General features: G+C 35.3%; 7 protein-coding genes and 2 pseudogenes across 7 annotated transcripts; all 9 read left to right on the top strand.

Annotated features, from left to right (window-relative positions):
• Nucleotides 1-5,599: 5,599 nt before the first annotated feature.
• LOC148830536 (olfactory receptor 52B6-like) lies at nucleotides 5,600-6,249 on the top strand (annotated as a pseudogene).
• A 3,207-nt stretch (nucleotides 6,250-9,456) lies between these two features.
• LOC148830537 (olfactory receptor 52B2-like) lies at nucleotides 9,457-10,395 on the top strand. Its single transcript, XM_088922203.1, has one exon. It carries the CDS (start codon nucleotides 9,457-9,459, stop codon nucleotides 10,393-10,395), a length of 939 nt encoding a protein of 312 aa, XP_088778329.1.
• Nucleotides 10,396-16,674: 6,279 nt separating this feature from the next.
• Nucleotides 16,675-17,613, top strand: LOC148830538 (olfactory receptor 52B2-like). Its single transcript, XM_088922278.1, has one exon. It carries the CDS (start codon nucleotides 16,675-16,677, stop codon nucleotides 17,611-17,613), a length of 939 nt encoding a protein of 312 aa, XP_088778404.1.
• A 4,182-nt stretch (nucleotides 17,614-21,795) lies between these two features.
• On the top strand, nucleotides 21,796-22,734 carry LOC148830539 (olfactory receptor 52B2-like). The gene has a single exon (XM_088922205.1). The coding sequence runs from the start codon at nucleotides 21,796-21,798 to the stop codon at nucleotides 22,732-22,734; it is 939 nt and encodes a 312-aa protein (XP_088778331.1).
• A 9,111-nt stretch (nucleotides 22,735-31,845) lies between these two features.
• On the top strand, nucleotides 31,846-32,784 carry LOC148830540 (olfactory receptor 52B2-like). Its single transcript, XM_088922222.1, has one exon. It carries the CDS (start codon nucleotides 31,846-31,848, stop codon nucleotides 32,782-32,784), a length of 939 nt encoding a protein of 312 aa, XP_088778348.1.
• A 4,197-nt stretch (nucleotides 32,785-36,981) lies between these two features.
• Nucleotides 36,982-37,908, top strand: LOC148830541 (olfactory receptor 52B2-like). Its single transcript, XM_088922175.1, has one exon. It carries the CDS (start codon nucleotides 36,982-36,984, stop codon nucleotides 37,906-37,908), a length of 927 nt encoding a protein of 308 aa, XP_088778301.1.
• A 2,627-nt stretch (nucleotides 37,909-40,535) lies between these two features.
• On the top strand, nucleotides 40,536-41,137 carry LOC148830542 (olfactory receptor 52N2-like; annotated as a pseudogene).
• A 3,220-nt stretch (nucleotides 41,138-44,357) lies between these two features.
• Nucleotides 44,358-45,293, top strand: LOC148830543 (olfactory receptor 52K2-like). Its single transcript, XM_088922219.1, has one exon. The coding sequence runs from the start codon at nucleotides 44,358-44,360 to the stop codon at nucleotides 45,291-45,293; it is 936 nt and encodes a 311-aa protein (XP_088778345.1).
• A 13,871-nt stretch (nucleotides 45,294-59,164) lies between these two features.
• LOC148830544 (olfactory receptor 52K1-like) lies at nucleotides 59,165-60,100 on the top strand. The gene has a single exon (XM_088922246.1). It carries the CDS (start codon nucleotides 59,165-59,167, stop codon nucleotides 60,098-60,100), a length of 936 nt encoding a protein of 311 aa, XP_088778372.1.
• The last annotated feature ends 11,989 nt before the right edge of the window (nucleotides 60,101-72,089 follow it).

Raw genomic sequence — 72,089 nt, forward strand, 5'->3', positions numbered from 1 at the left:
TCCTCAATGAAATCGCTTTAACATGCTAATGCGTTGGTGTAACAGTCCGGGCGTGGCAAGCTTCCAATGTCAACTCGACTCGATTGGAAGACAATGAACGTACAGTATTCTAGCCCTAAATAAATTAATAGCAAACATGGTTTACATAAAAGACATTATTCCACGAAAGTTTATAATAATACGATCTATAGTTGAAATCTGAGCCTAAATATAAAGAAAAAGCATTTTCAGAGAGCAATCACGCTGTGTTTATGTAGAAAAAGCAATTAGGTTTATGAGCAATCTAATTACCTATTCGCTTAAAACGCTATATAAAATAAAGTTTATTTAAAGATGAATGATAAGTGTCGCAGTTTAAATAATTTTCGTAGTAGGGCTTGGACAGATTCCAAGTGCATTTTTGCAATTTACGTTGCATTGTCCAATGTGCTGCTGTAATACAGTTTAGAATACAGTAAGTCTAAACTGTATCAGCTTTATTTATGGGTTGCAATTTAGAAAAAATCAAAAACTGCACTCAAAATGCAATTTAGAGCTTTCTGGCAAGAGGAGACACCCAAATTAATAATGTAACATGCCACTGTTTGTGCATGAACAAAGTTTTGTTTTCCTTAGATACGCAATTAAAAAAAATAAATTTTTTGAATCCCCGGTGGAACACATTCCATAAGAATCAGCGCTTTTATACAGTATATCGCCTTTAAACACGATTTAAATCAAAACGCGATTCAAATCAATATATATGTTTATTTTGTAACGCATAGGTGACTATTCATTGTTATTAAAAAGACTTAAATTCGATCATGTTGTGATATTTAGAAATATAAATTTGTTTGGTGCGAGTGAGGTTTTATTTAGGGCTGTTTCGCCTCTCTCTTCATGCGACTTCCCTTGTAGCCCACTGGTCTACGTGCCTGATTACCAACTCATGGGTTGTGTGTTCAAATCCAGCTGGTGCTGGACTTTTCTTTTAACAAACATTTCTTCGAAAAAATAGAATAGCAATATTATGGACAATCAATTGACTTTTATATTTCAAAATATCACAACATGATCGATTCTAAGTCATTTTTGATAACAATGAATAGTCACCTTCTTCCCTTCTGACAACGGTCCCTGCTTCTGCTTCCTGCTTCTATTGTGTGTGTGTGTAATAGAGTAAATTTTTATAGAGAAATGGAGGCTGGACAGTATGCGTTACAATATAAACATTTATATTGATTTAAATCGTGTTTTGATTTAAATCACAAACGCGTGTTTAATTATATGTGTTTTTTTAATCATAATCAGACTAATGCAACATAAATTGATACAGTATCTTTGTCTTCTAAGTATCTTAATAAACTTTCAGCATAGCTTTCTACCCGTTTAGATTTATTTTTCTTGGGATTTTGGGATCAAACATGGAAGGATTAGATTGTAATCGTTTTTATTTTTCAAATACGTTTTAGAAAAGTGTAATCTATACCTGCCCAGACTGTACGCCTTCCTAAACCCCGCCTTTCACTCCTGTCCTGCTCTTCCCCGCGCACCCCAGCCGGGCGCTCTTCGGCCTCTGCCCGGGACGAATGTATATTTTGATATTTACACCCGGCGCGGCACCGAGGGAGCATATGCATTTATAACCTAGTTTTTAAAATTAGTCAAGCAATATGAAGCATCTCCTTTTACTTTTAAGTCCCTTAAATACATTGAGCACAGTTTCTCACCACTTAAGATTACTTTTTGATACCATCCTTACACAAAGCAGAAACTTTCCAGTGACATACAGTACAAGTGGAAAGATTACAGATTTTACTCGTCTTTAAGTTTGTTACGTTATACGTTTTAGGAAGGTTTCATCTAAACAAACACCACAAAACTATTCTCGATTGTATTTCTGAATGTTATGTTACACCTACAGTAGTTCACTGCTTTAAATACATCGAATTAAGAAAGTTAGGTGTAGCACTTTAGATCTTTTTTTCTGAACCAGGGAAAATCTGATCATGTTTCTCTATAACAATAATAAAAAACTTTATTTTACATATCACCTTTAAAAGTGGCATCTCAAAGCAATACAGTAGATGGAAAAACAGTTAAAAGGGACCAAAGTAAATACCAGACAAACGCAAACGCGTTTTTAATAAAATGCTTTTATTCATTCAGCAGAGAGTGAGAGGGACATCCAGCAGAGAGAGACACACACACACTTATCCAGTCTCTCGAAATAAAGTTATTTTTCAAGCAATGCATCAAACGTCGGGCAATGTGTTTTTTTTTAATCCAACATTGACAGCCACATCTTAAATCTTGTCAGTCAGCTCTTTTTTCTCTATTTGAATTGTGGCTTACACATCGCACGACTTTAAAAGCTAGAAAGACAGGTTTCGATTCACATTAGCTGGCGAGCCTTGTTAACAAAAAAACAGACAATACACAGGGAGGGGGAGGTCAAGCGAGAGAGAGAGTTTTTTACCCTCTGTCTAAAAACCCAAATAACCCGGGGCAGAGACTCTGGGGGGATCATTTGCGTGGTACAGAGCGGAGCTCAGTCAATTCTTATGGAATGTGTTTTCTTTCTTCTTTTTTTCAGCATGGAATAAACCTGTTACTTGATTCATATGGATGCCCGGTTACGTTATACGTTTTAGGAACGTTTCATCTAAACAAACACCACAAAACTATTCTCGATTGTATTTCTGAATGTTATGTTACACCTACAGTAGTTCACTGCTTTAAATACATCGAATTAAGACACCCAAATTAATAATGTAACATGCCACTGTTTGTGCATGAACAAAGTTATACTGAGATTTCCTTAGATACGCAATTAAAAAAAAAAATGTTGAATCCCCGGCGGAACACATTCCATAAGAATCAGCGCTTTTACAGTATATATCGCCTTTAAAGGTGGCTTCTCAAAACGCTTTACAGGATAAAAACAACAAGAACAGCAACAACAACAATATTGTATTTCATTGCACTTTGAAAACCAAGTAATAACTTAACTATATGTGCAAACGTTTCATATGTCGCTGTTGTGAATGCCTGTGGAGTGTATCTTATTTGCCTTACGTCCTGGTTATCTCGCTCGCCCTCCCCCCCTCTCTCCCTCAATTCAATTCAGTTCCAGGTGTTTTATTAGCATGACAGATGGGTACAATCAGTGTTGGGTATTTACTTTGCTTTGAGATTCCACTTTTAAAGGTGATATATAAAATTTTAACTAGAATAAATTGATATCTTTGTCTTCTAAGTATCTTAATAAACTTTCAGCATAGCTTTCTCCCCGTTTAGATTTAATTTTCTTAACTAGTATACTTTAGATCTTTTTTTCTGAACCGGGGAAAATCTGATCATGTTTCTCTATAACAATAATAAAAAAACATTATTTTAAATATCACCTTTATGTGAAATCACCTTAAGGATGCGCAAAGAAATTTAAAATAGTCTTCTTTAGGTGTGAGGGTAGGAGTGGATCGCAGCAGGCATAATCGGCAAATTAGGAAAACAAAGAACAGGACAGGCGAGACGTTTATCCAGAGAGCGAGTGATCAGAAAAAGGAACAGCTGTTACACCCAGGTTTTACGCTCTCTCTCTGTTGAATGAATGAAAGCATTTTATTAAAAACGCGTTTGCGTTTGTCTGGGTATTTACTTTGTAATCTGTGGTTTACATCTACTGTATTGTTTTGAGATGCCACTTTTAAAGGTGATATGTAAAATAAAGTTTTTTATTATTGTTATAGAGAAACATGATCAGATTTTCCCTGGTTCAGAAAAAAGACGATTAAAATCTGTAATCTTTGCACTTGTATGTCATCGGAAAATACAATCAGTTTCTGCTTTGTGTAAGGATGGTGTCAAAAAGTAATCTAAGTGGTGAGAAAGCTGTGCTCCTCAAAGCGCTTTACAGGATAAAAACAATAACAACAATAGTGGCTGGGCAAATGATTTTTTTTATAGAAATACAAAATGAGATACTGTATAATGATGTGCATGAACAAAGTTATACTGCAATTTTCCTTAGATACGCGATTTAAAAAAATAAATTTTTTGAATCCCCGGCGGAACACATTCCATAAGAATCAGTGCTTTTATACAGTATATCGCCTTTAAACACATATATTTAAACATGCGTTTACGATTTAAATCAAAACGCGATTCAAATCAATATAAATGTTTATTTTGTAACGCATAGGTGACTATTCATTGTTATTAAAAAGACTTAAATTCGATCATGTTGTGATATTTAGAAATATAAATTTGTTTGGTGCGAGTGAGGTTTTATTTAATCTCTGACCAAGGGAAACGTTTCATTTTTTCAAAGAAATGTTTGTTAAAAAAGGAAGTCATAGTTCCAGTGGGATTCAATCACAGACTGTGTGACGTGGGAGTCAGGAACCTAACCCACAGCGCCACCAGCACAGTCACATGCAGAGTGCTGAAAAAGCACTACAGAAACATTATACACAGAAGCATAAATTACCTTACACTCAATTTAAACACAAGCTGTCTTTAGCCCTCTAAGCTGGTTCATACAGAAATGTAGAGAACCAGGCTCAGAACACACAGCTTCATTAGCGAATACATATGCAGGACAACTGGAGAAGAAGTTTTACAGTGGATGGATTTTTAGAAACTTCCCATCAGTGACATCACTGAAGTCAACTCCTAGTTAACTGTTGTGTGGATAGTTTCACAAGAATCAGACAAAGGTTTAAGCATCGCTTGTTCTAGATAAAACTGCAAAAAAAAAACAACAACCCATAATGTACTTCTTTGCGGCTCTGTTTGCCCAAATCATATATTCACAACGTGAAATTAGAAAATAATATTACATAACCAAAATCCGCAATATGGAAACAGAACCTGTGTAATTGTTGACAGATGATGCACTCGTAACATTTTTACAAGACGAACTACAACATTTAAAAAATGACTTGTATGTACTTGATATCTCTAATCAATCCACGGCGATATAGTTAAAGCAGTCCCCGCACAAAACGAAACTAAAACGCCCTGGGCATACCGTTTCGCGCTTCTTATCAGTTGCTCAAAAGTAATTTGACCATATGAAATGCATAATATAAACCTAGAAACATATACGTGAGCAGTATTTATGTAGTATCGGTGTCAAGACATACCTCTCAAATACTGTAAATCAAGTTAAAAATATCTCAAGACCGATTCTGGTCATAATGAAACCATGTTTCGTGTATGTTTTCTTTAAAGTACCGAGACCAGCCATATACTGTATGTTTATGTTCCAAAATTAATATCGTTTATGGCCTTCACACGCGTTACAGTATGCTCCTATTCTTTTTATGCTCAGCTACTAAGATTTCCCTTCAGTGGTAAAATTCCATATAAATATTCAATACTACAACGGGCACACTAAAGACGTTTACTGTAAATCTTTCTACGACAGACCAACGGACCATGAGTGCCCCTGTCGGTCAACCAATCACGTACCGCGGTACCGCGCGTCATCGTGCGTCACAATGAGCGACACCGTAGCCAATTTCCTCCAGTACGTGTTTGTACCGCTCACTTTGAATGGCTGCATCTGTACTTGCTGCTTTTCAATCTACTGTACCAATTAGTGATCTAATGGATGCAACAGCATTTTATCCCTAAAGTAATTATAGGCATTTTGTCAGGGACGAGGTCAATAACTTATCCAGCCTGTGTCATACAAGCTTTGTTCATGCATCTCTATGGAGGAGGATCATTGCTTATACTGACTGCCGTGATAGGTACATTGCAATCTGCTGCCCTTAAAGGTACAATACAATCATGACAGTAACAGTAACCCAATCAAAATGATTGTTCTGCAACAATCTATTTCTTATGGGATTACAGTAGTTTGTGAGAAGAGAATCATAAATAATTATTATGGGTTGTTTGTGACAGCTGTATTACAAGGAATGTCATTGCTTGTAGTTATGTTTACATTAATTCAAATCCTTGCAACATGTGTGATGAACACGCACTCTGGTGCAAAGAGTAGGGCCATTTAAACTTGTGCTACTCATTTGGTAGTCTTTATAGTTTTAGAACTCACATCTCTTATCAATATACTTTCATATACAGTAGGTTGTAGGTTTAAGAACGCCTCAGTCCATCTAAGAAAAACAGAGTGGTAATTTTTGTGTTTCCCCCTATACTGTACATACTGTAACCCTGTCCTATATGGTCTCAAAACTAAAGAAATTAGAAACAAAAATCATTAATCTATTCAATAAAAAAGTATCCTCATTTTAGGAAATTGAAATTTGTCTAGAATAGAGTGTGATTCAACTGTTGATATAAATGTTTAAACTACAATAAAATGCTTTCTGGTGATGACACTGTGTCTAAACTAATTGTGCTTCCTTAGTGCTTTCTGCTTTACACTTCACATTGTCAAACAAAACCTTGCAAGCTATCCTCTGTTCCTCTGAATCACACTATTTGCTGATTTTCCTGACATGAGACAATCCATTTGTAATTTTTTTTTATTGGAGCTGTATTATAATATACAATATTCTAAATATATACATCTCTAACAATATACCACTAGTAAGCATGACATAGATTTTACTGTAAATAAGGTAAAGGAATACAATTGTAATTTTATGGCTGATTGGAAACGTACATCAAGCCTGTCACTCTTCCGGCTCCACGATAACATTCAACGGGTCAGTGTCAGGAACATTATTTTCACTGAGGTCACTGCAGGAAGGTTATTGACAAAATCCAGGCTCACATTAATGGTGTCTGAACTTTAGAGCTCACTTTGAACTTGAAGTGACTTTTCTGAAAGCATCAGTCGGGAGCTTTTGGGTAAAGAGAAAAAAAACGTGCTTGGTCAATACTACCAATGTAGTGTAGTACTAAATGGAAATGTTCTGGTACGAATCTGAAACTAGGGATTTCAAAAACTCCCTAAATATTTTACCTGGGATTTTATGTATATATTGATAGATTTTGTGAAATCCCTAGCTTCATCGTTTACAGTATCTTCAACATAAGGTATATAGTCTGGCCATTTACAGAAATCCACTTTCTTTCAGGTTTTTTTTATACACATAGTGATAGGGTTATGGAAGTCTGGAACAAATTCTGCAATCACACTGTTGAAATTGATAGTCCTGCTTCTTTCAAGAAATGATTGGATGAAATTTAGTTTGGTTCTAAAAAACTCATTGGTCAGAATGAATTCCTCCAGCTATCAGCTATCAGAATGAATTTCTCAAGAAAAAAATGCAGTCAGTCGCCATACCACCTTGCAACTCACAACTGGCAACCCACTGAAGCTAAGCAGGTGTGAGCCTAGTTAGTACCTGGATGGGAGACCTCTGGGGAAAAACTATGGTAGCCCTACAGTTCACAATAATTCCTTACATTTATACAGTATAGTGCTTTTCTAGACACTCCAACCAAAGCTCTTTAGTGGTAATGGGGACTCCCCTCCACCCCCACCTCTGTGCAACCTGGATGATGCAGCGGCAGTCATAGTGCTCCAGTACGTTCACCAAACACCAGCTATCAGTGGATAGGAGAACAAAGTGATGAAACCAATTCATAGATGGGGATTATTAGGAGGCCATGAATGGTAAAGGCCAAATTTTGGCCAGGATGCAAGGGTAACACCCCTACTCTTTTCGAGAAACACCTTGAGATTTTTAATGACCACAGAGAGTCAAGACCTCACTTTTACATCTCATCTGAAGAATGGCACCTTTTTACAGTATAGTGTCCCCTTTACTATACTGGGGCATTAGGACCAAAACAGACTGATGATGAGCCCCAAGATGAGTGTCCCCTACTCGTTCCACTAACACGTCTTCTAGCAACAACCTTAGCTTTCCCAGGAGGTCTTCCATTTAGGCACTGGCCAGACTCACACCTGCTTAGCTTCTGTGGGTTGCCAGTTGTGAGTTACAGGGTGATATAGCTACCGGTAATTGTTAATGTATGGATATCGGTAAATATTACTTCAAAGAACGTCAGAAATAGTCTTTATTTGTGATGTTAAATAAAATAAGATGGTGAAGTACAGTATATTCCTTTTTTATTTCTCAGTTCAGATTTGCTGATGGTTAAGTGAAATAGTTGAGCAAAGCTAACCAGGTGCTACACAAAAAACTTTCTCTTCCATATTCAGAATAACAGCATTGTGTATAGAAAATGTCTCATGAGTGTTTGTGAACCATGTTATTGGTGCACCTCCTTCATGGATATTTATAAATTGCTGTCATTGTCATTTTCATGGTCTGTACGAACAATAACAATTGCTCACAACAGGACGTCAGTAAATTAATTTAGGGATGCATTTACTTCTGGAACTGAATTTAGGACATAAACAAGGAAGTAAGCAACATGGCTAGATCCATATAGCTTTGTAAGGATAGAGTATAATTGTCTATTAATTTTTTAACTTATAGTTTATATGGACATTAAATAATGATGGAATAGCATTTTGTTAGTAAAAAATAAAAAAAGCTTCTTGTTCTGTTTTTTAGTGTACACTCATTCTGTACAATACAAATTTAGTAACCAAATACATGCTACAATAAATAAGTAGTGCGTTTTAATTCTGTGTGCACTGCATTCAAAAACGTTATTTAGAGGCTTGGCTAATAAAAATGGATGAATGGATTTCCTTGCATTTTTAAGTCTGTGCTTGTTATCAGAGAAAATAAATATGTTGCAATTAACAACACCAATGTAATTAAAGTACAGTAATTAACAAAATGTGGTAATTCCTGTTTTGAAGGCCAGTAGCACTTGTTTTTATCAAGGTCTGGAACAAAGCTTGGGACAACACTGTCAATCAAGGTAAGTTCTTGCTATTCTAAAGCAACACATCTGTGTCTGAGCTAAGACTATAACAATACAAAAAAACAGCTATACATCTTTTACAAAATACTTAAATATGTTATATTTACATGAAATCAATTTAGAATATTATTTTATTTTTTCATTTAAGACAATTACAAATCTGGAAAGTTGTAACTTTGTTTTTTTTTTTAAGTGGTCTGCTTGAAATCAAATTCTATTGAGCATCTGTGGAAAGACTTGAAAACTGCTGTCCCTCAGTGACTGTCCATCTTGAGAGAGCTTAAACAAGTACCCTTATCGTACCCTGAGAAGTCTTCTTTCTGAACATTCAGGTTTTTTTAATGAAATGTTCATTTAAAAAAAAGTGTATGCATCATTAATTTTACTACCTAAAAGACACCACAGGAAGGGACAGAAAATGTGATATTAGTACTCTAGAAAAAAATAAGAATTGAACATGAAAAATTGTTTTAATGTTTTGGGAGTTCATAGTTTTTCCAATTGTACTGTTTAGAAACCCTAGATTTTTTCAAAATAGCCGTCTCCTGATTTTCTTGCTTTAATGTACAATATGTTTTTAATTCTTGTCTGTGACCTTTTTTTTCTAGCTTCTTGAAGAACACATTTGAAAGGGGGTAGATACTCATGGATAACATCTTTTACAACAGCTCATCTATGTTACTCCTGGAAAGATTAAATATACCTCCAAATAGTGTCTATCCAATATTTTTTCTGGGAATGCTAATTTATGGCATCATTGTTTTCTGTAATTCCATTGTCCTTCTCACAATTGCTCTGCAGAAGCATCTATATCAACCCATGTATCTGCTGCTTTTCAATCTACCCATTAATGATTTAATTGGGGCCACTGCCTTTCTTCCTCAATTAATGAAAGAAATTTTGCTTGATTCCAGATCAATAAGTTACCCGGCCTGTGTCACCCAGGCTTTCTTTGTACACCTTTATGCTGTAGGCTCTCTGCTGATACTTACAGCAATGGCATATGATAGGTATGTTGCTATATGCTGCCCTTTAAGGTACAGTTCAATCATGACAAATACCCATTTAATGAAAATCATTGCACTGCTCTGGGTAGTGAATTTCACTTTGATAGTTGTGCTTTTCTCCTTGGTTCTGCGGTTGCCTCGATGTCGATCACTAATATCAAATATTTACTGTGATAATCCTTCTCTTGTGGCACTTGTGTGCTCTGACACCAGCATAAATAACATCTATGGGCTGTTTTTGACAGCTGTGCTGCAAGCTCTGGCTTTAGGCTCAGTTCTCTACACATACATGCAGATACTTTACACATGTCTGAGGAACAAGCACTCGGATGCGAGGAGCAAAGCTGTTCAAACTTGCACGCCACATTTAGTTTCATTCATCACTTTAGAAATTACATCTTTTTACAAAATACTTTCCTATCGTTTTGAGAAGACACCCTCATATATATCAACAGTTGTTGGGGTCTTAGTTGTAACATTTCCCCCAACACTGAACCCAATTATATATGGCCTGAAAATAAAAGAGATCAGGACAAGAATAGCATTGATTTTCAGACGAAAGGTGGCACACATCTAAAAAAAAGTGCTGGATTGAACAATAGTCTAAAAAACTTTGGAGACTTAGAGACTTAGACTTAGAGAAACACTATTCAAAACCTCTTAGATTGCACTTGGTTGCATTCTTTTGCAGACACTGTTCTTACAGAAGGAAATGATGCTCGGTTGAATTTAGCTGATTATATAATTGAAACAGTATAAAACCTTCTTTTACATTTCTTCTTTTGTGTTTGCAAATGCATTTGATTCCATGAGTTCCTGTAATTATACAGTAATTTATCAATAACATCTTTGTACAAGAAAGAACTAAGTTACAAATATTTAAATTTTGAATTTTTAAAGCCCATTGGTGATATTTCAGTACATAAAAGTCTTTAAATTCAAGTCTTTGAAGCTCAATATAATAATAGATTTTTAGGAGACACCATGGAAGAGCTATTTTTTTTATTTTCAGTTTTAAACATAGACCACCATGTAACAACATGTTGTTGTAACAAACAAATAAGTTCTGGACCCCAAGATGAAGTTAAACAAGTGAGTTTTATTGCATTCATGGAACAATATATTTGAAATTGTTCAGAGAAATGTTGTAAAGCTCCTGTTTATATAACAAACTTCAGCCGTTTCTGACCCAATTGTTACCGTGGTAATGGGGGGAGGTCACCTGTGTTTGGACATTCTCCAGACCTTGAACACTTTGAATGGCTGGTCTCATTTTCCCATAGTTAGTGTCTAGCTCGACTTGGAATCTCTTATCAGTTAACCCTCGTCCCTGCCATAACTCAAAAGTGCTGAAGCATGGAATGTTTTGTACCAGAAGAAATCTTTGTACAGAAAGAAATCAGTTAACCCTTTTTTCACATCTTATATCTTTCTTCAATGTGAAGCAAATTTGTGGGTTGTACAGTACAATGATATGGAAGATTTCACTTGTATTTTAAGTTAAATCATTCTGTCATAATTTTATCTTTACGTATTAACTAACAATACAAATGCTTTCATGCACTGCAATCTTTTACTTTGTAAATTATTTTAAAATTACTTTGAATAGTAAAGGTTAAATAAAATATTTTTCTTTTCTTTTATTCATTTGGTGGTTTTCATTATATGAAGGAATCTAACAAGCCCAGGCAATATGAATTTTTTGAAAATGTTACACAGTATTCAACAGATTTGTCCTATTTCACTGGGTGAAACAGAAATGTCTCTTTAATCCTAAAACATTTTAAGATATTTTTGAAAATATAATTGCAACAGAATCACAATAGACTATAATCCCTTGTAAGAGCTGTGGAGGTTGTAGTGTGCCATAAAGCTTAATGAGTCAATGTTTGGGTAGCTCAGAGGAGAATGTCTGCTACTACTCACTCTCCCCAGTGCAGAGCAGCAGTAGCTGCTGTTAGGTGACATGCAATGAAACCATTAGTGATTCTCAATTCAGAGAGTAAAGAATTACAAATGCAAATAATTGTTTAAAATGTTCTAATCATCTTTATACAAGTTTTCTCTAGGTGCTGTGGTTTCCTCCTAGCTTCCAAAGGCATATTGGACAGGTTAATTAGTGTCTTTAATTTGTCCCCATGTGCTTGAATGTGTGTGTGTAACCTGTGAAGCACTAATTTACTGTACAGGGTGTTGCTCCAGTGGACCCTATATGTTTGTGTGGTGGGTTCCAGTTTGCCAGGACCCATACCAGGAGAAAGAACAGTACATACTGTATCTGACCTGGAGTGAGCACCTTTCAACCACTCAGTTATATGGGGGAAAATTATTATTAAATGCAAATGCTGTCTTTATGATATAATGAGAAAATGAACCAGGCATCTCACAGAATCCCTAAATATTTAAGCAGGAATTTAGTGTATTTAGCAAAATATTGAGGGATTTGGTGAAGTTCATGAGTTTCATATTCTCACTTTAGGATATGAAGTCGCTACACTTTCAGAGTGTACTTCTACTTTTTTCCACAAAAGTTTATGCGAGTCTGGAAAAGGCTACCAAAGGATATTCACTGAATCTGATGCTCTGTTATCTTTCAAAAATGGCTGGATGAAATCCTCAGATTGATTTGAAATTAAAACTAAATGAAGAATATGGAATTAGCATCTCATTTGTAAATGTTCTCATGGTTTTGGAATGACTGATAAAAAGAGGCCTTATGAAATCTTTAATTCCTGATCAAGCAGGGAAGGTGAGAAACACACGTAAAACATTATATGCTACAGCACTTCATCTCCATTGGTGTTTAAGGAGGTGGTATTGGTTCAGTTAATGCTTGTGGCATTGTCAGTCCTAACTTTAGATTCAGAGCTTTACAGGCATCACATAATACAGCATCATGAGTGAATAAAAATGTTTGATCTTGGCCTAAATGTAAACCATGGCTTGCTTTCTGAAAGTTTGTTGGGTTCAGTAAAAAAAAACTTCCAGTCCACATTTAATATTACAAACATTGATTTGTTTTGTCATTGATTTGTCAGTATTTAAAAAATATGTGTGAAATATGTATATTTTGGAATAAAATGAATGATTGAAGGGACAAAGAGAACCTCATATAAGAAATAAATATATTATTTGAATCTAAGATGTGGAAAAAATATATACTGCAGCAACTGTTGTTTCCTTGCCTGACATTTGGGGGTCAGGCTGTACTATCTTCAGGAGGGGCTGGGAGACCTGAACATTGTCCAAGGCAACCAAGTGACGCTGAAGGAAATGTAGTAAACTACATGGGTTCATGCCAGAACTGATCAGCAGCTAAGAAGACTTTCCTGTGCACCTTTTCTTTGTTTTTAAGTTAATGGTTTGGTTTGGGAATATCCCTTTCTGTACAGAGCCTAAAGGCAGATTGCAAGCTTTTTGAAGCCAGAGGGAGAGGCCTCGCTGTCGTTTCCATGAGACTGAAGCACCTTTACTGAGAGGTTCAGCTGCCGACGTACAGTATGAAGGCTCAATGTCCTCTAAGGTGTTCATCTGAGCTCAGCTGTCGGGGTAGCCAGGGTGGGGTAGTGAGAGTGATCTGGATCCCCTGAGTGTAAAATGAAGCAAAAAACACTATTGGGCAGAGAGCACAGAGCAATTGAGCGAGACCGAAGGGGTGCTGCATGTGCTAATAGGAAAGAAAGTGTGTGTGCTAACAGTGCTGTGGGGGAGAAATTGACAAAGGACTGCCTTTGTGTCTGGGAGAGGGCACTATAATCCTTCTGGGGGTGGGCAGTCCAGTCCGCCCCCCAAAAGACAGAAGGAGCATCCACATGCTGATGCCAACAGATAGGAGGGAATACATCTCAGTCAGGGGGGATTTCACGGTCACTGAGAAGACCATGGAAAACATTTGGTGATGCTGCCGGTCAGACCTCACTTAAGGATAGCAGTGGCAAGTTAAAGAGTTTCTGTGTGGTTTGCAACTAGGGGCGAGGACTGATGTCATACCAGCCTGGTGCAACACCATATTGACATAGGGACTGCTGTACCCATCTGCCTAACTCTCCAACATTTACTGATTGCCAAGTGGCAGGCTGCAGAAGATGAGTTTCAGCGAAAAATCAACAACATGGCATTGAGAAACCCGCAAACAGCCCGTGATTCTTCAGTGCATTGCTCCAGGTTCTTTGTGGACTACTGGGACTTTAATCAGGTGACTAGGAAGGATTCTAGACAGACCTACCCAATTCCTAGAATTGATGAGGTCAGACCTCATTGGGGGATCCTACTGGTTCAGTTCTTTTGACCTCCATAGTGCACCTGCTGTTAGCCAGTGGAGCTGACTCTGGAGGACCAGCCAAAGACTGGATTCTCCCAGGGGAGGGGGCTGCCAGAGTTCTGGATCATACTCGTTGGTCTCGACAAAGCCCTAGCAAGCCTGTGGCTGGTGTTCCAGTGTACCCGGGAGGCTGAAGCTGAATCCAAAGAAGTGTAGCCTCCTGCAGACTGAGACCCTACTTCTGGGACATATAGTGAGTCACTGGGGGGTCTCCACTAACCAAGAGAAGACAAGTCCGGTCATGACCTGGCTGCACCCCAGCACAGTGAAGGTGCTTAAAGGGGGTTCTAGACCTGGTGTTCTATTACATCAAGCTTGTTTAGAGGTTTGCAGATTTGGTTGCCCTGCTACACCAGGTTATGAGCAAGAGGATCCCCTTCAGGTCAGTGTGCAAGGAAGCCTTGAGAGCCCTCAGGCAAGCTCTCACCCAGTCCCCAGTCCTGGTCTAACCCTTACTGACCAGCCCCTAGTTCTAGATACAGACACAAGTGATGTGGGCACTAGGGCAGTGCTGACTTAGGAGGGACCTGAGGCAGAGTAGGTCATCACCTACTTCAGGGGTGTAACATTCAGGATGGGTTTGGATGCAGTTGGGTTTCTGTGATGGATTTAGGAAGCGTGACAACAAAAGTTAGTGCAAAAGTGATTTCATTAAAAAAAGTAACTAAGTGACTGGTACACATACAGGACACAAGAACAAAGGGAAAGGGAACATGAGTGGTGCCAAAGGAAAGAAAATAACAAAACCAAACGGATCTAGCTAGTACAGTGAGGTCTAACTTAACTAACCAAACAAACAAAAATAAAAGGGTCTTTGGCATCTTCCTGCACCTTAACTTCCCTACACTGAACTAACCAGAACCAAATTACATGAGTGACACACGCCCCTAACCTAGTGTGTCTAGACAGAAAACAAACCTACGTGTGCACAATGTAACCCGATGAACTTAACTATACCTTTTCCCTTGGTGTACAAGAAGTTCACAGTTAACAATAACACGACACGACTGAACCAATTGCACGAATATGGGAAAATGGGTAATACAGAAGAAAATACATAAGCAAGGAATAAGGTAACAAATGAGCACAAGCAAGGTAAAAAAGGAAAGTAACAAGTGCAGGAAAGGTAATACAAGCATAAACAAACAAAAATTAATGAGGCAAAAACAAAAAGCAAAAGCACAAGCAATGAGCATTCTGTTGAACCGGAGCTAATGGAGTCAAAACTTCTTCAGGTTTCTGAACTTTGAGGACTGGTTCCTGATTGGCCGGGATTTGATGATGATGATGTCACAACTGCAGTGATGGTGTAGTGATGGACCAATGGGGTGGGGGGTACCTGAATACAGGAAGCAGAAAAAAACAAAAACATGGACACACACTGGGACGCAACACAATAGAAAGAAATAATTTTCTGAGGAGTATTTGTAATTATTGTTTAGCCTCCTTTGGTAGTTAATTATAACTATATACCATTCTTATACACCTCTTTTTAATTCCCTAAAGATGTGACGTATGGTCTTTATGAGAAATTAAATACATCTGCTGAGACTCAACAGATCTTCAGCCGCTTAATCTTCAAACGAAGCTTCATCTGGCAATGAATTTAATGAAACCATAAACGTGAAGTAAGTAATATGCAAACAATCCAAATACGTTAACACTTTGTTTATGGGTAATTCAAGTACTGTTAGATTAAATTTTGATTACTAAAATACAAAAGAACAAAAAAAGCAATTTTTACAGATTAAGTTAAAAAACGTGCTCCATTTTTTCATAGACATCCACAAGGAATATCATACTGTTTATGTTTATACTGTTTATTAAAATAACTAGTTACCTCCAGCAATAAATGTATTTTTGCTCTGTAGTCACACAGTTACAAACAAACTTGCTTAACAAAAGCAGTTGAAAACAGGCTGTTTCCTAATTAATGCTTTTAAACATGTCATCAGAGAACATGCATGTGTTGGAATTAACAGTTCCTGATTTTGAATTCCAGTAGCTCTTGTTGTTATCGAGGCCTGCAGTAAAGCTGGGAAAAAATACCTTCAATACAGGTATGTGCTTGCATTCCTATAGACTTGCTATACAGTTTCTTTTTAGCTGTCTGCTTCTTTAACTTGAAGCAAAAATACAGGATGCTGCCAAGTCTATGACAACAAAAATTCAATGTTGTTGAGCAAACAACACTGTACTAGAGGCCAGAGAATTTAAGATTTACAACTGCTCTTACGCATTAAAGGTATATGAGAATATTTTAGAATGTATTCACATATTACATAAACAAAGATGTTGTGGAAAATAGGCTGATCATATCCTTAGACATTAAGTAGCCCTGACAAGAATATTTTATTACTTATGATACTTCTATCCTTGTTTTCCTTATTTTTGTATTTTCTTACTCAAAATATGACATAAAATTAATAGAAAATGATCTGAGTGCTTACATATACATATTGCATCAAAATTAAATTCAGACCTCTTGCTTTCCCTCCCAGATTCTACAAAAAACATTCCTGCAAATATATTCACATGGATAACATCTCCTTCAACAGCTCATCTATGCTGTCCCTGGAAAAATTCAATATTCCTCCCAATGTTGTCTATCCAGCATTTTTTCTGGGAATGCTAAGTTACTGCATTATTGTTTTGAGTAATTCAGTCATCCTTCTCACAATTGCACGGGATAAACATTTGTATCAACCCATGTATATTCTGTTTTTCAATATGCCTGTCAATGATCTAATTGGGGCCACTGCCTTCCTTCCTCAATTAATGAAAGAAATTTTTCTTGATTCCAGGTCAATAAGTTACCCGGCCTGTGTCACCCAGGCTTTCTTTATACACCTTTGGGCTGTAGGCTCTATGTTGATACTGACAGCAATGGCATATGATAGGTATGTTGCAATATGCTTACCTTTAATGTATAATTCTATCATGACTAATTCTTACTTAATGAAAATCATCATACTGCTTTGGTCTGTGGATTTTATTCTGATAACCATTCTTTTGTCCTTGGTTGTGCGGTTGCCTCAATGTCGATCACTAATATCTAATATTTACTGTGATAATCCTTCTCTTGTGGCACTTGTCTGCTCTGACACCAGAATAAATAACATCTATGGGCTGTTTTTGACAGCTGTGGTGCAAGCTCTGGCTTTAGGCTCAGTTCTCTACACATACATGCAGATATTTTACACATGTCTGAGGAACAAGCACTCGGATGCAAGGAGCAAAGCTGTTCAAACTTGCACCACACATTTAGTTTCATTTGTCATTTTAGAAATTACATCTTTTTACAAAATACTTTCCTATCGTTTTGAGAAGACACCCTCATATATATCAAAGGTTCTTGGGGTCTTACTTTTAACGTTTCCCCCAACACTGAACCCAATTATATATGGCCTGAAAATAAAAGAGATTAGGACAAGAATACCATTGATTTTCAGACGAAAGGTGGCACACATCTAAAAACTATTTGCTGGACTGAGAAATAATCTTAAAAACTTTGGCGACTGATCAACATGTCGCTTTTATCTTTCATCTGATATATGTTTGAATGCATTTTGAAACACTGTTCAAATTCTGCATGGTTGCATTCATTTGCAGACTGTTCTTACAGAAGAAAAGAACTGCATGGTTAGATTTAGCTAATTATACGTACAGTATATTGTGACAGCACAGTCAAACGTTTTCTGAAATACAAAACATGTTTAATTAGCATCCTTCTCTTTTGTGCTTGCTCATGTCTGCCATACATATACATAGGAAGAAGTAATTGGTTTATTCCATGCTGAAAAGAGAAGAAAAAAAACAACTTTTCGGTCATGGAGCCTTCTTTAGGTGACCTGAAGAAGGCTCCACAGCCGAAACGTTGTGTTTTCTTTTCAGCATGGAATAAACCTATTACTTGTTCCTTTGCAGCCTTTGCATGCTGACGTAGCTACCCACCTGAAATGCATATACAGTATGTACAGTATATGTATACATATATTTGTCAGTGGTGTCTTTGTTCAAGATAGCTCTATGTTGCTAATATTGGTTTTAAATTTTGAGTTTTTATAGCCCATTGGTGATAATTCATTGCATAAAGGGATTACAATTGAAGTCATTGAAGTTAAATATAAGAATACATTTTTAGAAAATGGAAAAGCTGTTTTTTCTTCTATTATTATTTTCAGATTTAAAGGTAGGCGGCCCAGCTGTTTACCTGTCAATAGATACAGTTTACATATTTTAAATGAAGTACAGTAAAAAACAAACAAAAATATTAGAAATCCATTGAAGAACAAGGCAACACTTAACTGTTTTTGAAATAAAGAAGGATAATTTACAGTAATTGCTCCTCTATTTGAAATAGATCATCAAAACTTATTTATGGGAACTGCACCTTCCAGGAAGAGTTAAGTGTTTAAAAATATTGGCAAAAGAAAAATCTATTTAATATGTTTACAACCATGCTGGATTGTATCTTTGTCCTATTTAATATTCTTAAAAATTAAAGATAAAACATATTTGTGGGTTATAAAATTATATGAAAGATTTCACTTTTTTGTTCTTTTTTAATTATTGTGTCATCGTTTTATTGCAATTTATTAACTTACAATAAAATGATGTTTTTATGCACTGCAGTCTTTAATTTTGCAAGTTATTTAAATGTCAGGCTGAATAAAAATATTTTTCGCTTCCTTTATTCTTAAGGTGTTTTTCAAAATGCAAAGAAGTCTAAGAAGCCCAGGCAATCCTACATTTTTAAAATGTTACACAGCATGTATATAGAGGCTCATCCCATGAAAAGCCACTGGGTAAAAGATTAACATCACTTCAATCCTAACATTTTAAGATTTATTTGAAAATATACTGTACTTGCACTAGAATCACAATGGACTCTAACACCTGCAATACACTGTGGAGTTAGTTCGTAGCGTGTCATAAAGCTTAATGAGTTGATGTCTGGGTATCTCAAGAGGAGAATATCTGCTATTACTCACACTCCTCTTGCAGAGCAACAGTAGCAGTTGTGAGGTGAGATGAAAAGAAACCATTAGTGATTCTCATTTTAGAGATGAAAAAATTACAAATGCAAGTAAATGTTTACAAAGGTCTAATCACTTTCATACAGGTTTTTTTCTGGGTGCTGTGTTTTCCTCCCAGCTTCCAAAAACATTTTGGACAGATTAATTAGTGTCTTTAATGTGTCCCCGTGTGCTTGAATGTGTGTGTGACCTGTGGAGTACTGATTTACTGTACAGGGTGTTGTCCTAGTGTACCCTGTATGTTTGTGGGGTGGGTTTAAGTTTGCCAGGACCCTTACCAGGAGAAAGAACAGTACATACTGTATCTGACCTGGAGTGAGCACCTTTCAACCAATGCTACTATATGGGGGTAAATCATATGGGGGTAAATGAAATTTTAAATAAGCACAAATGGCAAATATAACCACTGTGGTAGTTCTAGTGCTAAATGCAAATGCTGTCTGTATGGTATAATGAGAAAAAGAAACCAGGGATCTCACAAAATACCTCAATATTTAAGCAAAGTGTTTGTGTATTTAGAAAAATATAGAGGGATTTTGTAGTTATTGAGTTTCATGTTCTCACTTAAGGATATACACTTAAGACTATATATACTATTATACATAAAATATACTCATTACACTTTCAGTGTGCACTTTCCACTTTTTGACGCAATAGGTTATGGAACTGAGAAAAAGGTTACCAAAGTGCATAATCTGAAGCTGGTACTCTGTTGATGTCAAAAATGGCTGGATGGATTTGTCAGATCAATTAGATATTAAAACTAAATGAGGTATATGGGCAGAATGGGCTCATCACATTTGTTAATATTCTCATGGTTTTAAAATGACCGATAAAACAGGGCATTAGGAAATCTGTAATATATTGACAAGCAGAAAGATGAAAAACAGAAATAAAAGACTGTGTGCTGCAGAATTTTATCTCCATTGGTGATACTGGTGATAGCATTGGTTCAGTACGTCTGTTTCTGTGTCAAGCTTAGCTTTGGATTCAAGGCTTGACAATCATCACGTGATACAATATGAAGAGTGGATTAAAAATGTTTGAACCAGGCCTATTGTACAAGAGAACAATGCCTTGCTTTCTGAAAGTTTGTTGGATTCAGTAAACTAACCTTTTAGTCTACATCTTACATTACCAACATTTTAATATAATATCTAAATTAATAAACATTTTAATAGATATTTGAAATACACTTTGTTCATTTGGAGTTAAAATTAAAGTCTGAAGGCACAATGAGGATTTCATACAAGTTTCCTATGTAGAAAAGGCTAAAATGTAGCAAAAATACAAGCATGAAATAAAACAGGAAAATGAAGTGTATTCCTGTAATAATTTCTTCCTATATAGTAAATACAGAATTTGAAATAAATATTTTAGCATAAATCACCAAATGCTAAACAGCAGACACTTCACTGATCTTCTCAAGATAAATACATTCTGTTTAACCTCATATAAAGAAATAATTGTCTGAGAATTATTTGTAATCATTGCTTAGCGTCCTTTGGTAGTTAATTATAAACATCTATATACTGTGTCATTCTCGTACTGTACACCTTTTTTTTAAATTCTCCAAAGATGTGACGTATGGTCTTTATGAGAAATTAAATACATCTGCTGAGACTCAACAGATCTTTAGCCTCTTAATCTTCAAAGAAAGCTTCATCTGGCAATGCATTTAATGAAACCATAAACGGTGAAGTAAGTAATATGCAAACAATCCAAATACGTTAACATTTTGTTTATGGGTAATTCAGGTACTGTTAGATTAAATTTTGATTACTACAATATAAAAGAACAAAAAAAGCAATTTTTACAGATTAAGTAAAAAACGTGCTCCATTTTTTCATAGACATCCACAAGGAATATCATACTGTTTATGTTCATACTGTTCATTAAAATAACTAGTTACCTGCAGCAATAAATGTATTTTTGCTCTGTAGTCACACAGTTACAAACAAACTTGCTTAACAAAAGCAGTTGAAAACAGGCTGTTTTCTAAGTTTATGCTTTTAAACATGTCATCAGAGAACATGCATGTGTTAGAATTAACAGTTCCTGATTTTGAATTCCAGTAGGTGTTGTTGCTATCAAGGCCTGCAGTAAAGCTGGGAAAAAATACCTTTAATACCAGTATGTGCTTGCATTCCTATAGACTTGCTATACAGTTTCTTTTTAGCTGTCTGCTTCTTTAACTTGAAGCAAAAATACAGGATGCTGCCAAGTCTATGACAACAAAAATTCAATGTTGTTGAGCAAACAACACTGTATTGGAGGCCAAAGAAGTAAAGATTTACAACTGCTCTTACGCATTAAAGGTATATGAGAATATTTTACATATTACAAAAACAAAGATGTTGTGGAAAATAGGCTGATCATATTCTTAGACATTAAGTAGCCCTGACAAGATTATTTTATTACTTATGATACTTTTATCCTTGTTTTCCTTATTTTTTGTATTTTCTTACTCAAAATATGACATAAAATCAATAGAAAATTATCTGAGTGCTTACATATATAGTATTTATGAAAAATAAATGTATGCTTCAAAATTAAATTCGGACTTCTTGCCTTCCTTCCCAGCTTCTACAAAAAATATTCCTGCAACTATATTCACATGGATAACATCTCCTTCAACAGCTCATCTATGCTGTCCCTGGAAAAATTCAATATTCCTCCCAATGTTGTCTATCCAGCATTTTTTCTGGGATTGCTAAGTTATTGCATCATTGTTTTGTGTAATTCAGTCATCCTTCTCACAATTGCACGGGATAAAAATCTGTATCAACCCATGTATATTCTGTTTTTCAATATGCCTGTCAATGATCTAATTGGGGCCACTGCCTTCCTTCCTCAATTAATGAAAGAAATTTTTCTTGATTCCAGGTCAATAAGTTACCCGGCCTGTGTCACCCAGGCTTTCTTTGTACACCTTTGGGCTGTAGGCTCTGTGTTGATACTGACAGCAATGGCATATGATAGGTATGTTGCAATATGCTTACCTTTAATGTATAATTCTATCATGACTAATTCTTACTTAATGAAAATCATCATACTGGTTTGGTCTGTGGATTTTATTCTGATAACCATTCTTTTGTCCTTGGTTGTGCGGTTGCCTCGATGTCGATCACTAATATCTAATATTTACTGTGATAATCCTTCTCTTGTGGCACTTGTCTGCTCTGACACCAGCATAAATAACATCTATGGGCTGTTTTTGACAGCTGTGGTGCAAGCTCTAGCTTTAGGCTCAGTTCTCTACACATACATGCAGATACTTTACACATGTCTGAGGAACAAGCACTCGGATGCGAGGAGCAAAGCTGTTCAAACTTGCACCACACATTTAGTTTCATTTGTCATTTTAGAAATTACATCTTTTTACAAAATACTTTCCTATCGTTTTGAGAAGACACCCTCATATATATCAAAGGTTCTTGGGGTCTTAGTTTTAACGTTTCCCCCAACACTGAACCCAATTATATATGGCCTGAAAATAAAAGAGATTAGGACAAGAATACCATTGATTTTCAGACGAAAGGTGGCACACATCTAAAAACTATTTGCTGGACTGAGAAATAATCTTAAAAACTTTGGAGACTGATCAACATGTCACTATTATCTTTCATCAGATATACGTTTAAATGCATTTTGAAACACTGTTCAAATTCTGCATGGTTGCATTCATTTTCAGACTGTTCTTACAGAAGAAAAGAACTGCATACTTAGATTTAGCTAATTATACGTACAGTATACTGTGACAGCACAGTCAAACGTTTTCTGAAATGCAAAACCTGTTTAATTAGCATCCTTTTCTTTTGTGCTTGCCAATGCATTTGAGCCCATGTCTGCCATACATATACATAGGAACAAGTAATTGGTTTTTTCCATGCTGAAAAGAGAAGAAAAAAACAACTTTTCGGCCATGGAGCCTTCTTTAGGTGACCTGAAGAAGTCTCCACGGCCGAAACGTTGTGTTTTCTTTTCAGCATGGAATAAACCAATTACTTGTTCCTTTGCAGCCTTTGCATGCTGACGTAGCTACCCACCTGAAATGCATATACAGTATGTACAGTATATGTATACATATATTTGCCATTGGTGTCTTTGTACAAGATAGCACTACGTTGCTAATATTGGTCTTAAATTTTGAGTTTTTGTAGCCCATTGGTGATAATTCATTGCATAAAGGGATTACAATTGAAGTCTTTGAAGTTTAATATAAGAATACATTTTTAGAAAATGGAAAGCTGTTTTTTCTTCTATTATTATTTTCAGATTTAAAGGTAGGCGGCCCAGCTGTTTATCTGTCAATAGATATAGTTGAAAATTTTAAATGAAGTACAGTAAAAAACAAACAAAAATATTAGAAATCCATTGAAGAACAAGGCAACACTTAACTGTTTTTGAAATAAGGAAGGATTATTTACAGTAATTGCTCCTCTATTTGAAATAGATCATCAAAACTTATTTATGGGAACTGCACCTTCCAGGAAGAGTTAAGTGTTTAAAAATATTGGCAAAAGAAAAATCTATTTAATATGTTTACAACCATGCTGGATTGTATCTTTGTCCTATTTAATATTCTTAAAAATTAAAGATAAAACATATTTGTGGGTTATAAAATTATATGGAAGATTTCACTTTTTTGTTCTTTTTTAATTATTGTGTCATCGTTTTATTGCAATTTATTAACTTACAATAAAATGATGTTTTTATGCACTGCAGTCTTTAATTTTGCAAGTTATTTAAATGTCAGGCTGAATAAAAATATTTTTCGCTTCCTTTATTCTTAAGGTGTTTTTCAAAATGCAAAGAAGTCTAAGAAGCCCAGGCAATCCTACATTTTTAAAATGTTACACAGCATGTATATAGAGGCTCATCCCATGAAAAGCCACTGGGTAAAAGATTAACATCACTTCAATCCTAACATTTTAAGATTTATTTGAAAATATACTGTACTTGCACTAGAATCACAATGGACTCTAACACCTGCAATACACTGTGGAGTTAGTTCGTAGCGTGTCATAAAGCTTAATGAGTTGATGTCTGGGTATCTCAAGAGGAGAATATCTGCTATTACTCACACTCCTCTTGCAGAGCAACAGTAGCTGTTGTGAGGTGAGATGAAAAGAAACCATTAGTGATTCTCAATTTAGAGAAGAAAAAATTACAAATGCAAATAATTGTTTACAAAGGTCTAATCACTTTCATACAGGTTTTTTTCTGGGTGCTGTGTTTTCCTCCCAGCTTCCAAAAACATTTTGGACAGATTAATTAGTGTCTTTAATGTGTCCCCGTGTGCTTGAATGTGTGTGTGACCTGTGGAGTACTGATTTACTGTACAGGGTGTTGTCCTAGTGTACCCTGTATGTTTGTGGGGTGGGTTTAAGTTTGCCAGGACCCTTACCAGGAGAAAGAACAGTACATACTGTATCTGACCTGGAGTGAGCACCTTTCAACCAATGCTACTATATGGGGGTAAATGAAATTTTAAACAAGCACAAATGGCAAATATAACCACTATGGTAGTTCTAGTGCTAAATGCAAATGCTGTCTGTATGGTATAATGAGAAAAAGAAACCAGGGATCTCACAAAATACCTCAATATTTAAGCAAGGTGTTTGTGTATTTAGGAAAATATTGAGGGATTTTGTAGTTATTGAGTTTCATGTTCTCACTTAAGGATATACACTTAAGACTATATATACTATTATACATAAAATATACTCATTACACTTTCAGAGTGCACTTTCCACTTTTTGACACAATAGGTTATGGAACTGAGAAAAAGGCTACCAAAGTGCATAATCTGAAGCTGGTACTCTGTTGATGTCAAAAATGGTTGGATGGATTTGTCAGATCGATTAGATATTAAAACTAAATGAGGTATATGGGCAGAATGGGCTCATCACATTTGTTAATATTCTCATGGTTTTAAAATGACCGATAAAACAGGGCATTAGGAAATCTGTAATATATTGACAAGCAGGATGATGAAAAACAGAAATAAAAGACTGTGTGCTGCAGAATTGTATCTCCATTGGTGATACAGGTGATAGTATTGGTTCAGTATGTCTGTTTTCTATTTTAATAGATATTTGAAATACACTTTGTACATTTGGAGTTAAAATTAAAGTCTGAAGGCACAAAGAGGATTTCATACAAGTTTCCTATGTAGAAAAAGCTAAAATGTAGCAAAAATATAAGCATGAAATAAAACAGGAAAACGAAGTGTATTCCTGTAATCATTTCTTCCTATATAGTAAATACAGAATTTGAAATAAATATTTTAGTATAAATCACCAAATGCTAAACAGCAGACACTTCACTGATCTTCTCAAGATAAATACATTCTGTTTAACCTCATATAAAGAAATAATTGTCTGAGAATTATTTGTAATCATTGCTTAGCGTCCTTTGGTAGTTAATTATAAACATCTATATACTGTGTCATTCTCGTACTGTACACCTTTTTTTTTAAATTCTCCAAAGATGTGACGTATGGTCTTTATGAGAAATAAAATACATCTGCTGAGCCTCAACAGATCTTCAGCCTCTTAATCTTCAAACGAAGCTTCATCTGGCAATGAATTTAATGAAACCATAAACGGTGAAGTAAGTAATATGCAAACAATCCAACTATGTTAACATTTTGTTTATGGGTAATTCAAGTACTGTTAGATAAAATTTTGATTACTAAAATACAAAAGAACAAAAAAAGCAATTTTTACAGGTTAAGTCAAGTTTTTCATAGACATCCTAAAGGAATATCATACTGTTTATGTTTGTACTGTTTATTAAAATAACTAGATACCTGCAGCAATAAATGTATTCTTGCTTGAACTTTATTGCCATATGTAACCGGTACTGGTACAATGGAATTCTTACTTACAGAAAGTCTCTCGATTGTAAAACAAGTGTAAAAAACAAGACAAAGTGCAAACAGTGCATCAAGACAATGCACAAACAAACAATAGACAATGTGCAAGTAAATGTGCACAGTTTGTAACTGTGCTCTGTAGTCACACTGTTACAAACAACCTTGCTTCACAAAATCAGTTGAAAACAGGCTGTTTTCTAAGTTAATGCTTTTAAACATGTCATCAGAGAACATGAACGTGTTGGAATTAACAGTTCCTGATTTTGAATTCCAGTAGCTGTTGTTGCTATCAAGGCCTGCAGTAAAGCTGGGAAAAAATACAGATGCAGCCATTCAAAACAAGCGGGCGATACAGCATTATTTTGCGGTGCGCTTGACGCAGCCTACCGCGAGTTACCGTAAATTCTCGTATAGTACCTCATAATACCACGTGGTACCGCAAGTAAAATAATAGTTTTAAAAGCTCAACCTCTCATGTTTGAGCTGTCGCCATCAAAGTCTTTAACGAAGATATTACTAATAATATTAATAATGAATGACCTTGGACAAGCTGTAAACTCAAAGTATTGCCCTGGTCCACATTCTTTTTTTCATTGACCGTCTTTGTAAAAGTAACGCCACAGCATTTCGCAATCACACATTTGTTTCCAATCATGCAAAGTACAGTAATTTTTGAATCTCCGATTCACCATGCCTTTCACATGCTCATAAAAGAGATTGATTTAGGAACATAAACATATTACTGTATGCAAACTGTACTGTATACAGTATGTATATGTATATTTAATGTCTTTACTGTGCCCGTTTAAGTATTGAATATTTATATGGGATTTTTCCACTGAAGGGAAATCTTAGTAGCTGAGCATAAAAAGAATAGGAGCATACTGTAACGTGTGTGAAGGCCATAAACGATATTAATTTTGGAACATAAACATACGGTATATGGCTGGTCTTGGTACTTTAATGAAAAAATACACACCAGTATTCTATTTCTCCCTAAACATTTTAAGCATCGAAGTCTTTAACTAACGTGATACCGGAGTCAACAAGCATACTTTTAGAATTTGATTAAAAGGGAATATAATATGGAATTGCGTATCTAAAGAAATTAATAACGATATAATTATATTCATGTACCGCAACACAAGAATAGTACACGCTGTACAATGTCTGCTGATACTGTTTCTCCAGGGCTTTTTCAACACTCCTTATGTGACATTGCCTGTGGTGCTATGGGTTAGGTTTCTAACTCTCACCTCATATGTTGGGTGTTCGAATCCAGCTGGAGTTATGACTTTTTTTTTTTAAACAAACATTTCTTGAAAAAATAAAACGTTTCCCTGGGTCAGAGATTAAATAAAACTTCACTCGCACCAAACAAATTTATATTTCTAAATATCACAACATGATCGAATTTAAGTCATTTTAATAACAATGAATAGTCACCTATGCGTTACAATATAAACATTTATATTGATTTAAATCGCGTTTAAATCGCCTTTATTTAAAACCCATAAATAAAGCTGATACTGTTTAGACTTTTTATTATTTAAAACTGTATAACAGCAGCACAATGCACAATGCAACGTAAATCGCTATCTTTGTCTTCTGTGTAATAATGTTCACCTCTCTGTCCAGCAAATTAACAATAGTAATAATAATGAACTTTATTGTATATGGCGCCTTTAAAGGTGGCTCCTCAAAGCGCTTTACAGGATAGAAACAATAACAACAATACTGTTAGGCTGGGCAAACGATTTTTTTTTTTAAAGAAATACAAAATGAGATATAATGATGTGTTCCGGCTTAGACATTAACAAAGATCATAACGAAGGTCATAAAGATCATAAACGATATTAATTTTGGAACATCAACCTATTATGTAAACTGTATGTTGCTGTTATTGGTATTTTAAAGAAAAAATACTGTAAAATCCTGGGTTCGGTAAAATCTTTCAGGCATTCATGTGAAGGACAACAGAGCTTTCACTGGCCGATTATCAAACTTTATTGATAAAACAAAAACAAAAACTATCCGACCAAGCCAGAAGAAGACAAAAAGAATAACGGACACAGTTATAACATGTTAACCCAAATATGTCTCACAATACTTTTATGGTACATTACTTTGCTAAAATGTATTTAAAAATAAAAATGATTACAAACGCCAGCAGAGAGAGAGACACACACACAGTTCTTCATTGTCAAAAAGTAATTGTTTTTTACTTTGTCAGCACCCAGACAAACGCAAACGCGTTATTAATGAAATGCTTTTATTCATTCTTAATCGAACTCACAAGTTGTCATCTGCTGTTGAAGCTCTGTGAGACTAGACTCACACATGGCTAGACTTGACTATTTAACCATGAGATTATGTTAATGTTTATTAATCTTCCTTGTTATGCACTGAGAATGATAAGCACCCCAAACACGGGGGCGGCGTAGCAGTCGGCTCTGGCTTTCCCATCTATACTGATGCACTGCAAGTACAACCCCCCTCTCTGCGGGAGTGCTGGCTGTGACGAATTAAACCGGTTTCACAGGTATTTTCAAAGTAGAAGGGGGTGAGATTTCCAGCGAAAGACACCTCCCCCCCTCCAAAACCCAGTAAGTACAGTACTTACTAGTTAAGAAAGCTAGGCTCCTCAATAAAATCACTTTAACATGCTAATGCATTGGTGTAACAGTCCGGGCTTGGCAAGCTTGTAATGTCTCCCGACTACGGCGAAAGGAACCCATCTTTCATTGGAAGACAATGAACATATTCTACCCGTACATGAGAATATAATGCTGGCGCGTGGGCGCGGTGGGGTGCTGTACCAGCTGTCAAAAAAAAGTTGTTTTTTTTAAAAGTCAATTGAGTGTCCATAATATTGCAGTAAGTGAAAAGACCACGGGCATTCTTCCTCCCCCTACATTCTCAGAGTAGAATAAAATTTATTATTAGCACAATTTATTACAGTGCTAAATTTAATATTATTGATTACTAATAATTTATGCTAACACCTAACTTTCTTAACTAGTAAGTACTGTACTTACTGGGTTTTGGAGGGGGGGGTGTCTTTTGCTGGAAATCTCGCCCCCTTCTACTTTGAAAATACCTGTGAAACCGGTTTAATTCCATATTAAATTCCATATTAATTCCATATTTAATTCCTTCACTTCTGCATAAGCTTTCTGGAGGAACAGTGGATGGGATGCGGCTCTTTCTGGGAATACTGCAAATTCACAGGTGCCTGACTTGATGGAATTCACATTATCATATTCACATATCACCCCCCCCCCCCCCTTCTCTCTCTCTCTCGCTTGCCCTCCCCCCTGTGTATTGTCTGTTTAGGGCAAGCGAGAGAGAGTGTGCTGTCCTTTGACAAAACAAGGCTCGCCAGATAATGTGAATCGAAACCTGTTTTTCTAGCTTTTAAAGTCGTGCGATGTGTAAGCAGGAACACATCATTATATCTTACATATGAAAAATACATAATATAGCTCCCAAACAAACGCAAACATGTTTTTAATAAAATGCTTTTATTCACTCATAATCTGACAATTTCAGGAAGACTAAGGAAGGACTAAGGAAATTGTCATCTGTTGTTAAAGCTCTGTGAGCTCGGTGACTTTGAGACCACTTGTTATCCCAAGTTGTTTGAATCGCCACAATTCAAATAGAGAAAAAAGAGCTGACTGACAAGATTTAAGATGTGGCTGTCAATGTTGGATTAAAAAAAACACGTTGCCCGACGTTAGTTGCATTGCTTGAAAAATAATTTTATTTCGAGAGACTGGATAAGTAATTCAAGTGTTTTTTTAACTTCCTGAAAAACAAGTAATAATTTAACAATATGTGCAAACGTTTTATGATATGTCGCTGTTGTGAATGTCTGTGTCTTATTTGCCTGTCCTGGCTGTGCTCTCTCGCTCGCCCTCCCCCCCTCTCTCAATTCAATTCAATTCAATTCAAGGTGCTTTATTAGCATGACAGATGGGTACAATCAGTGTTGGGTATTTACTTTGTAATCTGTGGTCCTTTTAATTGTTTTTACATCTACTGTATTGCTTTGAGATGCCACTTTTAAAGGTGATATATAAAATCAAGGCTTTAACTTGCTTTAACTCCGCAAGTCTGAGTTCTTGTGTCCGTCCTATCCGAACCCGAAAGTATTACAATATGTATCTTTATAGCAGGTGGTGTACAGCTTTTTAGTATAGATTACACTTTTCTAAAATGTATTTAAAAAATAAAAACGATTACAATCTAATCTTTCCACGTTTGATCCCAAGATCCCAAGAAAAATAAATCTAAACGGGGAGAAAGCTATGCTGAAAGTTTATTAAGATACTTAGAAGACAAAGATATCAATTTATGTTGCATTTGTCTGATTGTGAATCAAAAAACACATATATTTAAACACGCGTTTGCGATTTAAATCAAAATGCGATTTAAATCAATATAAATGTTTATATTGTAACGCATAGGTGACTATTCATTGTTATTAAAATGACTTAAATTCAATCATGTTGTGATATTTAGAAATATAAATTTGTTTGGTGCGAGTGAAGTTTTATTTAATGCCTGACCCAGGGAAACGTTTTATTTTTTCAAAGAAATGTTTGTTAAAAAAAAGTCATGGCTCCGGCTGGATTCAAACACCCAACGTGTGATGTGGGAGTCAGGAACCTAACCCACAGTGCCACATAAAGAGTGTTGAAAAAGCCCTGGAGAAACAGTATCAGCAGAGATTGTACAGCGTGTACTATTCTTGTGTTGCGGTACATGAATATAATTATATCGTTATTAATTTCTTTAGATACGCGATTCCATATTATATTCCCTTTTAATCAAATTCTAAAAGTATGCTTGTTGACTCCGGTATCACGTTAGTTAAAGACTTCGATGCTTAAAATGTTTAGGGAGAAATGGAATACTGGTGTGTATTTTTTCTTTAAAGTACCGAGACCAGCCATATACCGTATGTTTATGTTCCAAAATTAATATCGTTTATGGCCTTCACACGCGTTACAGTATGCTCCTGTTCTTTTTATGCTCAGCTACTAAGTGGTAAAATTCCATATAAATATTCAATACTAAAACGGGCACAGTAAAGACATTTAAATCTTTCTACGACCGACCAACGCACCACGAGTGTCCCTGTTGGTCAACCAATCACGTACCGCGGTATTTTGCCTCATCGCGCGTCAAGATGCGTGAGGCCGTAGCCAATTACCTCCGGTACGTGTCTGTGCCGCGCACTTTGAATGGCTGCATCTGTACCTTCAATACAGGTACAGTATGGGCTTACATTCCTATAGACTTGTTATACAGTAAGTTTTCTTTTTAGCTGTCTGCTTCTTTAACTTGAAGCAAAAAAAATGGATGCTGCCAAGTTTATGGCAACAAAGAAATCAATGTTGTTGAGCAAACAACACTTTATTAGAGGCCAGACAAGTCAAGATTTACAACTTCTCTTATACATTAAAGGTATAGGAGAATATTTTAGAATGTATTCACATATTACAAAAACAAAGATGTTGTGGAAAATAGGCTGATCATATCCTTAGACATTAAGTAGCACTGACAAGAATATTTTATTGCTTATGATACTTCCATTCTTGTTTTCCTTACTTTTGTATTTTCTTACTCAAAATATGACATAAAATCAATAGAAAATTATTTGAGTGCTTACATATACACTATTTATGAAAAATAAATGTATGCTTCAAAATTAAATTCAGACTTCTTGCTTTCCTTCCCAGCTTCTACAAAAAATATTGCTGCAACTATATTCACATGGATAACATCTCCTTCAACAGCTCATCTATGCTGTCCCTGGAAAAATTCAATATTCCTCCCAATGTTGTCTATCTAGCATTTTTTCTGGGAATGTTAAGTTATTGCATTATTGTTTTGAGTAATTCAGTCATCCTTCTCACAATTGCAAGGGATAAAAATCTGTATCAACCCATGTACATTCTGTTTTTCAATATGCCTGTCAATGATCTAATTGGGGCCACTGCCTTCCTTCCTCAATTAATGAAAGAAATTTTGCTTGATTCCAGGTCAATAAGTTACCCGGCCTGTGTCACCCAGGCTTTCTTTGTACACCTTTATGCTGTAGGCTCTGTGTTGATACTGACAGCAATGGCATATGATAGGTATGTTGCAATATGCTGTCCTTTAATGTACAATACTATTATGACTAATTCTTACTTAATGAAAATCATCATACTGCTATGGTCTGTGGATTTTATTCTGATAACCATTCTTTTGTCCTTGGTTGTGCAGTTGCCTCGATGTCGATCACTAATATCTAATATTTACTGTGATAATCCTTCTCTTGTGGCACTTGTCTGCTCTGACACCAGCATAAATAACATCTATGGGCTGTTTTTGACAGCTGTGGTGCAAGCTCTGGCTTTAGGCTCAGTTCTCTACACATACATGCAGATACTTTACACATGTCTGAGGAACAAGCACTCGGACGCGAGGAGCAAAGCTATTCAAACTTGCACGCCACATTTAGTTTCATTTGTCATTTTAGAAATTACATCTTTTTACAAAATACTTTCCTATCGTTTTGAGAAGACACCCTCATATATATCAAAGGTTGTTGGGGTCTTAGTTTTAACGTTTCCCCCAACACTGAACCCAATTATATATGGCCTGAAAATAAAAGAGATCAGGACAAGAATACCATTGATTTTCAGAAGAAAGGTGGCACACATCTAAAAACTATTTGCTGGACTGAGAAAAAATCTTAACAACTTTGGAGACTGATAAACATGTCACTTTTATCTTTCATTTGATATACGTATGAATGCATTTTGAAACACTGTTCATATTCTGCATGGTTGCATTCATTTGCAGACTGTTCTTACAGAAGAAAAGAACCGCATACTTAGATTTAGCTAATTATACGTACAGTATATTGTGACAGCACAGTCAAACGTTTTCTGAAATGCAAAGCCTGTTTAATTAGCATCCTTTTCTTTCGTGCTTGCCAATGCATTTGAGCCCATGTCTGCCATACATATACATAGGAACAAGTAATTGGTTTGTTCCATGCTGAAACGAGAAGAAAAAAACAACTTTTTGGCCATGGAGCCTTCTTTAGGTGACCTGAAGAAGTCTCCACGGCCGAAACGTTGTGTTTTCTTTTCAGCATGGAATAAACCTATTACTTGTTCCTTTGCAGCCTTTGCATGCTGACGTAGCTACCCACCTGAAATGCATATACAGTATGTACAGTATATGTATACATATATTTGTCAGTGGTGTCTTTGTTCAAGATAGCTCTACGTTGCTAATATTGGTCTTAAATTTTGAGTTTTTGTAGCCCATTGGTGATAATTCATTGCATAAAGGGATTACAATTGAAGTCATTGAAGTTTAATATAAGAATACATTTTTAGAAAATGGAAAGCTGTTTTTTCTTCTATTATTATTTTCAGATTTAAAGGTAGGCGGCCCAGCTGTTTACCTGTGAATAGATACAGTTTAAAATTTTAAATGAAGTACACTAAAAAACAAACAAAAATATTAGAAATCAATTGAAGAACAAGGCAACACTTAACTGTTTTTGAAATAAAGAAGGATTATTTACAGTAATTGCTCCTCTATTTGAAATAGATCATCAAAACTTATTTATGGGAACTGCACCTTCCAGGAAGAGTTAACAGTGTTTAAAAATATTGACAAAAGAAAAATCTATTTAATATGTTTACATCCATGCTGGATTGTATCTTTGTCCTATTTAATATTCTTAAAAATTAAAGATAAAACATATTTGTGGGTTATAAAATGATATGGAAGATTTCAATTTTTTGTTCTTTTTTAATTATTGTGTCATCGTTTTATTGCAATTTATTAACTTACAATAAAATGATGTTTTTATGCACTGCAGTCTTTAATTTTGCAAGTTATTTAAATGTCAGGCTGAATAAAAATATTTTTCACTTCCTTTATTCTTAAGGTGTTTTTCAAAATTCAAAGAAGTCTAAGAAGCCCAGGCAATCCTACATTTTTAAAATGTTACACAGCATGTATATAGAGGCTCATCCCATGAAAAGCCACTGGGTAAAAGATTAACATCACTTCAATCCTAACATTTTAAGATTTATTTGAAAATATACTGTACTTGCACTAGAATCACAATGGACACTAACACCTGTAATACACTGTGGAGTTAGTTCGTAACGTGTCAAAAAGCTTAATGAGTTGATGTCTGGGTATCTCAAGAGGAGAATATCTGCTATTACTCACACTCCTCTTGCAGAGCAACAGTAGCTGTTGTGAGGTGAGATGAAAAGAAACCATTAGTGATTCTCAATTTAGAGATGAAAACATTCCAAATGCAAATAATTGTTTACAAAGGTCTAATCACTTTCATACAGGCTTTTTTCTGGGTGCTGTGTTTTCCTCCCAGCTTCCAAAAACATTTTGGACAGGTTAATTAGTGTCTTTAATGTGTCCCCGTGTGCTTGAATGTGTATGTACAGTATGTGACCCGTGGAGTACTGATTTACTGTACAGGGTGTTGTCCTAGTGTACCCTGTATGTTTGTGGGGTGGGTTTAGGTTTGCCAGAACCCTTACCAGGAGAAAGAACAGTACTTAATTGTATCTGACCTGGAGTGAGCACCTTTCAACCAATGCTACTGTATATGGGGGTAAATTAAATTTTAAACAAGAACAAATGGCAAATATAACCACTGTGGTAGTTCCAGTGCTAAATGCAAATGCTGTCTGTATGGTATAAGAGAAAAAGAAACCAGGGATCTCACAAAATACCTCAAAAGTTAAGCAAGGTGTTTGTGTATTTAGCAAAAAATTGAGGGATTTTGTAGTTATTGAGTTTCATGTTCTCACTTAAGAATATACACTTAAGACTATATATACTGTTATACATAAAATATACTCATTACACTTTCAGAGTGCACTTTCCACTTTTTGACACAATAGGTTATGGAAGTGAGAAAAAGGCTACCAAAGTGCATAATCTGAAGCTGGTACTCTGTTGATGTCACAAATGGCTGGATGGAATCGTCAGATCGATTAGATATTAAAACTAAATGAGGTATATGGGCAGAATGGGCTCATCACATTTGTTAATATTCTCATGGTTTTAAAATGACCGATAAAACAGGGCATTAGGAAATCTGTAATATATTGACAAGCAGGAAGATGAAAAACAGAAATAAAAGACTGTGTGCTGCAGAATTGTATCTCCATTGGTGATACTGGTGATAGTATTGGTTCAGTACGTCTGTTTCTGTGTCAAGCTTAGCTTTGGATTCAAGGCTTGACAATCATCACGTGATACAATATGAAGAGTGGATTAAAAATGTTTGATCCATGCCTACTGTACAAGAGAACAATGCCTTGCTTTCTGAAAGTTTGCTGGATTCAGTAAACTAACCTTTTAGTCTACATCTTACATTACCAACATTTTAATATAATATCTAAATTAATAAACATTTTAATAGATATTTGAAATACACTTTGTACATTTGGAGTTAAAATTAAAGTCTGAAGGCACAAAGAGGATTTCATACACGTTTCCTATGTAGAAAAAGTTAAAATGTAGCAAAAATATAAGTATGAAATAAAACAGGAAAACGAAGTGTATTCCTGTAATCATTTCTTCCTGTACAGTAAATACAGAATTTGAAATAAATATTTTAGCATAAATCACCAAATGCTAAACAGCAGACACTTCACTGATCTTCTCAAGATAAATACATTCTGTTTAACCTCATATAAAGAAATAATTGTCTGAGAATTATTTGTAATCATTGCTTAGCATCCTTTGGTAGTTAATTATAAACATCTATATACTGTATCATTCTCATACTGTACATCTTTTTTTAATTCCCTAAAGATGTGACGTATGGTCTTTATGAGAAATTAAATACATCTGCTGAGATTCAACAGATCTTTAGCCTCTTAATGTTCAAATGAAGCTTCATCTGGCAATGCATTTAATGAAACCATAAATGGTGAAGTAAGTAATATGCAAACAATCCAAATACATTAACACTTTGTTTATGGGTAATTCAAGTACTGTTAGATTAAATTGTGATTACTAAAATACAAAAGAACAAAAAAAGCAATTTTTACAGTTTAATTTAAAAAAAGTACTCAATTTTCATAGACATCCACAAGGAATATCATACTGTTTATGTTAAACTGTTTATTAAAATAACTTGTTACCTGCAGCAATAAATGTATTCTTTCTCTGTAGTCACACAGTTATAAACAAACTTGCTTAACAAAAGCAGTTGAAAACAGGCTGTTTTCTAAGTTAATGCTTTTAAACATGTCATCAGAGAACATGCATGTGTTGGAATTAACAGTTCCTGATTTTGAATTCCAGTAGCTCTTGTTGTTACCAAGGCCTGCAGTAAAGCTGGGAAAAAATACCTTCAATACAGGTATGTGCTTGCATTCCTATAGACTTGGTATACAGTTTCTTTTTAGCTGTCTGCTTCTTTAACTTGAAGCAAAAATACAGGATCCTACCAAGTTTATGACAACAAAAAAATCAATGTTGTTGAGCAAACAACACTGTACTAGAGGCCAGAGAATTTAAGATTTACAACTGCTCTTACGCATTAAAGGTATATGAGAATATTTTAGAATGCATTCACATATTACAAATACAAAGATGTTGTGGAAAATAGGCTGATCATATCCTTAGACATTAAGTAGCCCTGACAAGAATATTTTATTAATTATGATACTTCTTTCCTTGTTTTCCTTATTTTTGTATTTTCGTACTCAGAATATGACATAAAATCAATAGAAAATTATTAAATGCTTACAAATACAGTATTTATGAAAAATAAATGTATGCTTCTAAATTAAATTCAGACTTCTTGCCTTCCTTCCCAGCTTCTACAAAAAATATTCCTGCAACTATATTCACATGGATAACAGCTCATCTATGTTGTCCCTGGAAAAATTAAATATACCTCCCAATGTTGTCTATCCAGCATTTTGTCTGGGAATGCTAAGTTACTGCATCATTGTTTTGAGTAATTCAGTCATCCTTCTCACAATTGCAAGGGATAAAAATCTGTATCAACCCATGTACATTCTGTTTTTCAATATGCCTGTCAATGATCTAATTGGGGCCACTGCCTTCCTTCCTCAATTAATGAAAGAAATTTTGCTTGATTCCAGGTCAATAAGTTACCCAGCCTGTGTCACCCAGGCTTTCTTTATACACCTTTGGGCTGTAGGCTCTGTGTTGATACTGACAGCAATGGCATATGATAGGTATGTTGCAATATGCTGTCCTTTAATGTACAATTCTATCATGACAAATTCTTACTTAATGAAAATCATCATACTGCTCTGGGCATTGGATTTTATTTTGGTAACTGTTCTTTTGATATTGGTTGTGCGGTTGCCTCGATGTCGATCACTAATATCTAATATTTACTGTGATAATCCTTCTCTTGTGGGACTTGTCTGCTCTGACACCAGCATAAATAACATCTATGGGCTGTTTTTGACAGCTGTGGTGCAAGCTCTGGCTTTAGGCTCAGTTCTCTACACATACATGCAGATACTTTACACATGTCTGAGGAACAAGCACTCGGATGCGAGGAGCAAAGCTGTTCAAACTTGCACCACACATTTAGTTTCATTTGTCATTTTAGAAATTACATCTTTTTACAAAATACTTTCTTATCGTTTTGAGAAGACCCCTTCATATTTGACTAAAGTTGTTGGCGTCTTAGTCTTAATATTTCCTCTAACACTGAACCCAATAATATACGGGCTGAAAATAAAAGAGATCAGAACAAGAATACCATTGATTTTTAGACAAAAAGTTGTAACCTTCTAGATCATTGTGTTTGACGGATAAATATAAAAAATCCATAAAACGTTTTAATCACATATGAGTTCCAATGCATTCTTCAAAAATTTGTTTTGTCCTTTTTATTGAGGAGAGACCACTATCAACACTCAAACATTACATAATGTTTTGTAATGCTAAAGTGGTAACTTATGTTGTATAATAATCAAGCTTTCTCTTACCTGCAAAATCTCTTTAATTGTCTTCCATTTTGCGTTGCAAATGTATTCGATACAGTGATTTTATATATATATAATATTTATGGTATCTTGGTACAAGACAGCAATACTTAAGTTCCTATACTCAAATTTTAAATTAGTGTATTTCATTTGCTTATTTCATTTTTATTATTTTAATATATATTTTAGAAGGCACTATGGAAAATTGTGTTTTATACTGTTTTGCAGTTTTACTGGTAGGCAGCCAAGATGATAACTTGATATTCCTGTATATTGTATCTGTGTAACAGAAATATGGATATAGTGTACTTTTTTTCATTACTGAAAATGGTACAGATCCCCAGAGGAACGATGTAGCACTTCTTTGAATTTACAGGGTGAAAGGCTTATTTAATTACCATACTTTTTGAAATAGTAGATATACTTTTTTATGGGAACAGCTCCATCAAGATTTAAGAGATTAAAAACAATGACTTTCTTTTATCATTCAAAATCACTTCTAAAAAAGTTTAAAACCATTCTGGTTTATACTGTACCTTTATCCTATTTAATATGCATCTTAAAATTAAAAACTAAACATATGTAGCAGATTTATGTCATGACAGAAGATTTCACTTATTGTTTGCTTGCCCTAATTCATTTTGCTCACTTTCCAGTTTTTAAACTCAAAATAAATATTGTTATGAACTGCTGTTCTTTTATTTTGTAAACAATTAAAAAAGAGTCTGATACTAAAGGCTAAAGATTAAAGGTTAAAGATTTTTTAATTATTATTCGTGAGTTCCTTTTCAATATGCAAAGCAGTTTAACAAGACATCCTCAATGATTTAAAATGTTACTCAGTATGCATATGTACTGTATGTTGACTGGGGCTTGTACAGTCACAGAGTCATCAGGTGAAGGAGAAAGATTAGTTTAGATCAGTGCTAATTTTTTTTTAAAGATACAACATAAGCACAATATTGTAACAAATGCACTGTCCACGAGGTAGAGGAAGGACCCTGTGCGTTGTTCTGAGAGTTTCAGAAGATCTGAAAAAAGGGTGAAAGGGAGAGGAGATCGATGTCTACTTATGTCGCTGGGCTGAAGTCGGAGTCGAGGGACGAAGGTAGAATATCGAAGACCAGAGTTTCAGTCAGAGGGGATCGAAGGCTTAATATCCAAGTCGCTGGGCTGAAGTTGGAGTCGAGGGACGAAGGTAGAATATTCCAAGACCAGAGTTTCAATCCGAAAGAGAATGTCTCAATAGACAACAGTGAGGTAGGAGCTCCAAGGATAGGGGCTAATACCAAGCATTATTCTAAGTACCACTGTCACATCTGACTGTGGTAATACAAAAAGTAATCAATAAACAATCACAAGGTATTGAAACCAAATAGAATTAACTTTCTGGACTGGGCCCTGAAATAATAACATAAGCATGTATTTTGAATGTGTAGGGGGCTATTGACAAGTGCTGAAGGATGATCATCAATAAGAAAGCATCTCTGGCTCCAGTTCTGAAGCTAATTGAGTGGCCTCAAAGAGGAAACTGACAGCTGAAGTTCCTGACAATGAGTAACACAGACCACACAGAAAGATCTCCTTTGATTAGACTCAGCACAGAGAAAAGATGCAACAAACACAATAAATAAATTAAAAAAAGATTTACCCTTTAAGGGATGTGTTTATATTCTTCTTGGTTTACTAAATTAACTAAATTTAGAGCTGCTGTGAATAAAGCAAAAAGAAAAACTGCTGATTTTGCAGTTTCTCAGGAGAATTTCCAGCTGATCATTAGTATTCAGTGCCAAGAAAAAGTCTGTGTAATCCACAGATTGGTCTGTATTCCCATGCAGTATATTTTAGGCTTAAAATGTACTGTAATATCTTCAAAGAAGTCTTAATTAAAGATACAATTTTAATGTATACAGTATATGTATAGAATATATGTATAACGTGATCAAGCATGTAACACAAAGACATACAATATATTTGGACTATTAAACTAACAAAATTATCCAATAGTACATATGAGTAAGAGAGCCCTTAGATCCAGTGCATAATGGCACCTCATTAAGCAGAAATGACGTCAACTACTGTAGATCTTTTCTGTGAATATAAATAATATAAATAAATAATATACTCAATTATTTAACCACCTGGTTGTAACTACCTCATTAATTATGCTAAATAATCAAAGGTTTCACTTAACATTTCACATACTGTACATTGTGAAACATCTCAAAAAACATTGAACCAAAACCAAAACATTTTCTGATTGACGTGATATTGAAACTTGGGGAGGGAAATACTTGTAAATTTGATACATTTTTCAAAGGTTGGCTTCTATTTTGTTAGGAAACATATTTTTACAAACTAAATCGAAATAATTAATTTAATTTTTGCTATTCCTTTTCAGGATTCCTGTGGGATGTACCTTTGAATATTATACCTATGGATAACTCATCTGATGTCACCTCTCTTCTGTCACCGGAAAGCTTTAACATACCTCCTGGATGGGTCTACCCTGCATTCATTTTGGAATGTTGTGTTATGGTATTATTCCTATAATTTTACTTGATTCCAGGTCAATGACTTATCCTACCTGTATTTCCCAGGCCTTTTTTATCCATATGTATGCAGGTGGTTCTTTGCTGATACTGACAGCAATGGCATATAATAGATATTTAGCCATATGCTGTCCTTTAAGATACCGTGCAATTATGACTGATACTTGTTTATTAAAAATTATTATTTTGATTTGGATACTTAATATCACTATGATAGTTGTGCTTTTTCTTATGGTTCTGCGGTTACCACGATGTTGATCTTTGATTTCCAACACTTATTATGACAATCCTTCTCTTGTGAGACTGGTCTGTGCAGATACAGTACAAGCTCAAGTAACATTTATGGACTCTTTATAGCATTTTTATGCAGGCAGTGTCTGTAAGTGCTATTATTTACATATACTGTACCTCCAACTATTTTTCACATGTTTGAGTAACAAACAGTCTGATGCAAAGAGCAAAGCCATTCAGACTTGTGGTTATTGAGAGTTGGAGTGTTAAGCCTAATTTAAGCCTGAAAAAAATCCACTACATGTTTACAAAATCTAGCCTAGCTAAAGGCTGGCCTTAGTACAATCAGTGAAGCAGTTCCTCACTTCTCTGCCTGATCTCCTATGTGACCTGATCATAATTACTTCTATTTGGTTACATGGTGCACTTTCACCAAGGATGAAGTGGGTAACGTTTTAAATGCAAATTGTTTTGGGATTCTTTGGGATGAGAAGCACTTTTAAATCTAAATATCAATAGTGCTGCAAATATTGTAGGTATTTTGATTTTTTTATATATAAGTAAATTAAATAATTAACTTTACTGTTTAATCATTCAACATACTGTATACTGTACCAAATATTATTTCTGTATATTTTAACAGTGAATGAGAAAGTTCAAGGATTCATAAAATATCAAAGTATGGCTTTCACTGTGATAAGATTTTTCCTGTATTTTCATAAATACTTTAGAGGTATTATATTCTGTAACTTTAGAAGAGAAATAAGATGGGATAAAAATGGGTGGGAGTGCATTTTAAGGATCCTTAAGTTTTGTTTCTGGTCTGGTTAATATGCTTTTTTTTGCAATAACAATAATACAAGAAATACAACTGGAAAGAAACAAATCATTTTCAAAAATACAATATATACAGTATACTACACAGTTTAAACTCTACAGGGAAGTGGGTGTTAAGTAGGTCTGACAGAAACTGACATCTACTAGGACTGCACAGAGAAAAAACAGAACCTGTTAGTTATATTCATGCACTTTGATGCTGTCTGACAATACAAACTGTTTAAGTGTTAACCACTCATCCTTAAATCCTACAATATTACCCCTCACTGCAGCAGAAATAGTCACATTAGTAAACTGGAAGAATAAAATAAATGTATTGTGTCATTATTAGCAGGACTTATTGAGATGGCATGAATCCCTAGAGAGCCACACTGTAACTTAGAGACATGAAATCCTGTGTATCTACTGTATGAATCTGGAATCCAGCACCTACTGTATAGAATATATATAAAATATGCTGTATTTTTTCTTATTCATACGGTTCCCAAGCTCTGATCCATATACTGTATTCAAAAAGATAAACAAGTAGTAGGAATTACAAGACAAGCTTTTGAATAGAAAAAAAGTTTGTAGACAAAACAGCAGCACAACGTTTCAAAAGAGTTCAAACAAACATTTTCGGTAATCTACAGCACAACTATATAAGTAAAAGGGAAGCAGAATTAAAACAATTAAAAATGTGAGACCACACCTTTCTGAGCTTTGATTTTGTCCTTGGTCAAGTTATTTTCTACCTGTAACACATACTTTTGTGTTGCAATTAAGTGAAGAGTGGCAGTTCCTACTTCTGAAGCTATGTAGCTCTGCAGGCCTGCAGCAAACCTAAGGAAAACAGCTTCACTACATGTACATGCTTGCAATCTAGTGGTAACCGGGCATCTTAAAAATAAAAATGGGAAACGTTATATTATTCCCATATGAAGGTAGAGGAGGTGGAATCTCAGCACTGTAAGCTGTGTTGTTTAATTATACTCATTATATGTGATTTGTTTAATGTGATTCCTCTAGGGCTTCCCTTGAGTAAAATTAGAGCCGCAGAGCCATGAAGAGCCCTTCACACATTAATCAAGAGAAAAAAATCTACTTTGAGCATAGTAAACAGACAGAACAGCAACCACGAAAAGAGCCAGGAGAGTTCACTTCTGACCAGTAGCATGCTGTGCTGTATACATACACACTTATGTCATTCTTTTATTTTTTTGGATTTTGTGGGTGGTTCCTTAGGACTGCCCTTTAGTGAAATCTGATATAGCTACTGAGCAATGGAGAGCCATCCACACATTAATGAAGAGATGAACCTGGACCCAGAACTGAAATCAAAATAACTTAATTACAAAGGTCAGTAAAGTATATAGCTCTTTCTAGATTAAACTTATATTCTGCCCCCTCAGCATTTCATACCTTGGTAGAATCTTAACATTATTTTTAATAGTCTTTACTTATTTCTTTCATTTTTTTTACTGTTTTTATCAATGCAAAAGTTATGCACAGTATTGATTCATACAAGTCTTTCTGCTGCTCCAGTGAACCATGAATTCGCATTATGGTTCGAATTCGCATTTGCATTAATATTATTCCTACTATGCATGAATAGGCATATTGAAGAAGAAGCCTTAGTGCCACAAAAAATCTTCTAGGATAGAAATACTCTAGATGCATTTTAAACAAATGTATTCATTAAACTTTAACACCAAAACAAAAAAAAATACAACAAGCAAGGCATATGAAAAACTAGTGAAATACTGTAGTTGTTGTTCCCAGTTTTACATTATTTTTATGATTATGTTTAAGGTCTGGTATACAGTATAGTATATTAATGTGCCAGAAATCCAAAAACAAAAACAGTTAAGTTAAGCTGAGATCATGGGGAGCTGATCTACAGTACATTTTATAGCATTTTAACCTTGTCCCATCACCCATGTTGAGATGTTGTGAAGAATTTAGCTTCTCTGTGTTTTTCGTTTTTCCAGTTTCAGATCACATAATGGGAATACAGGTTTGGTTAATCAGGCAACGACATTTTACTTTTAGATATTTCTATAAAAGCCAATTGTGTACAATAACTTTGGTGTCATAATAAAAAAAAAGCAACCTTACAAATTTTGAAATGATATAATGGAGTCCTGTGTATTTTATCTTTTTGATATCTGATCATATTTCCTCCAAAATGTGTTAATGAATATACAGTAAGGTAGTGGCATTTCAGCAATATTTTATACTGGTTTTGTTTTTACAGTTAGGATATAGAATACTTTCTACATGAATAGCAATAATTCTAAAGTAACGTTTAAGGTTTAATAAAGCAATAATTAGATTACTTGCCACATTGAAAATAAAAAAAAATACATTACCTGATTGGCTTTTCATGATGGTTAACAATGAAATGTTCTCTTTATTTTCACACATTCTTTCTTGAATGTTAAAAAGTAGAAAAAGCACATAATAACCAAAACATTTTCTGATGGACATGATATTGAAACTTGGGGAGGGAAATACTTGTAAATTTGATACATATTTCAAAGGTTGGCTTCTATTTTGTTAGGAAACATATTTTTACAAACTAAATCAAAATAAATAACTTACTTTTTGCTATTCCTTTTCAGGATTCCTGTAGGAAGTACATTTGAATATTATACCTATGGATAACTCCTCTGATGTCACCTCTCTTCTGTCACTGGAAAGCTTTAACATACCTCCTGGATGGGTCTACCCTGCATTCATTTTGGGAATGTTGTGTTATGGTATTATTCTTTTCTGTAATCTTGTAATCCTTCTTACAATTGCTATGGAGAAACGTTTACACAAACCAATGTATCTACTAGTTTTCAATCTCCCCATTAATGATCTAATGGGAGCCACTGCCTTATTTCCCCAGTTAATGAAAGAAATTTTACTTGATTCCAGGTCAATAAGTTATCCTTCCTGTATCTCCCAGGCCTTTTTTATCCATATGTATGCAGCTGGTTCTTTGCTGATACTGACAGCAATGGCATATGATAGATATTTAGCCATATGCTGTCCTTTAAGATACCGTGCGATTATGACAAATGCTTGTTTATTAAAAATTATTATTTTGATTTGGATACTTAATATCACTATGATAGTTGTGCTTTTTCTTATGGTTCTGCGGTTACCACGATGCCGATCTTTGATTTCCAACACTTATTGTGACAATCCTTCTCTTGTGAGACTGGTCTGTGCAGATACAAGCTCAAGTAACATTTATGGACTCTTTATAACATTTTTTATGCAGGCAGTGTCTGTAAGCGCTGTTATTTACACATACCTCCAAATACTTTTCACATGTTTGAGTAACAAACAGTCTGATGCAAAGAGCAAAGCCATTCAGACTTGTGGTACTCATTTAGTAAGCTTCATTATTTTGGAAGTTACTGGTGTTCTTGCAATAGTTTCATATCGTATTGAGAGGTTTTCACCTCAGGTAAAGAAAATATTGTCAGTGTTTGTCTTAATATTTCCCCCAACACTCAATCCGATAATATACGGCCTCAGAACAAAGGAGATCAGAAGCAAAATACCGCTGATTTTCAGTCGAAAAGTGACACATTTCTAGAAACCTATCTTGAATGAAGAAGTAACTCATAGAAAAATTCTTTGAGTTACCTTGTATTTGTTTGTTGTACTGTAACCGTTACAAATGGAAATATTGTTCACTCAAGACATTATAAGATAAGATCACTTTATAAGCCATATACAATTTCTTACATTAGGAATTTGTCTTTTTCGCAGACCCAGCTTGCTCTCCATGAGACACACAGACAGGGGGAGAAGCCTGGGGTCAGAGCTCAGGGTCAGCCATTGTACAGCACCCCTGGAGCAGTTGGGGTTAAGGGCCACATGAAGATATTAAAAATCAGTTAACCTTTGTTGTGATATGAACATGAGCTTGAAACAGTAGTATGTTATTTTCCTTTGATTTTGGAGAAGAATTATTTTAGGGCGTGTGAGTGTATGCATGCCTTATTACTGCTTTATTTATAGTCACTTATGTTTTTTTTCACATACCAAGTAGAACAGAGACAAGTTGATCAATGAATAAGTACTGTATTGTCAGGTAGCCCCATTCTTCATTACATTCATGTGGAGCTCAGGTGAGGTTTTTAAATGCCTTTGATAAAGTGTTTTGTGCTTGAAACAAGAACAGAGTAGTATTCAGGTATTGTATAAGTATTTTTAATATGTCTCTACAGAAATCTTTATAACAGAATTCTGTACCAATCTACAGTCTATGAGGCATCAGAAAGAGAACACTATAAGATCCCACAATTGAGATAAGATAAGATCACTTTATTAGCCATATACAATTTCTTGCATTAGGAATTTGTCTTTTAGCATACCCAGCTTGCTCTCCATGAGACACAGACACAGGGAGAGAAGCTTGGGGTCAGAGCGCAGGGTCAGCCATTGTACAGCGCCCCTGGAGCAGTTGGGGTTAAGGGCCTTGCTCAGGGGCCCAACTGAGTAGGATTCCTCTGCCAGCTACGGTATTTGAACTGACAACCTTCCAGCCACAGTCGCAGATCCTTAGCCACAGTGCCTATTGACTATTATGATTTGCATTTGAATTACGATTTCAAACCTTTATGTAATACTGGATTGGTGTGAAGCATAACTTTTTAATCTATGCTTTTCTTAAAGCACCTTCCCGATAAAGCATTAATTTTTCTCAATTTCAAATAACCATTGGTTTGAACGAAAAAAAAAATGAGATAAAGTAATTTCCAGAGAAATGTGTAATTTTGCCTTCAGAAAGTTTGAATTAATACACAGTATGTGAACAGGAAAAAAGAATTACAGTAAGTAAAATTAATTAAAAATTGTGTATTTAAAATAATGTTCCTTAATTAACTAACTACAATGTTAGTGTTGCCTATTAAACATTAGCAGTGATGAATTGGTGCCTTAATTCATGTTTTGCTGTGAGTTTACACCAAATTTATACTGTGGACAGATAAGCAGCACGATACTTTTTAAGTAGGTAGCTGTGTCAGTACAGTATGTACGGCATCCAGGTGGGGCCATCAGTAGAAAAAAAAGTTATATCAAGGAAACGATTAACAATTCGTGTGCACATAATAATGTTGCCTAACTATTTTCTCCATTTTCTTTGTGTCATGGTACCTGTAGTTGCATGCACATAGAAAGTTTCTTAAACGCCAGCATTATACCCGGCTCCTAACAACAACTTTATAAAATGCTAATTAACATGTTACCGTGTCTTAAATTAGTACAATAAAGCCTTACTGTCTGACACTGCTGTAGATTAGGATAATAGATAAAGATGAACTGATTAAGTTTTATTTTGGTTTGGGGATGAGTTATAAGGGCATTGTAGCTACTGTACTCTTGAACTACTAGTTAGGACTGTATCTCTCTTTCACTGCTAGTGCCACATCTATCCTTGAGAAGAAAAGAGTAAGAAAACGTTATTTCGTGTGCACTAATAAAATAAAACGAGGGAACGATTTAGTTATTTCGTGCACGGTAATTATAAATCATTCCCTTGATATAATTATTTCATGTGCACGAATTGTAAATTGTTCCCTCGATATAACTTTTTTTTTCCTACTGATAGCCTCTCCCAGGATCCGTAATTCATAAGTATTTGTAGGCTGCAAAGGAACAAGTAAAGGTTAATTTCATGCTGAAAAGAGAAGAAAAAAAAAACGCAATGTTGAAGGCTCCACAGCCAAAACTTTGTGTTTCTTTTCTTCTCTTTTCAGCATGATACTTTTTATACTGAACCATCTTAAATACAGTACTGTAAGTAAAAGGGAAGCAGAAACAAAACAGCAACACAAGGTAGATGCTACACATAGGTGGTGGAGGGGAGTCCCCATTACCTGTAAAGCGCTTTGAGTGGAGTGTCCAGAAAAGCGCTATATAAGTGAAAGCAATTATTATTACAATATTTCAAAAGAGTTCAAGCAAACAATTTTGATAATATATAACAATATAATAAAAGGGGAGCAGAATTAAAACATGTAAATTGTTAAAACAATTAAAATTGTGAGACCACACCTTTCTTAGCTTTGATTCTTTTCTTGGTCAAGTTATTTTCTACCTGTAACACATACTTTTGTGTTGCAATTAACAATGAAGAGTGGCAATTCCTACTTCTGAAGCTAAAGGAGACAGAAACAGACAGGACTCGAAGCTTGTGCCAGGAGAGAGTCCCTACTTCGTGATCATCCAGAAAAAAATCTGATTGGAGCTAAGTATTTGAATATTGCTAAAAGAGCTTGCTGTAGCTTTAGGGACCTTCAAGCCCCTGAATCAAGAATACCTCAGTTTAAGCTGCATTTCAGAATATGGAGATAGGCTCCCATTTATCGTTGTGGTGTCCAGGTTAGAGAAAGAGAGATTTTACTGTAGGTTGTATTCTGTTTAGTTTAGAAGGCAGCTTTTTTGGCCTCTGTAAGGTTTATTTAAGAGTCAAGTACTTGGTAGCAGCCTGGGACTTTCTGGGTGGTTTAGACATAGGCCTCTGAAATGCTTTGTCTGTACATACTGTATACAAAGAGAAATTTGTGCTTTGTGTGTTCAGTTGTGTTTGTTTATCACTGTTCTTGTTAATAAATATCTGTTTAAGCAAATTTGACAGAATTATTACTCTTTTCACCAAAGCTGTGCCACAGAACAAAAAATTCACATTTGTCTAAATATAGCCTTACAAGTTGCGAGTTATGAATATTTTTTTAATCCGCTCTGTCAGTTGCTGATTTTCTCTATTTTTGTAAGCCCCCATTTATAACAATATGAAAAAAGTGTGTGAATTACATTACAATGCTGTGGAAAGAAAGATTTAGGTTTTCTGTAATGTGTAAAACATATCTGATATTTCTCTTTTTGGGACATTTGGTTAGAATATTAGTCTATTCCTGTGTCTTTTTATTTTAGTACCACAACCAAATAAATCAGCATTTAATAAAAAAAGGTTTATTCTTGAAAAAACTATTTGATTCTGTATTTTGGGCACCACAGTTTTAAATTATCACAACATTATATGTACATTGTTGATTTATCTATTTTAAATCAATAGATTTAGACTTCATCAATACTCATTCACAATACAATAAGAATTCAATTAATTCATTGTAATAGATGTATTTGATAATTATATTTAATTCTGACATGTTGCCTTCTTTTCCAGCTTGTGTAAAAAATAGTCCTGAAAGTAAATAACCATGGCAAACATCTTCTCTAATTAGGAGGATTACATTAGGAGTATTAAATATTTCTCCTAATTTTTTCTAACCAGTATTTGTTCTGAGAATGGTCTATTAATGTATCGTTTCTGTAGTTCAGTTATTCTTCTCACAATTGGTCTACAGTACCAAACCATGCATCTGCTGATTTCCAATCGACCCATCAACGATCTAATTGCGGCCACTGCCTTATTTCCTTAGTTAATGAAAGAAATTGTACTTGATTCCAGATCAATACGTTACCCAGACTGTATCACTCAGGTTTCTTTTGTCTATATTTATACAGTGGGTTCTTCTCTGATATTGACAGTAAGCATGTGATAGATACTCTACAGTATGTTGCAATATGCTGCTCAATAAGGTCTAATTCAATCATGACAGATACCCATTTTATGAAAATCATCATACTGCTCTAGACTGTTGATTTTATCCTGATAACTGTTCTTTTGTCCTTGGTTGTGCAGTTGCCTTCATTGTTGATCACTAATTTCTAATATTCTAATGATATTGTAAATAAGACACCAGCATAAAATAGACATCTCTTGGCTGTTTTTGACAGCTGTGCTGCACTCTCTGGCTTTAGGCTCAGTTCTCTACACATATTGTACATGCAGATACTTTTCACATGTCTGAAGAACAAGCAGTCTGATGTGAGGAGCAAAGTCATTCAGACTTGTGCTGTATCATTCATTAGTTTTACAAATTACATCTTGTTTTTGTTGGTGGTAAATTTGTTTTTGTCATTTCATCAAAGGATGACAGTTTTAAAATACTCTCCTATCGTTTTGAGAAGACTCTCTCATATGTATCAAAAGTAATCGAGGTCTTGATTTTTACATTTCTCCCAGCACTGAACCCAATAATGCACGGCCTCAAAAATAAAAGAGATCACGACAAGAATACTTTTGACTTTTAGATCAGAGGTGACACTCTTTTAAACATTGTTTTTGATGGCAAACTAAACTTAAAAACCAACAGTGATTTACAACATTGCTTTAACCAATCATAAGATGTAGATTCAAATGCACTTTCAAGCTCTTTTCAAATAATATAATTGTATATATTCCTCCTTTCTTCAAGTGATACCTTGCTGGTAGGTTTAAATGCAACCAAATAATCTGTCCTCCGACACTGGGTACTGAGAGTTTGATCATATTAGATTGCACATGGTTGCATTCATTTGGAAATATTGTTTTTACAGAAGGACGTACAGCTTTGTTATATTTTGCTGATGTAGACACTGAAACCCTATTGTAAGGCTTTAATAAAAATGCAAAATGTTGTTACAGTATATTCTTCTCTTGTGCTGGCAAATGCATTTGAACCTATGTGAATATATGATTTTTACATATACTGTACAGTATAATAGCTATAGTGTCTTTATACAATATAGCGCAATGTGTCTGTTATGGATTTAAAAAAAGGAGTTACATTACTAAGCCACATTGGTGATAATGCATCCCACAGAGATTAAAATTAATATTTGAGTTTATTAAAATTGAGTTTTGGTAATTGTGGAATTTTACTTGTAGGATAGTGAGTGAAGTGAGTGAAGTGAGTATGTTTGTACTGTACAGTATGTGCCCATCTCTTCCCTGTGCTTGGTTGAACTGAGTGTGTGATCATCCTGGTCCCCAGATAGTTAACAGAGATCTCTTCCCTGTGCTTGGTTGAACTGAGTGTGTGATCATCCTGCTCCCCAGATCCCTACATGACAGGGCAGTTTAAACTAGTTGAACAGGCTGGGAGCCTTTTGTGAGACTGGTACAAGGCAGCTTGAAAGGGAGATACAGTTTACTTATTTTTCCATATAATCCATAATATTGATGCAATAATGCATTGATTTAGAAATGTAAAACAATTCATTATTTTTTGTTCATTATGCATTTATAAATGTGCTGCATTATAACTGTAATTATTTCATATACATCTAAAAGTTAGAGAAGAAATGTGTATTAATTGTGTTTATCCAGATATGTGTTATTTTGTTCACAAACCACTTTATTAACTCTATTAAAAAATATTGTCTTATCTTTTATGCATGTTTTCTTTTTCTGTTTCACAAGTTGCCTTTCTGCATAGAAAGAATACAAGTCCATTTACATTGTTTTAAACTTTAGAGCCAGATGAGTGATATTTTGAATTTGCCTCTTCCTTAAAGTTTAAAAATGATGCACAATATTCACACATCTGTGGCTAACTTTAAATTGTCGTATTGAAACTACAGCTTTAATCCTACAACAGCCTAGGAGTTCAGAAAAGATTTCTAATACTGTATATCCTTTGCTTGTGGCATTATTCAATCTGCTTGGTATTTTATTGTGGCTACATTAGATATTCTAACCTTTTATGATTATTATATGAGGGCTTAAGATCTGTCCCATCAGGCACAAATAGGAAAACTCTGGCCACTAGAAATCTGCCTTGATATGCTGCCTGTACTACACAGAATTAGCAGATCAGGTGTTTGTGAAGGACCAGGACCTGGAAATTAAACTAAAAAAGAAATACCTTCTGCACAATTCCTGCAAACATTCTGTAAGCAAGTCAGGAGCAAAAATTCTATGGATTCCCCCAAATAACTGCTACAGAAATTATCCTGGAAAGACTGAAGTAAACCATTCTTTTTAAATATCCATTATCTGCATATGAAACTTTGTGTTTATAACTATATGTGTTTAAAATATTAAAAATTATATTAGAAACTGTTGATTCACAAAAACAAAGGACTCATAAAGAAAACTATATACTGAATAGCATATTTGCAGGAGTTATGTTTGCATTGGTCATGACACGGTGTCACAGTGGCTAGAATTGCTGTCTTGCAGCAACGGAGCCCTGGGTTCAATTCTGGACCTGGGTATTATCTGTGTGGAGTTTGAATGTTCTCACAGTGCTCAGTGGGTTTCCTCTGGGTCGTCTTATTGTCATTCAAAACAAAACATACTTGTAGGTTAAATGGCTTCAGGGAATGCTGGCCATAATCGTGAGTGTATGTGTGTCTGTGTCTGTGTGTCTCATGTGAAAAAAAGCAGTTAGGATGGATGAATGGATTATTGGGGAAAATGCACATCTTAGAGTGTTGTATTGGTCCTAAAAAATGTCATCATGGGTCTTGCAAAATATTTTATATAAAGCATTTTGGATTCCTATGTGGATTAATTTAAATAAACTGTGAAGGATACTAACAGATATATTTTTCAGATTATTTTATTCCTTAAGATCATTGTTAAAGGCAAATGTAATATTTCACAATAAACCAAAGATATCTTCTCACATGATTTGAAGCGAATTGCTAGTTTTACACAGAATTCCCCTTAAACATTAATTCCAGTTCTACTATCACACCTTGCTGTGGTAAAGCAAAGAAATGATGAAACAAGAACATAGGCATGGTATTTGTCTGAAGGCATATTATTAATATGGAAGCACCCCTGTCTGTTATTTATGGAGCTCATTTGATCGACCACAGATATTAAATTGACATCTGATCGAGCCTCAGAACAAAGGAGATCAGAAGCAAAATATCACGGTTTTCAATCGAAAAGTGACACCATTCTAGAATTATTAGACTGAGCAGCAACACATACAAAAGTTATCACACCACTTTAAAAAAATAATGACAAATTAGCATAGACAGTACAGAGGTGTTTCGCTGCCAAACTGTTGAAGTTTCATTGACTTTCTTTTAAGTCACTTTTGCCACTGGCTTTCAGTTTTCAAATAAATTGTTACTTTGCACAAGACATTGAACCATAAACAGATTCAGAACCAGTAATTCCTTTGTAGCTGTTATTACAATAATATGTTGTGGATTGGAGGATGGAAATAGGATGTGCATGAATGCTAACTGTGATTCATCATAGTTATTGACAGTTTTAGTATGTTTCAATGAAAGACTTGACAAGTTAATGAGTGATTACAGTGCACAGTCACTTCTGGTCCTCCCAAATGGGGTTTGCCTGTCGATTTCAAAACGAGCAATTTCTACCACTTCAGATGTTCTGTTGTAGGTTTTCATATCCGTTCTCCTCCAGAATGTGCTGATACAATGCCAAATTAATGGTTCTGTCAAAAATGGCAAGCCATATGAGTCCTGAGGCAACAAAACAGCCTCAAACTATGATATTCCCTCCAGTCAGAATGTTTGATGGTCAGGATGAGGTTCTTTTTTGGAAGGCAGTCTTTGGTTTTTACCACACAAAAAAATCCACATTTTAGCAAAAGGTTTAGCTTTTGAATTGTCTTGCCAGAGAGCATTCTTCAGAAGTCTTGTAGATCCAGTTTGTCTAGATGAGCTTTTGTGAACTGAAGAATGAATGCAATGTTCTTTTTAGAGAGCTCTGGTTTGTTTCCTGATATGAATATAATATATACTGATGGAAAAATGAAATGCAACACCTCCTCCTCTACACTCTGGCCTGTCTGTGTGGAACAGGCTGAAGAGTGACTCATCCGTGAAGAGGACCTGATGCCACTGCTGACAAGTCCATCGCAGCCTCTGTCTGGCCCAAGCCAGTTGGGTGGGATGTCTAGGAGATATGAGCAAAGAGCCTCTGACAGGTCACCTTGCTCTAAGGCCAGCAGCATGGAGCCCCACTGTCCTGTCTCTGATGCGAGCATTGTGTCTGCCGGCACTTTCGGCAGCAGTACAGGTGGCAGATCTGAAACGATCTCTCAGATGATGTGTTGGTCCTGCTCTGGTGTGGTTAATCGAGGGTGATCAGATCTTAGATGGTTATCTGTCCTGCCAGTCTGCTGAAACATTCTCTGCAGTCTGAACACAGTGGAGTGGCTTACTCCATAGTGTCTGGCAATGTTGGCACATGACATGCCTGCCTGCAGCATGCCAATGGCCCTCTCCCTTCCTTCTGGTGTCATTTGATGCATTATGAATGAACAGAAAGCTTACTTAGTGTGGCTTTTTTCTTGCAGTGACCTACGCTTTGAATTAAGGTCTTTTTAAAGGTGACCTGATCAAGCATTGTTCCACCTGGACCTCGTTGGGTAAAAGTGCACCTAACGAGCTTTCTTGTGATTGGCAAGTTGCAATGCCTCACTGCTCAAGCTTTATCGCTGGTCAGAGGACTTAAAACAAATTGACAACTTTTTGTGAAAGTACATAAGCTATAACTATAGTATTCTCATTCCAGATGTTGCATTTATTTTTTCCATCAGTATATATAAGATATAATTCCTGTTCAGTCTGTCCTGATGACTGAACAAGAGATGTCAGTGCACCCTCCGATACTACTGTGGTGTGCTTTGTGACTTCCTGAATGATTTTCTGGGTTGGACTTGTGATGATTTTGTCACAACAACTGGTCTTGGGCAGAGTTTCCATGGGTAACGCTTTTTTTTTCTCCAAATAATCTGATGCAGGACTACGCTACTTTGTAAAACTGCCAAGTGAAGCATTGAATCTACTGTATAATGTATCACAGGGCATGTACAGTAACTGTTACAGAATTCTTATTTTAATAATAAAAATTAAATGTTTTTTTTTTCATCCATTAGTGCTTTTCTGCACTAAACATACCATACAGTAACACAAACAGATTTTTTAATTACAGTATACAGAATTATTGTTCTTTTCAGGTTTAATACACAGTATATTTTGTCTTAATGTTAATTTAAGTAAACAGCCTCACTCTTTGTATTAGGAACATCTATTGGGAGAATTTCATATATTAAACTGAAAAGTACATACAGTACCTGTACTGTATTTTTATTAAAAGTCTTCTGTCTTCCTGGCCTAGCAGTGCTTTTATTGACAAATAGTTTTTCATTACATCTGAATGTAGCATCAAAAAGAAAATAAACATAGTTGCAAACTGCTACAAAACCAAATAGCTGACTTTATGTCATAAAGGTTTTTGCTTCTTCACGCATGAAGGATTATACAAAAGTACAGCCCAATGCAACCACCAAGGCATGAGAGACTCTATCCAGTGTTACATCAGAAAAGTTAAGCGGAAATAGGCGTTATGTGAGACAATGTTCAACAAGTTAGTTGAAGCCAGATGATTATAAAACCCATAAATATATGAACTACTAAGAAGAAACATGGTTAGAAAAAACATATATATTATATATAATTATAGGAATATACATGGTGTCATTAAAAAATAGGATTTATAAGACAATATACATGTAAAAACCCCAACTGTGATTTCTGTTTAAGGGTATCTTTGAATTTTTATAATCTCTGAGCATCCTGGAGATTGTTGGTCTGGATGTTCATTCATGCTATTACTTTATTACTTATTATTAATATTATTTTAATATTTAAAATATGTATATACCATTATATAATATAAAATAATGTTGTATACATACAATTAATAAAAAATGTTAATACAGAATACATATTATTTATTATATATTTATTACTAGAGAAAGAGTCTTCATTATGCCCTAGGGACAATTTATTAAAAGTACACCTTTCGCATTGGCCGAGAATTGTACCTGGACCTCTTGTGAGAAAGGGAAAAAATCTACCTCTGAACCACTAATGCATCACACTGAATTGGCTTTATGGGACTTTTCCAAAACAACCACAGAAAGATACTGAGTTAACAATTTTGATTTTCAAGAAATATTCATGAAGAAGGTGGAATACTGCTGTGAATCTTTTTTTTTCAGATACCACTACAAGCTATTGTATATACAAATATTTATATTCATAAATCCATATTATCAATGACATTCAGAGATGATATTATACTTAGGTTATTTTTATTTTCAGTTACAATTTCCCCTTTATTTCATGATTCTATATTATTATTCCATATGAAAGTAGATTTTAAAAAGTAGTAAAACAAATTAAATAAAGCAACTGTTTCATTAACATTTAACACACAATAAGTGCCACCTATTGATCTTCCTTGACCAGTGAAAAGTTTGCTGACTCATAGTGCTCTATAGTACGGAGAGCTTGCTGCAGACAAGGCTTTTGGTGTGCATTATGAATGGCTCCATCCATACAGTATATAGTGAAGATGAAACTCATAAACTTTCCTACCATTATATAGGATAGGGCTGCCCAAACTCAGTACATTTCTACCCAATTTTACCCATAAATTTGACTACCTGATTCATATTCCATCTCCAAAAACATATAAACACTTTCAATTAAGAAATAAAGGGGTTTTGAGTATACAACAGCATCACAATAAGAAATTGTAATTCTGATTATCATATTGTGAGGGTGGGGGGTCACAAACATTTTCCTCAGCACTGTAACTTCGAGTAGGAAAACCCTATTTTCGTCATGGCCATGTGGATCTCTGAGTGGATATAAGAAAAGCCTTTAAGAGAATGGTGCATGCATCAAACAAGACTTCTGTTTTGCCTGGTGGCATGGTGGCTGCTCCTGTGATGCATATTGTTTTTTATTTTTTTAAGCCAGTTCAGCAGCTTAAATTTATTTCACAAGGAGAAACTGGATATTCTTATTCGAGACCAAAAGTTCTTTGAGGAGATCTGAAACTCCATGGCAAATTGGAATATTTCTGAAAAGGACACAGTTGGGTTTCTTTGCTTCTATCTAAGGTGGTTTTCTGATTTGGTTTTAAAAAAATAAAGGACAAACAAAAATAATATATGGCCTGAAATACATGAAACCAGTAGTACATTTTTCTATTTCATTCTGTCTTCTTTTCTCTTTTCTTCTTTGTTGATTTGGAGCACAGTCCACTAATAGATGTATAATGCATGAGACAAATGTGAGACAAGTAGCATAATTTTCTCTTTTCTTTGTTCATTTGTTTTCCTTTTCCTTCTTTGTTTGGAGCACAGTCGATATACATACAACATACAGAATGAATATGTCACAAATGTGAGAAGAGGTATGTGCAAGACATATTGTATAAGTCTGTACTGATGGTGATTAGTTGAGTGGAATTGATTATGTTCATTGTTATCCCTCCCAAATTTAATTTAAGATTTTCCATATTGTAGGTCATAATCATTTGGGAAATGTCAGTAAGAGAATAGAGCAGTATTCCGGTATGAGTATTTGCAATGCTTTCAACAAAACTATCAATATCCGTGTGCCACCAGAAAAGGAATTATGAAAACTCCCATAGGTGCAATTAAGCTTACAGTACATGAAGTTGTGTTGAGGAGAAACAGCATCTGTTTCAGAATCTTAAACAACCAATCTTAATTTGAATTTCAAAATTGTAATAAACAAGCATAATCCAATTACTATGCTTCTTTATCATGAAGTTAAATATATTGGCAATAAAAAGGATCTGAAGTGAGAATCATTCAGCTGTTATGTTTCTTAAGCTCTTTATTTCAACAATATCAATATTAGTCAGCTGGTGATATGACCAAGAACAAACAGAGTGCTAGTTCTCTCAGTACAATGGACGCATCTGGCTGTAAAACAGCAAAAAAAAAACACTATGAAAGAAGAGCATAGGTGTGACATTTGACTCGACAGGGGTGGCTATTGATGTGTTGATAGCATATAATCAAAAAGGAGACATCTGTGTCTCTAGTTCTGTAGCTCATTTGAGCGATCACATAGATGAAACTGATAGAACTGGCATTGTGAGCAAATACTGTAGAAAGAAAAAAAATAATCTGCTTTGATCAGAGTAAGCAAACAGAACAGAAACCAAAAAACAGCCAGGAGAGTTCACTGCTGACCAATAGTATGCTATGCTGTTTACGTACACACCTACATCATTCTCATTATGTTTTTGGGGATTTTGTGGGTGGTTCCTCTAGGGCTGCCCTTGAGTGAAATAAAATATAGATTCTGAGCTATGGAAAGCCATTCACACATTGATAAAGAAATTAACCTGGACCTAGAGCTGAAATCAAAATCATTTCATTACAAATGTATGTAACTATATTACTTATAGACTTCCTATATTAAAACTTTTACTTTCCACCATAAAGTATCACAAATGTAAGTAACTGTTTAATTCTTTGTAGATTAAATTTTTGTGTAGATTTTGTAGATTACATTTTACTGTACATTTAATCTAAAAAAAATAATCTTTGGCAGAAACCAACATTAATTGTAGGTGTCTTGACATATTGCTTTGATTTCTTGTTACTGTTTGTATTGATGCTAAAATTATCACACAGGTCTTACTGTTGTTTAGAGAGATGTCTTTGCTTTTCAAAAACTTCCCAGGAAAGAAATACCCCAGTCATATTTTGTTAAGCAAATTAAATTTTAAAATCGGAACAAACCAAACAACAAAAGGCAAAAGATAAAAATGTGAAAAAATAGTTAAAACTGTACTGTAGTTGTTCTTCATATTTAAAGATTATTTCTACAATTGCGCTGCATTAACCATAGACTGTATCAACTATTAATATATCAGGCGAGATGATTACTGTATATGCATTAATAAGTCTTTTAATTACTGTATTTCACTAAATCTGTATTGGCATGGTTGCAATTCATGTAGAGTTTATCTTTTTTTGTTCTTCTAGAAAGTTCTTCGGGAACTTACATTTGGAACATTCTAAGGAATACAATATGGTAAATTACAGTAGATGGCCATATTAATTCAAACAATTTGTAGAAAACTAAAGATTCATTAAAGTTGAATCCTGTCTGATATTTTCCTTGGCAGTCTAGTAATACTGCTCCAGAATTGTGCTAAAATAATCACACTGGTTGAAATCTCCAGATGCCTTCTGCGTGTAGCTCTGGAAATGTACCAGAGAAAAGGTAGAACGTTGTCATATATTTTAAAGCATTTCAGCCACAAACATGTTCTAGTATTTTGTTATTTCAGTTCCCATTCACCAAACTCAAAACAAAACAATTATAACATAATAACATAATTGTTTTAACTAATATAATTGTTTTAGTTATATAAAAATTTTGTTATATTCCAACAAAGGAATACATAATTTATAAATGTCACACGGAAAAGTATAACTGCAGAGCATGTATGGTATCTCACTTTTTAGAATGGATAAAAACTAAGCACTCAGTCTATTTTCTTTTCCAGAAAAGCTTCACTTTCAACTTCATCTTCAATTGTTTTAATTAAAAAAAACATTCTCTATTTTACTTAGTCTAAACAGATATTTGGAAAGAAAATTGCTTGCAGTTCTGCAAATCATTCAAGTGTATGTTATTATGGATTTATTAACATTTTATAAACCTTATGCACATTTTAATCTCTGCCTTTCCTTTTCAGGCTTCCCGTAGGCACCGCTTTTAACATTTACACTCATGAATAACTCCTCTGATGTCACCTCTCTTCTTTCACTGGAAAGCTTTAACATTCCCCCTGGATGGGTCTACCCTGCATTCATTTTGGGAATGTTCAGTTATTGTATTATTCTTTTCTGTAATTTAGTAATCCTTCTTACAATTGGTATGGAGAAACAGTTACATGAACCAATGTATCTACTAGTTTTCAATCTCCCCATCAATGATCTAATTGGAGCCACTGCCTTATTTCCTGCATTAATTAAAGAAATTTTACTTGATTCCAGGTCAATAAGTTATACAGCCTGTGTCATACAGGCTTTCTTTGTCCACATTTATGCAGTGGGCTCTGTGGTGATACTGACAGCAATGGCATATGATAGATATTTAGCCATATGCTGTCCTTTAAGATACCATGCAATTATGACTAATACCTGTTTATTGAAAATTATTATTCTGATTTGGATAGCTAATGTCACAATGATAGTTCTGCTTTTTCTTCTGGTTCTGCGGTTACCACGATGTCGGTCCTTGATTTCTAACCTTTATTGTGATAATTTTTCTCTTATGAGACTAGTCTGTACAGATACAAGCACAAATAACATTTATGGGCTCTTTATAACATTTTCTTTACAGGCGTTATCTATAAGCGCTGTTATTTACACATACCTCCAAATACTTTTCACATGTTTGAGTAACAAACAGTCTGATGCAAAGAGCAAAGCCATTCAGACTTGTGGTACTCATTTAGTAACCTTCATTATTTTGGAAGTTACTGGTGTTCTTCCTATACTTGCATATCGTATTGAGGGATTTTCACCTCAAGCAAAGAAAATATTGTCAGTGTTTGTCTTAATATTTCCCCCAACACTGAATCCAATAATATATGGCCTCAGAACAAAGGAGATCAGAAGCAAAATACCACTGGTTTTTATTAGACTAATAACACTATTCTAGACTTCTTGAACTCAGCAGCAACGTGAAAATATAACATAAATCATCCAAAAAGTATACTGTTTCAGCACTATGATGTTTCATTACCAATTTCTTTGACTTTCTTTGAAGTCATTGCTGCCAATGGAAGAGTTTGCATTTTCAAAATAAATTGTTAGTTTGCACAGGACATTGAATCATAAAGAGATTCTAAAGCAACATTACTTTATAGTTATTATCGTAGTGGACGTCTGCGGGGAGTAGGAAAAATATGGTGTATTTGTTGTTGTGACTGAACAAGTACTGCTGTGGTGAGTGTGAGAATATTTGAGCAGGAATGCTAACTGTGTAAGTGTGTACAGTACTTAGTTATTGAAGGTTTTGGTGCATAGACCAATCAAAGACAAAATGATGAGGGGTTACAATGTTGAGAAAAAGTTTGTGAACCTTTTGATGTAGTTCTTATTAAAATGTAATTTTGTCTTTATGAAAGTCTTAATAAAAAATCATGATTATTTTATTAAAACACATAAAATAAGTTGGGATTATTTTAATAACAGAATTATCCAACAGTAAATATTAATTGTCGGTAAGTATGTGAACCCTGAGATTTAATAACTGATGTCACTTCCTTGTGCACCACGGACTTCAACTTCTCATTTCAGGACTATTGAGTTATTCTTCCTTAGTACTTTATATGTACCACATTTGAGAGTTTACCAGCATGAACACCTTGTTTCAGCTTTTGCCTTTCTGTTGTACTGTAGATCTCTTTGTACTGTATATTTAAGATCATTGTCTTTCATAATTGACTTTTGGTACAGCTTCTCCTGACTAATGGATGGCCTGACATTTTCTAGAATTTGTTGGTATGATGCAGAATTCATGGTTCTGTCCATGATGGCCAGCTACAGTATGATGCAGGAAATCAGGTACCATGGTACCATGAAACTGGAACCATTCTGCTTGATGGCTGAGATAAAGTACTTGTGTTGGAAGGCAGTGTTTGCTTTTCACCGTAAAAAAAATGTTTCTCATTTTGGCCAAAAACTTAAATTTTTCACTCATCTGTCCAGTGAACTATGTTCCACAAGTTTTGTGGTTCTAGTAGTCCAGGTGCTCTATGGCAAACTTGATTTAGTTTTTTTAATATTTTATTTTTACTTTTATTTCTCTCACTATCCTCTGAGGAAACCATTGCTCTTCATTCCTTTTCTGATGGTTGAGGCATAAACAATGACAGCTGTTGTGAAGGCAGGACTACTGGTCCTAGGTCATCATGGTCTTGAATACTTAACATTTGTAGATACCAATATTGGTAGACAGATTCTTATCTGTCTGAGACTGGATGAATGGAACCCCAAATGTTTTTTTCATATCCCTCTCCTGATTTATGTGTATCAACTAATGTTTTCTGATCCCTTTTGATCGTGGCAAAATGGGTTTCCACTAACCTGTATGGTTACAATGGTAATGTAATAGCAGGGAATGAAGAATAGTAGGGAGGAATTATGTTTTAAGCCACAATTTGCTGTGTGTTGACATTTAATTTCCCATTGACTTTTAAACATTCCTTTTTTGAACTGAGACATCCAAGTCACTGGCATAATATTTTAATAAACTGAACTAATCCTGTTTATAATAATTGTGTTGTTATGAGACAGTCCATTTTTATACATTTAATGTTGTGCCCAGACTACGAGCGGCTCATGTCTTGCTGTTGTCAGGGGCAATTACAATATTCATTTTGTAGTTCTCAGCCTTCTCCTGGACCCTGTCCACAATCAGAATCCATCCATACGCTACTCTTACAAACGACCTGGCATTGTTCCCAATCAGACTCCAGCCCTTTCCAATTCCAACAAATGCCGTTGCATTACCTAATCAACCAACCAGACCTTTCTTTAATCTCCGCACCCTCCACTTCCTTGATTACTTAAGCCCTCACCACCTTTACTTCAATGCTCAGTATTGGTTTCCCCTTCTCACTCTCGAGACTTCCTTGTGATGTACCTGATTCCTGAACCTTTGGCTTCCTGACCTACGAACTTATCTTTGACCACGGCCTTTGAACTACGATTTGGAAAAGTACACTTGTATTTTCCTTCTAACTCTTCTAGCTCTTTCGATATTTGTTAGTCACCATATAGAGTCCTAAAATTCATCTGGCTTGTATCGTAACAACCCAGTGCAAATGAGATTGGGACATGTCTCTGCTAGACTGGCTGCCTTCCAATTAGTTTATTAGGCTGGCAGCTTTCTCAGTTAGATAAATGCACCGACACAGCTATCTGGGTGATAGCTCAGTCTCACTCTGTTTTTTCTATATCAGAGCTTTAAATTCACACTGGTAGATTGCACTGGACTGGCAAATGAAAAAGTAGATCTTACGTTAAAAAAGCTTGGGCACCCTTGTTCTACAGTATGTCTGCAGCCAGATTGGAAGGGTTCAAAGATGTTATATGGAATGAGATGGGTGTTTAATTGAATTGTAACAGCAGGATTATAAAATTAAAACATTTTGGCAAGAAAGGTAAGTTGGATATAAGGGGAAATTTGTTTAGTCTTTTGTTCAATTAAAATACTCTGAGACCACAAATATATCAGTAGTCAAGTCAAATTCTAATAATGATGAAATATAAAGGGCCAGCATTCTTAATACCGTGATTTTAACCGACATGACTGAGAAAACTATTGCACTGACCAGAGATTAACGCTGTCACTTCCCCCCTCACTGATGAAGGATGATCTGAGGACAAAATAGAGCAATGGTGAAGTTGGGGTGATGACAGAGGTGCTAGAAAAGATACACCCAGCACTGTGTGTAGGGAAGTGGAAGTGCAAGATTAAAATTTTACCTCCTCTCATACTTCTGATTAAATAAACACCATTAATGGTAGAATATGCCAGTAAGTATGACAATGCCACCCCCCGCAATATACAGTATATAGAAACAATGGAACTAAGAAACACATGTGACTCTTTTGGGATTCCTGAAACTCTGACAGACCAAAGCACTCCATAATACAAGAGTAATTGCAGCCATTGTTTGGATTGATTTACTGCAAACCTTACTATATCACAACAAATGATAGAAATATAATTAATATACTTCCTACTTCCACATAGTTTTGACATTTAAGATTCACTTTATTTATATGATTTCTTTGATACATATATCATGGTATGCAGCCATGGAATTCACCATGGTTGGAATTACAGTATAATGCTATTTCACCCTGCAAGATATACTGTACACAAATACAAACACACAGAGACAATTAAGGACACCAGTAAACCTATCCAGAATGTCTTTGGAAGGTGGGAGAAAACCAGAGCACTTTGAGGAAACACACATGAAAACAGGGATAACAAGCACACAGAAGATGTCCTGAATCAAACCCAGAACAACAGTGAGAAAGCAGAGAATTCACAGATTTAAAATACTAAATTGCATATAATGTTGCAGCACTTCATCTCATCAGGATGTAAGATAAACTGTACATGGGTATATTGGAAGATGTAGATGAAGTATCATTTTAAGCATTGTTTGTGTGCTTCATTATGCAGTATACATACTTGTCAAATGAGGAATCACTATTTTTTAATATCTCAGCTCACAACAACAGTTCCCAAGCAGCATGGAATGAATGATGAAGGATGGACCTGCAAGCCACAGGCACATTGATCCTGTCATTTAATCCTTCTGCAAGTTTCACAGGAGTATACAGGTTTCATGTTTGTTGGAAAACTATTACTCATTACTGTGATCAATGCAAGCCTATGATCACAGTCAGCTAGCAATGTGACTCAAGCTTAAACTCATTTTGGACATGGAGTGAGTTCCTGCACTGGTTGCACCATTGAAACACCTGGAGTAAAGTACAGTAAATTGAAAATGCATGTGGTCTACTGCAGTGGCTAAATGAAAAAAAGCCATGTTTATGAAACCACTGAAAATGAAATCCCAAAGTAGTTACCTGGGCTTTTATGTACAGTATGCAGTTATTGAAACATTCAGGGATTTTATGAAATTCCAGAGTTTAATGTTCTCACTATAACATCTATAATCTGTGGACTTTTAGATTTTTACTTTCCAGGAAGCCACAGTTTATGTGAAGAGTGATGAATATTTGGAACAAATAACACAGCCACATTGCTGTAGATGATACCTAGCTTCTTTCAAGAAAGATGGATGAGTTAGACCGATCAATCAACTACAAACTGTAATATGAACACAATGGCCTAACCATGTAATTGTCACGATTGTAATCCCTCCTCTTAAGGGTGCTCCAGCTCTTTCACATTTTAGTTGATCTGCACCTGCCTCCAATCCTTCCCCTCCTTATTTAAGGTGGGCGTTCTCGCTACTCCCAGCTCTGCATTGGAAGACAGACGCCCGGAGGCCCGCCTACCACCAGGTCACCCTACGTCCGCAGCTTGAGGGCTAGGCCTCCTATTGGAGTCCTGACCCAGCTGAGTCCGATTTTTTTATTCCCTCTCCCTGCACTGGGTCCCTTTCCGGTTTTTAATTGTGTCTTGTTTTTGTCTCATCTGCATTTCCCGGTTTTGGAATCTTGGACTTCTCCCCGGACTCCCTTGGACTTCTTTGCCATGGTCACGCCCCCCGAGCACCAGTTCACCATCGTCACGTTCCTGTTTGTCAACCTGCCCTGATCCTCGTCTCCTCCCCGTTGTCCTTTTCCATCTACTTCCGGATTATGCCGTCTGCATAGGGTCCACAACTACGCTCCGTAACAGTAATTAACTGGAAATATTCTCATGTTCCCAAAAAAGCTGAGTAAAAAATGTAAATCTGAGATCAGTCGTTTAGATAGCAAAATAAACTCTCTTGTGCTACAGCCCTAATCTATGGTAAATTGGTTTTACTATGTATTATTTTAGCACAGTGGTATTGCAGTGTCATTTTTAGTCCACTCATTTCATTTTTAAAGTGCTAAGTTGTGAAGTCCTGAATGCAATACTAAGATGAAATAATTTCTGTCAGTATTTTAGTTCACAGTTTATGCTACCATTTTAAAATAAAATTTCAAAGGTTTTAAAGGATATGTATTTTTCCCATTTAATTTAACTTGAAGAGACACATAATTTAAATTTCTCAATTTGAAAAGGGTACAAAGTTGGTAAATACATTTACTGTAAAAAAAAATGCAACACCTCCTCCACACTCTGGCCCTCCCGTCTGCGTGAAACAGGCTGAAAAGGAAACTGATGAAAAGGACCTGATGCCACTGCTGACGAGTCCATCGCAGCCTCTGTATGGACCAAGCATGTGACGTCTAGGAGGTATGAGCAGAGGGCCTCTGACAGGTCGCCTTGCTCTAAGGCCAGCAGCATGGAGCCTCACTGTCCTGTCACTGATGCAAGCATTGTGTCTGCCGGCAGTTTCAGCAGCAGTACGGGTGGCAGAGCTGACATGATCTCTCAGATGGACCAGTCTGATGTGTCAATCCTGCTCTGGTGTGGTCACTCGAGGGCAATCAGATCTTGGACAGTCATCTGTCCTGCCAGTCTGCTGCAACATTCTCTGCAGTCGGGACACAGTGGAGCGGCTTACTCCATAGTGTCGGGCAACACAGGCACATGACATGACATGACATGACATGACATGACATGCCTGCCTGCAGCATGCCAATGGTCCTCTCCCTTGATTCTGGTGACATTCGAGGCATTATGGAATGCACAGAAAACTGACTAAGTGTGGCATTTTTCTTGCAGTGACCTAAGCTTGAGGCCTTTTTAAAGGTGACCTGATCAGGCATTGTTCCACCTGGACCTCGTAGGGTAAAAGTGCTCCTAACGAGCTTTCTTGTGATTGGCAAGTTTCAATGCCTCACTGCACAAGCTGTATTGCTGGTCAGAGGGCTTAAAACAAATTGACAATTCTTTGTGAAAGTACATAAGCTATAATTATAGTATTCTCATTTCCATCAGTATATATTTAATTATAAGAGATAAGTCAGTGTAACACCATTAACTGTTTTTTCCCTATTGTTGTAGAAACTGAAAGCAAATATTTTGTCATTAATGACCACATACTATAGGAAATGTTCTCCTCTGTGTTCAAATTAAATCCATTAATTTAAATCCATTAATCCATTAATCACAGAAACACATTCTCAGGAGTGTTCTTAGTGTTTGCAAATGATGTGTTGGTACAACTCCTTTATACAGATGCAGCCATTCAAAGTGAGCGGTACAGACATGTACCAGAGGTAATTGGCTACGGTGTCGCGCATTGTGACGCACGATGACGCGCGTTACCGCGGTACGTGATTGGTTGACCGACAGGGGCACTCGTGGTCCGTTGGTCTGTCGTAGAAAGATTTACAGTAAACGTCTTTACTGTGCCCGTTGTAGTATTGAATATTTATATGGAATTTTACCACTGAAGGGAAATCTTAGTAGCTGAGCATAAAAAGAATAGGAGCATACTGTAACGCGTGTGAAGGCCATAAACGATATTAATTTTGGAACATAAACATACAGTATATGGCTGGTCTCGGTACTTTAAAGAAAACATACACGAAACATGGTTTCATTATGACCAGAATCGGTCTTGAGATATTTTTAACTTGATTTACAGTATTTGAGAGGTATGTCTTGACACCGATACTACGTAAATACTGCTCACGTATATGTTTCTAGGTTTATATTATGCATTTCATATGGTCAAATTACTTTTGAGCAACTGATAAGAAGCGCGAAACGGTATGCCCAGGGCGTTTTAGTTTCGTTTTGTGCGGGGACTGCTTTAACTATATCGCCGTGGATTGATTAGAGATATCAAGTACATACAAGTCATTTTTTAAATGTTGTAGTTCGTCTTGTAAAAATGTTACGAGTGCATCATCTGTCAACAATTACACAGGTTCTGTTTCCATATTGCGGATTTTGGTTACGTAATATTATTTTCTAATTTCACGTTGTGAATATATGATTTGGGCAAACAGAGCCGCAAAGAAGTACATTATGGGTTGTTGTTTTTTTTTTGCAGTTTTATCTAGAACAAGCGATGCTTAAACCTTTGTCTGATTCTTGTGAAACTATCCACACAACAGTTACCTAGGAGTTGACTTCAGTGATGTCACTGATGGGAAGTTTCTAAAAATCCATCCACTGTAAAACTTCTTCTCCAGTTGTCCTGCATATGTATTCGCTAATGAAGCTGTGTGTTCTGAGCCTGGTTCTCTACATTTCTGTATGAACCAGCTTAGAGGGCTAAAGACAGCTTGTGTTTAAATTGAGTGTAAGGTAATTTATGCTTCTGTGTATAATGTTTCTGTAGTGCTTTTTCAGCACTCTGCATGTGACTGTGCTGGTGGCGCTGTGGGTTAGGTTCCTGCCTCCCATGTCACATGGTCTGTGATTGAACCCCACTGGAACTATGACTTCCTTTTTTAACAAACATTTCTTTGAAAAAATGAAACGTTTCCCTTGGTCAGAGATTAAATAAAACCTCACTCGCACCAAACAAATTTATATTTCTAAATATCACAACATGATCGAATTTAAGTCTTTTTAATAACAATGAATAGTCACCTATGCGTTACAAAATAAACATTTATATTGATTTGAATCACGTTTTGATTTAAATCGTAAACGCGTGTTTAAATATATGTGTTTAAAGGCGATATACTGTATAAAAGCACTGATTCTTATGGAATGTGTTCCGCCGGCGATTCAAAAAATTTATTTTTTTTAATCGCGTATCTAAGGAAAATTGCAGTATAACTTTGTTCATGCACATCATTATACGGTATCTCATTTTGTATTTCTATAAAAAAATCGTTTGCCCAGCCACTATTGTTGTTATTGTTTTTATCCTGTAAAGCGCTTTGAGGAGCACAGCTTTCTCACCACTTAGATTACTTTTTGACACCATCCTTACACAAAGCAGAAACTGATTGTATTTTCCGATGACATACAAGTGCAAAGATTACAGATTTTAATCGTCTTTTTTCTGAACCAGGGAAAATCTGATCATGTTTCTCTATAACAATAATAAAAAACTTTATTTTACATATCACCTTTAAAAGTGGCATCTCAAAACAATACAGTAGATGTAAACCACAGATTACAAAGTAAATACCCAGACAAACGCAAACGCGTTTTTAATAAAATGCTTTCATTCATTCAACAGAGAGAGAGCGTAAAACCTGGGTGTAACAGCTGTTCCTTTTTCTGATCACTCGCTCTCTGGATAAACGTCTCGCCTGTCCTGTTCTTTGTTTTCCTAATTTGCCGATTATGCCTGCTGCGATCCACTCCTACCCTCACACCTAAAGAAGACTATTTTTTATGTGATTTCACATAAAGGTGATATGTAAAATAATGTTTTTTTTTATTATTGTTATAGAGAAACATGATCAGATTTTCCCCGGTTCAGAAAAAAAGATCTAAAGTATACTAGTTAAGAAAAATAAATCTAAACGGGGAGAAAGCTATGCTGAAAGTTTATTAAGATACTTAGAAGACAAAGATATCAATTTATTTTAGTTAAAATTTTATATATCACCTTTAAAAGTGGAATCTCAAAGCAAAGTAAATACCCAACACTGATTGTACCCATCTGTCATGCTAATAAAACACCTGGAACTGAATTGAATTGAGGGAGAGAGGGGGGGAGGGCGAGCGAGATAACCAGGACGTAAGGCAAATAAGATACACTCCACAGGCATTCACAACAGCAACATATGAAACGTTTGCACATATAGTTAAGTTATTACTTGGTTTTCAAAGTGCAATGAAATACAATATTGTTGTTGTTGCTGTTCTTGTTGTTTTTATCCTGTAAAGCGTTTTGAGAAGCCACCTTTAAAGGCGATATATACTGTAAAAGCGCTGATTCTTATGGAATGTGTTCCGCCGGGGATTCAACATTTTTTTTTTTAATTGCGTATCTAAGGAAATCTCAGTATAACTTTGTTCATGCACAAACAGTGGCATGTTACATTATTAATTTGGGTGTCTTAATTCGATGTATTTAAAGCAGTGAACTACTGTAGGTGTAACATAACATTCAGAAATACAATCGAGAATAGTTTTGTGGTGTTTGTTTAGATGAAACGTTCCTAAAACGTATAACGTAACCGGGCATCCATATGAATCAAGTAACAGGTTTATTCCATGCTGAAAAAAAGAAGAAAGAAAACACATTCCATAAGAATTGACTGAGCTCCGCTCTGTACCACGCAAATGATCCCCCCAGAGTCTCTGCCCCGGGTTATTTGGGTTTTTAGACAGAGGGTAAAAAACTCTCTCTCTCGCTTGACCTCCCCCTCCCTGTGTATTGTCTGTTTTTTTGTTAACAAGGCTCGCCAGCTAATGTGAATCGAAACCTGTCTTTCTAGCTTTTAAAGTCGTGCGATGTGTAAGCCACAATTCAAATAGAGAAAAAAGAGCTGACTGACAAGATTTAAGATGTGGCTGTCAATGTTGGATTAAAAAAAAACACATTGCCCGACGTTTGATGCATTGCTTGAAAAATAACTTTATTTCGAGAGACTGGATAAGTGTGTGTGTGTCTCTCTCTGCTGGATGTCCCTCTCACTCTCTGCTGAATGAATAAAAGCATTTTATTAAAAACGCGTTTGCGTTTGTCTGGTATTTACTTTGGTCCCTTTTAACTGTTTTTCCATCTACTGTATTGCTTTGAGATGCCACTTTTAAAGGTGATATGTAAAATAAAGTTTTTTATTATTGTTATAGAGAAACATGATCAGATTTTCCCTGGTTCAGAAAAAAAGATCTAAAGTGCTACACCTAACTTTCTTAATTCGATGTATTTAAAGCAGTGAACTACTGTAGGTGTAACATAACATTCAGAAATACAATCGAGAATAGTTTTGTGGTGTTTGTTTAGATGAAACCTTCCTAAAACGTATAACGTAACAAAATTAAAGACGATTAAAATCTGTAATCTTTCCACTTGTACTGTATGTCATTGGAAAGTTTCTGCTTTGTGTAAGGATGGTATCAAAAAGTAATCTTAAGTGGTGAGAAACTGTGCTCAATGTATTTAAGGGACTTAAAAGTAAAAGGAGATGCTTCATATTGCTTGACTAATTTTAAAAACTAGGTTATAAATGCATATGCTCCCTCGGTGCCGCGCCGGGTGTAAATATCAAAATATACATTCGTCCCGGGCAGAGGCCGAAGAGCGCCCGGCTGGGGTGCGCGGGGAAGAGCAGGACAGGAGTGAAAGGCGGGGTTTAGGAAGGCGTACAGTCTGGGCAGGTATAGATTACACTTTTCTAAAACGTATTTGAAAAATAAAAACGATTACAATCTAATCCTTCCATGTTTGATCCCAAAATCCCAAGAAAAATAAATCTAAACGGGTAGAAAGCTATGCTGAAAGTTTATTAAGATACTTAGAAGACAAAGATACTGTATCAATTTATGTTGCATTAGTCTGATTATGATTAAAAAAACACATATAATTAAACACGCGTTTGTGATTTAAATCAAAACACGATTTAAATCAATTTAAATGTTTATATTGTAACGCATACTGTCCAGCCTCCATTTCTCTATAAAAATTTACTCTATTACACACACACACAATAGAAGCAGGAAGCAGAAGCAGGGACCGTTGTCAGAAGGGAAGAAGGTGACTATTCATTGTTATCAAAAATGACTTAGAATCGATCATGTTGTGATATTTTGAAATATAAAAGTCAATTGATTGTCCATAATATTGCTATTCTATTTTTTCGAAGAAATGTTTGTTAAAAGAAAAGTCCAGCACCAGCTGGATTTGAACATACAACCCATGAGTTGGTAATCAGGCACGTAGACCAGTGGGCTACAAGGGAAGTCGCATGAAGAGAGAGGCGAAACAGCCCTACTTAGCCCTGTCGCAGTACACGAATATAATCATATCGTTATTAAATTCTTTAGATATGCGATTCCATATTATATTAGCAGAAAAGCTTAAAACTACCACTTTTTCACACGCTATTTCACATGTTAGTTAAATACTTCGATGCTTAAAATGTTTAGGGAGAAATGGAATACCGGTGTGTATTTTTCCTTTAAAGTACCGATTCCTGGAATCTGACTGGCTGACACCCTTCTGAAGTGGTTCCATAATATCTGGTATACGGAAAAGAAAGCGTTGATAAAAAAGCCTGGATTCTCATGTATCTCATACAAGTATCTTTTAATACAGTCTTTGCTGTGCTCTTGAGGATCCTTGTGATATTTTGAGCTCTAGTTGACTGATAAGTGTCGCATTTTAAATCATTTTCGTAGTTAGAAATTATGAAATGCCCTGTTAAAAGCAAGGGAGTTTTTTATGCCCGTTGAAGTAAAACAAAATGCCTGACAAAGTAAGGCTTGGACAGATTCCAAGTGCTTGTACAAATGTGCTAAAGAAATTATACTTTGAGTATACAGCTTGTCCAAAGTCATTCATTATTAATACTATTAGTAATATCTTCGGTAAAGGCTTTGATGCATAAATATTTCTGATAAAGGTAGGTTGTGTACTTTTGTCCAACTGAGCAATCTTGCTTTCATAAAATATACCAACATTTTAATGACTGATGATTAACATGCTGTAATACACAGTTCAAATTTAAAAGCTCAAATGCTGTACATGAGAGATTAAGCTCCCCCTGGCGGTTTTACAAGGTGATGCCGGATACTTTCCGGCATGACGTCAAATGACGCGATTAACGGCGTGATACCGCGACACGCCCACTGGGGTATGCCACGAAATACCACACCCATTTTGAATGGCTGCATCTGTAGCTATTTACTGTATAAATATCTGTAAATCATTCTCATAGACATATGGTTTAGTCCTCTAAGGATGTGATGTGCTGTCTTCATAAGAAATTAAATGCATCTGTTAAGCCTCAAAAGGACTTTTTATCTACTAAGGCACCAAAATCTGGAATGAGTTTAAGGAAAACATAAACAGGAACAGGCAGAGATATATACTGTATATATGATCTCATTAAGATAAAGAAAGTATTTCTTA

The sequence above is a fragment of the Atractosteus spatula genome, chromosome 7, assembly GCF_055471065.1.
Source record: "Atractosteus spatula isolate fAtrSpa1 chromosome 7, fAtrSpa1.hap1, whole genome shotgun sequence".
In the NCBI taxonomy this organism is placed as follows: Eukaryota; Metazoa; Chordata; class Actinopteri; order Semionotiformes; family Lepisosteidae; genus Atractosteus; species Atractosteus spatula.

Bases quoted from the DNA above. Each gene is read 5' to 3' on its own strand.
- LOC148830537 (XM_088922203.1), top strand. From the start codon at position 9,457: ATGGATAACATCTTTTACAACAGCTCATCTATGTTACTCCTGGAAAGA.
- LOC148830538 (XM_088922278.1), top strand. From the start codon at position 16,675: ATGGATAACATCTCCTTCAACAGCTCATCTATGCTGTCCCTGGAAAAA.
- LOC148830539 (XM_088922205.1), top strand. From the start codon at position 21,796: ATGGATAACATCTCCTTCAACAGCTCATCTATGCTGTCCCTGGAAAAA.
- LOC148830540 (XM_088922222.1), top strand. From the start codon at position 31,846: ATGGATAACATCTCCTTCAACAGCTCATCTATGCTGTCCCTGGAAAAA.
- LOC148830541 (XM_088922175.1), top strand. From the start codon at position 36,982: ATGGATAACAGCTCATCTATGTTGTCCCTGGAAAAATTAAATATACCT.
- LOC148830543 (XM_088922219.1), top strand. From the start codon at position 44,358: ATGGATAACTCCTCTGATGTCACCTCTCTTCTGTCACTGGAAAGCTTT.
- LOC148830544 (XM_088922246.1), top strand. From the start codon at position 59,165: ATGAATAACTCCTCTGATGTCACCTCTCTTCTTTCACTGGAAAGCTTT.